General features: G+C 42.6%; 2 protein-coding genes and 1 non-coding gene across 3 annotated transcripts; all 3 read right to left on the bottom strand.

Annotated features, from left to right (window-relative positions):
* Positions 1 to 656: 656 nt before the first annotated feature.
* On the bottom strand, positions 657 to 47,715 carry LOC128301778 (bifunctional heparan sulfate N-deacetylase/N-sulfotransferase). Its single transcript, XM_053038408.1, has 5 exons — positions 46,589 to 47,715; positions 27,182 to 27,388; positions 3,562 to 5,410; positions 3,152 to 3,501; positions 657 to 3,076 (listed from the first exon to the last, which is right to left on the bottom strand). Exons 1-5 carry the CDS (start codon positions 47,293 to 47,295, stop codon positions 2,974 to 2,976), a joined length of 3,216 nt encoding a protein of 1,071 aa, XP_052894368.1. The 5' UTR covers positions 47,296 to 47,715; the 3' UTR covers positions 657 to 2,973.
* On the bottom strand, positions 12,315 to 12,386 carry Trnah-gug (transfer RNA histidin (anticodon GUG)). The gene has a single exon. It is a non-coding gene; the product is annotated as a tRNA-His (tRNA).
* On the bottom strand, positions 38,623 to 39,740 carry LOC128301779 (leucine-rich repeat serine/threonine-protein kinase 2-like). The gene has a single exon (XM_053038409.1). It carries the CDS (start codon positions 39,723 to 39,725, stop codon positions 38,658 to 38,660), a length of 1,068 nt encoding a protein of 355 aa, XP_052894369.1. The 5' UTR covers positions 39,726 to 39,740; the 3' UTR covers positions 38,623 to 38,657.
* Positions 47,716 to 60,948: the final 13,233 nt, after the last annotated feature.

Below are 60,948 nucleotides of genomic sequence, written 5' to 3'. Positions count from 1 at the left end.
CAAAGTCAATATATATTGAGGAAATCATATCTGAAGCATCTGTACCGAACTGATGAGTATCGCATCAGCAAAGCATGATTGAGCAAAATCATGAAAATTCGCATCTTTCCCACCGAAACGAAAAACTTTCGTAGACGTGAATTGATAGCGTTGCTAGTCCTACAATATTCGAATATTTCAGGATTCGTCTACTGCCGGAAAAAGGATCATTTTCGAATTATGCGACGTGGAAAATTTGAAATTTGATTGAAATATTTCAAGTTGAGACATTTCATCATTTTTCAAGCGCTCTTCAAAATTTTGAACGTTTCGAACGGCAGAAACCAGGAATGCCGCCGAAACCAATAAGGTCCATCTTTAAATTCATTTACTTCATCAATTTTGATTGATCTTACCAAAGTAATTTTTAACTCGAATATACATGAAATAGAACATTTTGCACAAAACAAAAATAATCAACATTGGAAAACAAACTGAAGAAGAACGAACGAAAAATTCAACAGTTTGCAAATAGACCAGTCAATAGAGACCTAGTCTTTGCAATGCAGCTAGTGTTCCTTGAACACATTTCTTTCCTTTTTTCAATGTGCAGTCTACTACACAAAAACCGTAACGATTCGTTTCATTTGCATTGAAGTCTTCATCCCGTCGGAACATTTGGGCGGGATTGTGACAAGATTTTTATTTCAAGTCAGCAGAACTTGAACGCTGTGATAAGGTTGCATCGCATTAATGTTTCTCCGGTTAGTGCGTTTTTCTTATCGACGCGTACTGGATTTTTGTTGGATTTGTTACACGCTACAACGCCCACCTATTTTTGCTGGGGGAGTTTCTGACTGAAAGCAAACGGACCACCTAGACAAGGTTTTTATTTTACTGCTGCGAATGATCTTACACACGAAATTTGCGGTATTTCTTAGTAGTACTTAGTTGCCCGTTGGTGTCGCTTTTCATCCTCCTTTGCTGCCTTATATGTACATGCTGCTTTAAACATTCTCCACATGGCGCACGGGTACTCGAGAACGTGCTTTGTTGATTTTTTTAGCTGCAGTTACGTGTGTTTTACGCAACGGCATTTACTAACTGCCTACTGGCCGCGTATGTAATGCCATCATTTTTAGGCATCTGGCTGTCCACCTCCATCCAGCACTTCATTTAGATCCTATCTAGTACTTTACATTTGCGCCACCTGCACACGCGTGTTCCAGAATGTCCCAGGACATTACACATTGTTGTGTTTAACGTTTGATACAATAACTTCAACAATTGCAATTATTGTATTCACACCACAAAGATAAAGGTATGGCAAAAGGGTGACACACGTAATATACATTCTTCATCTGACGAAATTAGAAGAGATTTCTGTTTCCAGCTGCTCTTCATCGGTTGAAACGTTTCACTAGTTAGCAAGAACTAATTCTCCCCTGAGAGAACAAATCAAATGAGAGGATGTATGAGTGTTTTTTGTATAAGAAACTAATCAATTTTAAACGCATAATTTAAACGTCCTCTAATCCTGCAATGACTGATTATAAAATCCCTATCTTATTGTTTTCCCACAAACTCTTTGTCTCTGTTTTCGATATGTTCGTAATTTGCTTTCGGGTTTCAATTTGTAATTAGTTTTGCCGTTGTCAAGTTTGTTTTTGGTTTTGATTCTTAATACCCTACGCTTAATCATGTTCGCTGCACGAAACAGTAATTGATAAATTTTGTTAAATTTCCTCTTTGCGGAAAAGCGACGAACCTTTATAGCAAACCGCATGGGTCTAGTCGCATTCATCAGTTACATTTTCGTTCGTTTCATGTGTTAAAAATAATATCGTTAAGTACCGCGTGTAAAATCATCAACATAAATTTAATGCAATGCAAACAGAACCACCTCTAGGCTGTAAGTACTGGCGTATTATCAGCGTTATTGGGTTTTGCTAATTTTGTTTCCGTTCCGTTCTCGCAACATACGCCGCCTAAACCACCAAAAACTGTTAAAATATCGTGCAATTGTATGCTTTACATTCAAATTAAACGAACATTGGCCATCGACTAACTGCATGTGTGTAGTCGCATAATATTACACCTTTTGTTTTGTTGTACTAGCGAGTGGAGTTAGATGGGTAAAATAAAGGAAAAAATAATAATATCACTTACATAGTTATGGCTAGATGGCTGCATTTGTTACTCCTGTATTATCCAGTTGCGTCGCTTCATTCAAAAGCAGATTAGTCCCATCCGGCATTCTGCAGTAGCAGCAGAACTTCATGTACCTGACGACTCGATTCAAGCAGTAATTGTAATACGATAGAAAATATCGTACGAACGTCAAAAGCAATTGCGTGATGCAATCAACCGCTTAAACAATGTAATAATCACAAGCTCAAGAATTTAGCTGCGAATGAGTTGTTGCTGCTGCCAAAAGAAGAACGAACTCTGAGGTATCTTCCCTAGTATGTAATTGATTCTGTCCTTCCACGCCGGTAATAACTCTCCAGCGGAATGAATTGTCAAACTGAAAGCTATCGAACACACGATGTAACGGTGATCTAACACAGTACCATAAATATTCTACGAGAGCAGTAAGGCATCTCTCGACAAGAACTAACTTTACATATGCGCACAACATAATCGTAACGAAGGAACCCACGTAATACTAGCAAAATATGATACACTCTTCTCACATCACAGCGGTTCATATGGACAGCGGGAAACATCTGACTGACTGACTCATCTGGCCTAACGTCTAAGCTTAAAACCTTACGGCATTAGTGCATCTCGTCTGGGACACCCATGTCCACGTGATACTTTTTACAAGCTGTACAGTTAATATGCTTAACTACTGCTGCTGCCTTACGCTCTCTTTTACCCGCATTGTACCCGCACACGATACCACACAACGCTCGTGTTTTTATCTAAAGCAGTGGAATACACACACGCCATTCGCGTCCCTTAGGCATCCCGTCAGCATCATCACGTTCGTTAAGACGTCACGGATAGATCCTCCTTCAGCCACTGCGGGATTGGACGTGAGCCTAATTTCTTCAGCAACTTCACTAGCGCCTGATTGTGGATGCGATAGTACCTTAAAAAGAAGAACAGAAAATACACCATTAGTGACCGCACATTAAGCTGCCGCACACGGCAGCGCCCTGCTTACTTTTGGAGCATTTTGGCACTCCGATCGTCCATCGGTGGATACTGGCGGCCTTTCGACTTGCCGAGACATTTGTTGCGATTATCGGACACCACCTGGCAGTAGAAACCCTTCTTATTGTCGAAACGCAAATGTCGGCTGTAATCGTACGGGGGTAGCTTTAGGAAACGCTGCAAATCATTCATCACCGTTACCGGGTTCGATTTTAGCTGTTCCCCATCGATGATGTAGAGCTGCTGTTGTGGATAACAGGCGAGCCATCGTTCGAGATGTTGTGCGTACTTGCCCGGATTCAGGCAACGGTTGCGCAGATCTCGCAATGCCTTCGGTTCCGCTTCGGAGGCAGTAATGACCTGGAAGGTAGAAGGTTTTGATTAGCAATTGAACTCTACTGTGCTTTTCAAAACAAATACCTGATAAAAGCTGTAGTTGTTCGCTATCGGATCTCCGTGGGCTTTGATGTGCTGGTACCAGGAATAGGCTCGTTTGGCGGGTGATATCAGTATGGTTACCAGCTGTGCCTTCGGTAGCAGTGCGTGGGCTCGTTTCGGCACCAGTTCCCCGTCGAAGTAGGTGGCAGACTTTTCGAACATGAACTTATCATCCGTATCATTCGGCTGCAGGGGGAAAAAGTTCAGATACCAATCTAACCCACGGTAATAGTTGTTCCCGTTGAAAAATTGAATCTCCTCAAAGGTGTCCGAGTTTGGAAGGTTGCTCGCGACTGCTGGATGCATGCTCAGAAACGTATAGAACGCCGTCGAGCCCGTTTTCTGTGGTCCGAGCCCCAGCAACTTGGGCAGCGTAGTGCGTCGCTTGTTACCGGCCCAGATTTTCGCGTGCCGCGGATCGTCCGCCGGATTGCCCCAGATCGGGTCACGCTCTTCCGGGTGCAGCTTGAAGTACAGCTCGCCCAGCTGTAGCGGCGGTACGGACGTCAGCTTCAGATTGGTCCAACAGCGCAGGAATTTAATAACGGACTCGAACGTGTACAGTGCCAACCGATCGTTGCCGTAGTTGGACATGTGCGTCATGAAGATGTTGATCGGGTTGTACACGATTGTTTGAAACAGTTCACCGCCCCGGATCGATTCGTCCAGCTTGTCGCGCCCACCGGGATAGCTGTCGATGCAGATCGTGTGCGTAAACAGACCGCAAGTTTGCCGGGGCAGTACCATAATGTTACGATGGATGAAACCACGGCGTAGCCGAGCTGGTCGAAGATGCGGGTACTCCTCGGTTGAGGTGACCTTAATGTTCCATACCTTCTTCCAGGCGGTGTACAGCAATTCGTGTGCAGGATAGACACCCGAATGATGCGGCGATACCGAATATCCCGAATCGGTCGGTATGCCGTGCTCCTTGGCGAAGTCTTTGTTCAGCATCATGTCGTTCATGAGCTGCGTCACGTTCTCGTACAGATGCGGTTGCTGATGGTTCCACATATGCGAGAACCAGTTGAACTGGGCTACGTTACGCAGCAGCATATCATCGCCGAGATTTTCCTCGTGCGTCCCATGATGGAAGTACTTTCCGGAGAAACCCAAATTGAACCGGAACCCGGGCACCATCTCTCCGATGCGGTTCTGCGTTGCAATCAGTGCGTGCACATCGTCCGGCTTCAGCCGCGTTCCCTTCTCACCAACGAAGATATCGTCTATGTCGATCAGTATGAACCGGTCCAAGTTCAGGCTGAGCTGTCCGTGGCTGAGGTACGAAAGCGAATCAAGGAACAGCAATCGATGCAGCCAAAATTTCAAACCCGAACCGAACAATATTCGCTGGATGCCGTCCACCTGACCGTGGTCCTGCAACACGGTGGCCAACGGAGGCTGTGCAACACCATCCGTTGGGTAGTCCATCACATTTTTCTGCGCCCATTCGAGCGGCTCGTACCCGCTGTGATTGTGCTGAAATATTGCCCAGTCGTTCCCGGGCAGCGGACCCCATGCGGTATCACCTGCACGCGTTAACCGAAGGACGGGCGAGCCAGGATTCAGGCTCGCATCGCGTAACCGCAGGTTCGTATGCACGTACAGCGGAAAACCGCGCAGCTGTGCACCGACCAGCGTTTCCTCGCTCGGGCTCACGAACCCAATGATGCCGACCGAATAATCTCGACAGTATTTGTCTAGCAGCTGCCGGTTCCAGTTGTCCATGTTGAGATATTTGTCTAAATTTTCGAACACAATCACGCCGTATCGGCCCTTATCCTGATTCGTCAGTACCGGCAGGCTTTTGCCGGCAACTTCTACTTTGTACCTACGGAAGAAGAAAAAAATAGAGATGGAAGAGCTGTGTTATTAACATGATTCGTACAGTTAAATGCAGTTCATAAAATAGGAAGGTTGACCAGTTAATCATCGTTTTCCATATATTTGTTTTAGAGTTGAAATTTTCCATATTTAATTACTGATTTAAAGCTATTATTTATTCTTATCTTAGCTTAGAGAAAAATATCTTAAAGATCTCAAGCGATTCAGGAGTATAATGACTATATCTACTAAATACACCAACTAAATGACGAAGTTGCAGCCCAAGAAATTCACTCATCGGCTTTCGAAAACGTATTCGTTAGTGTAAAGGAATTCGTTACTATTCGAAACAAATAGTGACAAAATTCAACACAAAAAAAGATTTTTGATTTCAAATTTTACAAAAATTGTCATAATGTAACTTATTCAAAAATAGGCTCTTTTAGGATTGCATTAGTGTGGCCTTCAATTTATTCAAGCTTTTCCCATACAAACATACATTGTTTAGTATTCATTACTAAACACTAATTACTTTACACTAATGCGATGATTACAAAAAGCTTTTACTAGGCTGATACAACCCACTTTCGATAAATCTTGGTTTAAAAACTTATTTTTAATCATAAAATTCCATTTGTCCAGTTGTCATTAAGGTCCAGTGAGCGTTTTAAAATTAATGCACAGAACGGACCGTGGCGTTGTGTTTGTGCATTCTGACACGATAATTCACCATTTGTGCTCGCTTTGCCGACTTTATCAACCGAAATGGCGAGTGGCTCGGATATGATTTATGCCACATGCCACCCCCGCTTTTCCCTTCCATTCATAATCGAGACAAAACATATTAATCTTCATTCGTATGGTCAGCCTCGCATTTGCAGCCCAAAACTTTCTACCTGCGGCAAAGCTCGGGAGGATGCCATGCAGATGAGACCGACCCGACGACCGATTTTGCGGCATGCGGATGCGGTTGAGAGCCCGTCGTGGCGCGCAACGTTCCATCCGCCCATATTAATGACACTTTCACCGAAAGCCCATCTCAAAATTACTTTCCGGCTGTCATCCCTTTTGCGGTTCCGGACAAGCAAGACAACCATCTTGAGACGGGATTGGCGAGGTTTCGGGTATAATCTTTGTGCAGAACGGCATCTTCATGTTCACTTTGACGCATCTTTGTGAGCGGTTGGCGGACCGAAATGCACAATTAATTCAGCAGGATACCTATTTTTGCACATGTTCCCCGTTGGCTTTATCGGGCGAAGCATCATCGCCCGTTGAAGATATCCGTTGAACCGACCACATCCCGACGAGTTGGGAGGGAGGCAGAAGTTTTCCTTTGGTTTGAAAATTACGTCGTACGGACTGGTATTAAAATGTCTACTGTCGTGCGTGCCGTTCGTCGTCCTTCTGGCCGGTTGCCCATCCAGCAACGGCTCTATGATTCAGTGCCGCAGTGTAAGTTCGTGTCGTATGCCATTTCAACGCACGGAAGTCAACATTGTTTGCCCATGGAATAATGGTCTGCTAGACTGACTGGAATGGTTCTTTCCTAGTGCTACGGTGGACCTTCGGGGACTACATCATAGAAGCGGCAAATCTCGAGGCCATTGGTTGACCATAATTCTGGCCGCAGGCACAATACGAGCTCCCTGGTGAAAGGGAGATGTGCCAAGCGGGAAAATTCATATGGGCGGAAGCATCTCATAAATCCTGGCCGAGATTAACTGCGTACGAGTGCATGCCGGGTACTCATTTGTATTCGGAAAAGTAAGCACCACTAAATACATTTTAAATCGTTTACCAACCACTTGACCGTTTAGAATAGCAATAAAGCTTTCCCTATGTTGGGATAAGCGGACATTTGAAGGAAGAAAGTAAAAGAAATTTAAACAAACTGTTGAAATAATGTATATGACATATAAAATCAAAATAATTCATAACTAACAAATAAAGAAGAAGTGAAAACATACCAAAAATAGAAGAAAAATAGAAAAAATAGAAATAGAAGAAGAACAAAAACAGAAACAAATTCAATATCCAAAAATAGTAAACAAACAACAAACAATATTTACCACTATAGCTATAAAAAACAAAACAAAACAATAAAAGAAAGAAGAGAATGAAACAAACAACCCAGCTGAAGGGGTTGGGGATAACATTGCTTTATAAAAAGGCCCGCTAGGAACAGTTGACAACAACCGATATAATCCGTCTCGTGTAAAGTAACACGGTAGTAAAATGTCCATAAAAATCTATTTTTGTCCCGTGATAACGTTGTAGCGGCGAGAAAAACGAAAGGAGGTGCGCGTATTTAATACGGCATCGTAAACCGCTCGAAAGGGCGCTCGCAAATTAATGCGGGCTACAAAAAGTGCATGTTATACATCACGGTAATAAAGAAGCTTTTTAGTGTTGAACAAGCGGCCAACATAGCGCTTTGGCCGGTCAGTCGCTTGGGTGGGTTGGTGGGCTATTCATCCTAATGATTGCTTACCGACACATTCATCTCGCTCATCACTTTATGAGCCTTTTTGGGTGGACATTGGATGGTATGGAGAAGAAGAGAAATAAAACACCAATATAAATGGAAAAAGCGACAGCAAAAGAGAAAGAGTGAAAGGAAAAACTATTGAAAAAAAAACTAGTAGCAGCAACTGGGAAAGTTCTATCACCGGTGGATGGTAGGATGTTGGGTGCCGGGTGGAAAATGGTGTTGTCATTGGGAAAGTTTTGATTTATTATTATGCTAATTGAGTGCTCGCGCGTTGGCGCCTTTTTTCATCACTAAAAAGCTTTCTTTCCTCCTCCCCCCTCCCCCCCACCCCCCTTTTGGAGGAGGGGTGGAGTTTCCTTTTGGACAGAATTTTCACACCTACCCTCGGCCCGTTGGGAGACGACAAAGACGGTAACGGTGATGCAGCTAAAAGTGAAACTCATGTCCGTGAGCAAAACGAACGCAGGTCCTGTGCAGGCAAGATGATGATGCAAAGTGTAGGCGAAGGCGAAACAGTGCTCAGTGCTTTAGAGAAATGCGTGAAAGTGCATGGAAGCGGATCGTTTCTTTCCGCTTGCCAGTGTGCTGCTCGCACTCGCACCGGGGCGCGTGGTAGATTTATGTTAATTAAGTAGTTCGTAATTAATCACACCTCGCCCTTGCATTGAAGGGGGCATTGAAAGTGTGCTCCGGTGGGGTTGATGTATTTTGTTTTGTTTTGAAACCATCGGAACAGTTGCTTTGTTCGTGGTAGCGCCCTGATGGTCGGCTGGGTCGGGGAGGTCGTTATTTTTCAAAATCAACGCTTCAAAGTGATTTGACGAATTTTAGTACATTCGAACAAGAAGAAGTTTACAATTTTGAGATAAAAAGAGAACAATGGTTAAGAAAGGAAGGAAAATTTCGACCAAGAAATGCAGATTAATGAACAAATTCATAATAAATACAGTGTGGAACATAACTATAGGAACAAAAGTATTCAAAAGTATATATAGACAAAAGTATATGTAGACTTTCTGTATTTTAGATATATTTCGTATTCGATTGCAAACTTCGATATTTCATTAATAAAGAAGAAATTTTTATGTATAGTTCTTGTAATGTAATATACGAAATTTTAATTAAACAAACGATATTTTTTTCACAAACTCGTATTATTACATGACAATTATAGATAATATTAATTGTTTGTTTGACATATTAAAGCAGCATTCTACATAAAATATGCTTCAGTCTTTTATCCTTGAGAGGTTCACAATGCAACATCAAATAGAAAGTGCTTTGTGCCTGCAAGTAAAAACCAAGCTGCATACATCAAACAATGCTCTCGGTTTGAAGCTTGTACATTCAAACTATTGCAAACCCAGGAAGAAAAGCTTCTTGTCGCCTTCTATAAAAAACACACAACACATACACATCGGACATATCATTTTTCACGACAATCTTCATTGCCAACGTACGAAAAAGCTCATGTCCATCCGTCCAAGTGGTACCATGATACCAAAAAAGGAAGGCATGCATGGGACACATATCTATAAACACTCACGGACGAACTGGACAGCTTACACAATGCTGCTATAATGCTTGCGTGTTATTGTCGCCGCTGTGCTGCGTATCGGGCAAAGCACGAGGAAAAGACAAACGATGTCCGGGCAGCTTAAGAAAGAAAATAGCATGTACCGGCGAAGGGTTGCCGGAACATTTGGTTTCGGAACGGTATTTCCTGGTGGTGGGTGGTTTGGCCGGAGACAAAATATGAAATATAGATTTTACTAAACATGTACTCATGTGCTCGTTTTTGTACAATATCGTATTGCTTTGAGTGGATGGAGCACACGATATAAGTGTGCTGCTGTAATAACGCAGCATTTATCACCCAGGATGCCCAAGAAAAGTGTTGAAGAACAACATACAGCCGCTACATTTGGGTATCCTTAAAAACAACTATTACATCAGTGGCAGGAAATTGTCTATTAATTTCATACCATAATTGTAAGCTAAGATCCTTGAAAAGTGTTTCTTCTGAGAATCCAATTTTGACTTTGTTTTTAATGAACTCAGTAGCCACAAGCTTAACTATAAAATAATATATTTTATATTTAATTTAAAACAATCATAAGGGTTTCACCACCCTTTCTGCTCTTACCACCCAATACACATCGAAAGATTGATGATCTTTCTTCTGTTTCCCACCATTAATCGTGTGTGATCATACGAGCTGTAAAGTCGACGCAGCATAACAATAGCATAAGAAGGAGAGAAAGATATCATACAATTTGCACCACACTACACAGAGCACAGCCTGCTGATGGTCACTATTACCAAGACCATTTCGTTGCATGGCGACGGCATGCGGGAAGTTTAGTGCATTTGGACGAAGAGAGAAGCTGAACCAAAACAGAACCCATGTTCAACAATCTCATCCTAAATGACACCACCCACGGGCAAATGGCACGTGCACGTGTGATCTCGTGTAACGCTGAACGCTGAAAACCAATGCATCAATGCATCTCGTACGGGGTCCGGGTCGATTGTGATGCAGTCAGCCGGAAAGAGACCAACAATTCAATTACAGGGTCTGCCTTATCAATATTATCGATCGCTTATGGTCGTGTCACTGAAGAAGGCAGAAACATTTTTATTTAGCTGCTTTGGCGTGATTATGACGTTACGCTGGTTATTATCGGTACGATGCAGCACGATGTAATATAGAGAAGATTACCTTTTTTCGTTGTGTTGGGTCACGATAGCCCGATCTAACGGCTATGACAGGTGACATCTCAATTATTTTATTTTTAATATCAGAATTTAATGTCTTGTTTTTTAAAATTATACTTCCAATTTAACGTAATAGAATTAATTAGGAAAAAATATCCTTAGGTCCTTAGAACATTCCGTTATCTTTTTATGGTGATATATCCAATGAATACCAAAAATATTTTTTAAACCTATTATCACACATTTTTCGTGCTATTTGTGTGACGAAAAGCATGATAAATCGAATTATTAAGGCTCGCACCGATAATCCCGGTGATATAAAAGGTTGCAAGGACGACCTAGTCTAGTCTACCCGCACCGCTGACCAACGCAATTTTGATGGACCGGAATTAAAATCCAATCAGCAAGCGAATGGTTCCACAATTCCTGGTAGGCGCACTATACGTGAATCAACAGTGCCGGTAACGGTAACAACGCACACCATAGCAGGACGATCCGACGATGGGCGAAAAATTAATTCCACTGCAATGTTTTTTAATGGAGTGTAAAATCCGTGTACCCACGCTGATGCAGCTTCACAGCTTAATTGAGTGATGTAAACGTGCATAAACGCGGCAGCATCAGTGGGGTCAAGCAGGGGACCGGCCGGCCGTGCGTGGGTCATTATGATGATGATGTTTGGTCACGGGAGGTGAATGTTGATCCGTTGCTAAGGGTAATAAAAGGGAGTGTTTTGTTCCATGCGATGGTTCATACAAAAAAAAACAGAAAGGTGGATCATAACGAGATCAACAAATCAGAAATATGTTTGCTCTCGCGTGTGTGCAATCAGCCGGAAGCATACGGTTAAGTGCATTATTAATAGGTAGAAGTAGGGATTGTCCAAACCCTTTTTTTTCGCACGTGTAAACTATGCAGTGAAGCTTAAATGAATTTATATTTTTTAAAGCAGCAATCAGGCTCTTAAATTTTATGCTGACTGAATGCTTAATGCTTGAACTTTACTGGTTGACAGTTTTTAATTATCGATCGAATTGCAATAATATTAGTGATTCAGTTTGTTGTTTTATAAAATTGGATTTGATGCGATAGACATCGTAAAATTTAATAAACCTAAAATCCATTTCTTAAAATATACATTTTAATGGGTTATATATGAAAATTTCTTAAAAATCGTTAAACAAACTTGAAGAATAAGATTCACGTAATGTCCAACAAAATAGTCATACAACTTAGAACTCCACCAGACCCGAGTTTAGAGGAATTATTAAACATAATCTACTAACTATAACAATTGCTTAAAATAATCAAGAATAAATGTATAATTTCAACGAGCTTTCATTAACAGTTTGTTTGCATGTGTGTCACATTTGTAATATGAGTGGAACTCATCAAACAACTTTGAAGAAATAGCCTGTTTTGACACTTTTCGAGCACAATAAAATCCGAGGATTTTAGGTATAGAATATAAGTTGAAATTCGAAAGCTATATTAGCTTGTCGACTTGTAACTAGCTACTTTAACCACATATTAAAGGTATGATAGACCACATTATCAAATTAATGGTACACATTTAGGGTCTCAAACATTTATTGTGATTAGACAAACTTTCAAGTTTGAATATTCCAAAAATAATTTGAAAAAATATATCATTCACTCTTCCCCCTTTCCGTGACAGTGTATATCTCTTTGTAAACACTGCCGTGACCAGGATTCGAACCTGGGTTACTACGGCCACAACGTAGGGTCCTAACCACTAGACGATCACGGCTGTTGGGGTTGTTGAATTCTCCAGTTATTCGTTTCCAACAAAAGACTCCCTTAAAAAAAAACTCCACATGAAATTGCAATCCAATGCATCGATCGAGGCCCCGACATGAAAGTAGATCACGCTTAATAAGCCCCGGAAAGGTGCATAAAGAAACAGTCGATAAATAGCCGAAAATAAGGGGGAGGTAAGACATACCCGCCACCAATTTGAGCAATCGCAGCACCAAACGTAACATCAATCCATTCACACATTCCTCGTGGATTGGTTATAAAAAAAATCCGTCAGCTTCCAATGGGTAAACCGCACTGTAATTGACTTCGATCGGGCCGGTTACGGCTTTAAAGAGAGGCTTCAGTAAATTGAAACTGAAAACAGCTGACTCGTTGGTTGGTACGTTTACGAAAAAAAAAAACCCCAAAGGTAGAAACCATACCACATTGGCACGCCAATTCAGGCCAACTCATCATTATGCGCTCGTGTACGGCTTGTGCACCTGATTCGCCCACCGGTTTGCGCTCGTCTCGCTTCCCGTGGAGCCACGGAACCAGCGCCAGCACAAAAACCATCATATGCTTGTACGAAAGTCACACGAACTAAATCGGACAGCTGTCAGGTGAGATTGAGATGGCTTTTAACAGCCATTCCACCGTACGCGCGCCGCACGGATCGCAGAAATTGCGGAAGTTCCATATTTTATTTTTAAAATCCTCCACCTTCCGCGTGTGCACCGGTGGGTCCCGTACAGCACGAGAGCGTTGGCCTGACAATGACAGCAGGCCACCTTTTACAACCTGTGGTTGCCATCCTGATGTTGCCCAACATTACCCAGCGCCTTTATCCTTTCGCGAAGGGGCTCTGCACCGTGGCAGAAACTTGGAGCGTAACTTTTAATATCACCGATCGACGTGGTTTACATGGCAGATTTCGAATGGGAGCGAATGGGTGGTGGTGCCGGGAACCGGAGATGGTTTGTAAGTTTTTCCTTTCCAGATCCTTCGCTCTGCTACGGACCAACCAATTTCCAACAATCATCTCTGGCAAATGCAAGCCACTTCTTTCGCGTCGTACGTCGTACGCAAAAGCGCACATGAAGCCGGAGAGTTTTAAAGGATGCGAGCAACGAACAAAAAAAAAAGAAAGAAAGCTGCAAGCGGGTGGATATAATGGGTTCCCGCGTCTTCATCTTCCTAGCTGACAAAGAAACAGACGTCCCAACCAGCCGCAGCAGGTGAGCTATAAAAGGTGAAAGTTGAGAAATACAGGGGAAAAAAAACAACTAGGAAAGCACAGAAAAACAATGTTAGAAAATTGCAAAAAAGGATATAAAAACAAAGGAAATAAGGATAGTGGAAAAAAGCACCGATGTAAAACACAATCCAACCAAGTGCACTAAATAATATTATGAGATGCTTCCGTGCTTTTTTCCTTGGCCTTGGCAGTAGTGTTTTATAGCACTGAAATTACCATAGCAACCAGCTGAATATTAATATGGCATGTTTGTTTGTGTGTGTGTGACAAAAAATAAATTATATTATTTAAAAAGTTTTGTCAAGGCAACAGAAAAAGTAAAAAACAGTGCAAATTTCATTTAAAAAAATAAGACAAAACACACAAAGCAGCAAACATTTGCACTAGTGGAACATTAATCGAGCAGAATTGTATGAAAGTGTAAAATTATTTAATTTACACACATAAGCTGCTGGTATGCTTTTCTGTGAAAGGATTTAATTATCTGTCTGTTTGTGAAGGCACCATTCGATATCATACACAGGACAGTTCACTGGAATTGACTATTTACCACAATCGTACAGTAACGAGAGTGTGCGAATATAATTTTTTAACAAACAGAGCTCCATTTACATTCTGCTCGGTACAAATATGTATGTTTAACTACAAACCGACAGTCAGTGTAAATTGCATCGCAATGGGTTCGAGCTACTTCCCGGAAAGATCATTTTTCCGTTGAAGTTGTGATTGTTTTTACTGATTTCGATTGATCACGGCTTAAATTTTACGTTTAAATTGTACATGATTTACAGATAATTAATTACAGTTTTGTTAGTTTCATCGAAATTATATACTTTTTGTTGTAAATAAAATAAAATCAATATAGTTTCTATGAATGCAAGTATTATTGCTCACAAAATATCGTTACGAAACATGAAATATTTTTACTACAGTACTTGATTGCCTTTCATAAAGTAATTCTAAAAATAGTTATGAGTATTAAATTAAAAATAGTTGTTCTAACTTTATTATATAATAACAATTCCTTCGCTTTTGAGAAAGGATTGATTGCTTTATGAAACAAACAAAAAAAAAACCGAAGAAAAACAACACATTTCCACAAGCTTTTGCACATAAAATCACACTTAAGCTTCCACAACCCTCTTTTGCACGGTCAAACTCATTTCGATAAATTTTTCATTAACTGCTCCCCCCCCCCCCCCCCCCCCCATCTTCCCCGGGGCTGGAAGAGTTTTTATATCCTGTTCCGGCCAAAAATTATTGCCCCTGCCACGAGCCGCACACACGCTATAAAGGTGAGGTGGCGCCGTCTCCTGGTTTTTCTTCTGACGTTGTGACGAACGGGCACATGAGATGAGTGCCACAGCACAAGGGGAACACAGACGGGCCACCAGTGTCGGACAGGGGGTAAAATGTAATGTATAAGGTAAAACTTTTCCTTCAGCTGCAGCTCTTCTACGTCAGAACTTTCGCCGGTGGTTCGGTGTTAGTTAGAAAGAAATGATGCTATTATAAGCATGCATCAACAGCAGCAGCAGCAGCAGCCTAAGAAGTGCAAGGCCAGGGAAAGCCGTTCCCGTGTGGCGTGGGAAAGAAAAGATTGCGCGTTTGCCCACAAGGCAAACATGGTACGCGACGGTTTCAAGATGCTGCTGAAAGAGCTTCTTATGATATTGTGTACATTTTTTGTGTTTGTCTCTATTGTTCTATTAATACGGAGCGAGTGCGCTCCCTCTACACAGGGGGACGCTCGTGTGCGTGATGCGCTGGTATTTTTGTTTTTTTTGGTTTGCATTTACCGAAAAGCAGCGTTGAAAAGAATCAACAGTAATGAAAGAACCCAGAACCGCACCCCCTGTACGTTATCTTCACTTGATCCTGCATTCCTTAAGAAACCGTCGGGTGTACACGCTCCACATGTCTACGATTAAGCGATGGAATGTGACGAAAACCGTGCACTAGCGTGTGTGTGTGTTGTTCTGGTTAAGTAACGAAATTGCGGCACAATAAATTATGTTTGCCCTCCTGGAGGGGAAACACTGGAAAAATATGCGTAATGCATCGCACGAGCTGCTACTCAGCGAGCAAACGAGCTTTGCTCATAAACAATGATGGAATGGTGGCCGGAATAAAAAAAATACAACCATACGCGATGGCAGGATCAGGTCCAGGACAGCGAACCCGTGCCCGTAAGGATTTGTTCTTACCTACCAAAAAAGCTCCGTGACTACCGTGGCAAGGGAAAGGGAAACGCTTTGATGTGCTGCAAATTTGAGACGGTATTTAAATTTCATACCTTCATCAGCGGCTTAAACATTTCCCATCCAAGCCGCACACATGGGTCCGCACGAGATGTGGTTGAGGCTTACACATTTGGTTGCTTTTCTTTTCCTTTGGAAAATTTTGTGGAAACACGGGGAAAAAACAGTAGCGCAAAAAGAAAGCGTTAACGTTGCGCGACAGGGCCGAAAGCGCACAAATCTTCTTTGCCAAAGCAGGCACCGCGTTAACGCGTGCCCAAAACCAAATGAAAGACAGATGGACGCGTCTTTCAACAAACGAAAGGAGAGAGGATCCTTTTCCTTAAGGTGAAAACCACACACGCTTATGCGCCCGTGCTGTGCGGAAAATTCCCAAAGAAGATCATGTTACAAGCGGATCTGCATTAATGTTTCTTACGTTTCGTAAAGACACCGGAAAATTGAGCGCAATGGAAAGAGAATGGGGAAAAAAAGTTCACACAACATACGGGATGGGCAAATGTGCGGCTTAGTGCTGTTGTTGAAGATGAATTTGATGAAAGCGGCATAAGATTAGCCGATGGATGATGTAGTTGTAATTACAATTTGTTTGTTTTGTCTGTTGGGCTATATTTGAAGCTCGGAAAGTTTTTGGGACTATAGCTGAAGCAATCGCAGGAAGTTTTATAAAATTGCTACGAACTCTTCAACATAAAACTCCTTGAACATGTTGGTCTAATTTGGTATGTAATCCGTACTATATATGATGATTAACAACACTTATTGTTACCTCGTAAATCGAGTAAGCCTTGAGATAAAAATAAATTACAAATAAATTCTTATAATTCTGATAAACTCTTCTGTGTACTAAAAGTCACAATATCTTAAGTACCTCTCTGAAATAGGATCTTGTATGGTAATGCTTAAAAGATCAACAATACAGGGTGCTCGAATTGAAGTGTGGAAGTTGGAACCATTTCTGGAATATTTGCGAATTGAAATCGAATATTTAGAGATATATTCGGGGAATTCTTCTTTCACCTTTAGGATGAGGTATTCTATGAAAAATGAGATCTAATGAAACATATTACAATTCACACATCTCGCTTAGCTAGACAGCTTTCCAAATGTCGCTTTGGGAAAAAATTCAGTAGGCTTTACATTTCACAAAAGCTCCAGGAATATAGGAAGATTCCCCATCTACTTCATTATCATATTACTTACTGCATATTCATATACAACTACATCCTGTCATGCAATTGAGATTGAGATAATTGAGATAATTAACCAAAATAAACATTAACTCTATCAAAAGTGTTTGGTAATTATACCATAAAAAAATACTGCACTCAAGTTAAGTAAACACGATTATGTACATTAAAAAAGTAGATATATAAGGTAAAAGCTCTCATAAATCAGATGGAAAAAATAGCTAAACCAAAAATGAGTCAGAACACACAACGAATTCCTCAAGATGGTATCTCATTTCAACCCATCGCCCAAATATCGACCCGTGGGGCATTCGCTTACCGCACCTGCCTGCCAAATTTGTCTTGCTACTCTGATTAATTGTAAGATAACCGGAGCCCTATCCTTTAGCCCGAAACAAGCACCAGAAAAACACATTTTCCCTTTGCCAACGCTTAATGATTGGCTGTCAGTAAGTTTGAGGTTAGTTTGTTTCCCTTTTTTCTTCGCTCTTCCTGCCTCGCTGTTTTGTCGCCGTTCCCAGGCTGGGGTGTGCGCGCCTCTGTATAACTCGCGGCGTTTCTCGTAAACTTAGGATGCGAACCGCGTCAACCGGGCAGGCAAATAAAGGGATAATGGATTTTGGTTCCGACCAACCCATCCATCTTGCTAAAGGTGGATGTTTACTGACAGAGAACATGGTTTACGATTTGCTTCAAGGGGTGCGCGGTGCGGTGCGGTAACATAAAAAAATTATGTCCACTTTAAACAACTTTCACCGCGTGCGTACCGGCGCCGGGTTTTCTCCGTCTAAACAACGTTTGAAAAATAACCGTGTGTAAGGATAAGTTTGGCCCCAAAGGCGCACAAATACGGTTGATTTTGTACGGTAGCAGGATGGACGAACATGAAAGCCAAAGTTTCGGTTCACTCAAAGCTTTAATCCACCAAAAACAAAGATCAATCGTGAAGGGAACCTGCCCACTGTACAGCTTCAAGGAGAGTTTGGAAAGAAGTTAGTACCTGATGGACATGATAGTCGACCCGTCTCCGATGGTTCGGTGGTCTCCGGAACCAACCGGAAGCGCAGTGGCCGAAAAGTAGAAGAAAGTTTTCCATTTCATTTGCCACCGACATTTCGCGCGTACACTTTTTTGGGGGGTGGAACATTTTTAAACTCAATTCTACAGCAGAAGCTTAAGCGTGTAAAATAATGCAGAGGATAGGAAGCGCCACCATGGCACGAAGCAAAGAGTTAAAGAAGCGCAAGTCAACCCATATAAGAAAAATGAGGCAAACAACAAGGAACAAAAAAAAACACATCAGAACAGTGGAAAACTCTTACGGTGCGTTCGGTTGGAACAAACAAAGGAAATAACTTACACTAAATCAAGTGAACAACTTTTCGCCTTGCTTCCAACCGGTTCTGATCCGATGCTCCTGGGAGTGAAGGGACGCAGGATACTAACGGAATGATGGGGGTTGAGAAACAATGATGGGATTTCCTGGCCACACACCGGACCGGTCGGTACACTAGCGTTGGCCAATGGGCTTATCCTCTTCTTCGCTCATCGTACGAATCCAATCCAATCCTTACACATTTTTTTCGTATCCCACACCCCCACCGACCATCCCCGGGAATAGTTGGAAAAACTATTGGTGTTCCGTTCCGCCATCACCACTCCATTATTCGACCGAATGAAGCATGAAAGAAGATCTTCCTGTTGATTAAACTTTTGCTTGCGATTTTTCACATCACCCCCACTCACTCCCGTACTCAAACTGTGAAGCACTTGACGTTGTGGCGAGTGTGTGTGTGTGTGTGGGTACTCGGACTCGACTTTTCGATTTCGAAAACCGCTCACTCCGCCAATCTCCGAGCTTCATCCCTCCCCCAAAACGCCATTTCCATTCCAAGCGAAAGGTATCTCCTGATTACTCAGAGTTCTTTGCACTTTTTCCAACCAAAATCCATTCTCGGACCTTTACGCTTTTTTTTTTGTTCGCCTCTCTGTCTCGTTTGCAGTACACTAAAAATATTCAACCAACCCGTTCACGTAAGCAAAAGGATGGCTCCCGCTGGCTCCCCCACTGGTTCGCGTTGGGGAGGTCCTGGGAGTACAAATGAGAAAATCAACACACGCCCCGGAACTATTTTAGGAGGAATTTCAAGAATGCGCCATTTTACCGGTAGGCTGATCGGCGAAATCGCACGGCGAAGCGACGCAGTTGGAAAAGGGATGTGTTTTGTTAAATTCCATCGAAAACTCTTGCCCTCCACGCCGTTTTACATGGGCAACATTGGGCGTAGGTTGCCGTTACCAAACTAGGACGTCCAATTTTGTGCACCATTTTTTTTTTTTGGTATGCATTTCTGCCGCTGCCGCTGAGCTGTTAATTCGGATTAGCGCGAGCACTTTGGTAGGCATGTCCCCCGGATATCGTCGGTCCCCTGCTGCTTTTCTTGCCCTTGTGCTTGCAATGCATGCCTTTCAACAGCATGCTGGCTGTCAACGAAAGCTTTAGCGTGTTGTTTTTCCAACTAATAGAGAGCACTCGGTAGGGATTTATTTAAAATTAAACTTCCCAGAAGAAACAGATTTATTAGCTATCTAAGGAAATTTACACTGTTCCAGATAATGAGGTTATTATATATTTATGCAAGAAGAAGCACAAGACATTTTGAAAAGGTTTGCTAATAAATTCTATTATTAGATCCCATCATGCTAAGATATGTATGTGAATGATTACGACGAAAGTTATTCAAAAACTTTTATAAATTTCAAACGTAATAATTAAAATCGTAATCGATGCCTACTGGGACTAAATTGGTAAATTGTTAAGCTTAGACCATCCCAAGATAACCTTCTCTATTTGAGTACAATAAATTCCGATAGGTTATTACCAAGGTCTATGAAGTATACAGGTCGGTCCGTCTAGAGCGATTTGGTAGCTGAAAACGAAAGGAGGAAGAAGACCGGCGCGATCAAAACACACATGAGTTTATTCAAGAAAATCGTTTGTTGTACAAAGGAATTGTGATAGTTGCCGGTAGTAGTTATATTATTTTCGTCATTCGAATATTGTTGCGTAATAAAAAGTTGCCAAGTTTAAACGCAAAAGTGTTCTCAGTGTTAAAATATCTCTGTTTTCTCAGAAAGAAGCTTTGTGGTAAGCATATGAAAGTATTTAAAGTCAATTATGCATGATGAAACATGCTCAATTTGAGTTTTCGTTTTGGGCAATGAATATCACATCATTATTTAGATTGATATAGTTATCGAAAACACGCATATTAAACTTTTGTATCCGGGACACCGCAGGTTAACTTCAGGCCATCAGGTTAGGCGTGTGTTTCACCATCATACAGCGTATATATTGTCGAAATTGTAGAACAACTTTTAATACCATTGCGTATATAATACCAACAAATAATACCAACTTTTTTGGTAAACTTCTTGGAGCTTACTAGTAGGAAAATCATATAATTTATAATACAGATCGTTGCTTATTGAAAAAGCAAAACTACTGCCATGATCAAAACTCGTACTTGTTTTATGTGTTGTTTGTTTTGATTCGATAATTTTTCTGCTCGGAACTGTCAAAATTGCGTATGTATGTATTAGTACAAAAAAGAGCGACGGACCCACCTGTACTCTGTTAATTCACCTTGGGTTACTACAATGAAGTACAAATTTCGGACTACAGCAATGTTTCCATTTTAAAACTCAAGAAAACATTTAACTGATTCACGGTCATTACCCACAGTTAAGGAGTTCCGAATCTCCGGGAAAATCCGTGTAAAGAAAATCTCCGGGAAAAGATTCTGTCAAGATTTGAATCCAGACCAAGCGTGTGGATGATTCGTTCTTTACCGAGTGAACAAATTTATGGAGTATAAATCCTCGATTACGAATTGGTCTATTTGAACGTCGTTTGCTATATTACTCTTGTTTTTTATTATAAATATTCAGAATATTTTTTTTTTTTGTTTCGTTAGAACGGCCTGGTCGTATCGACAAATATTCAGTAAATATTCAGAATATATTACAGATAAATTTAAGTGAATAACTTTATGCAATTGTGTTCACCGCTACACTGAGTTTGCCAATGGTTTATTATTGGCTGTGTATCTCTACAAATTCACCTAAATCGTTTCACTAAACGATTCAATTGTCAGGAACGGAACATACTTCCTATCCGTAGATACAAGCCAAATGGGTTGATTGGACACATTACTTTAGTATCTAACAATGAATAACTCCAAAGCGAAACCACTCCGTCGGTACATGACAATACGCTCTACTAAATTAAATCGCACAGTTACAATCAACAGCGAGCGCCACCATTCCCGTGTGCCCACAGCTATACAACAGTGTGGAGGAAGTGCCTTCCAAACATGGTTTCACTAACCCACCAACCAACCAGGACCAGAGATACGCCATCCTGCGCGGGTCCTGCTTTTTTATGTGCTCCGTGGCCGGGCGAGGATAAATTCTTGCGAATGCAACGAACAATGTCTGCGGGCCAAAGCTGACGCGAAATGGAAAGCGTACAAAATACGACATATCGTTATCACAACGTAAGCTGCCCGATTTTCCCCATGGCAACCCCCAACTCCCAGTTTCGGGGACGAAACGAACAGTTGGGGGAACAGTTTTACGCTCGCTGGTCGATTGATAATGGCACAATAATTCCGATGCCAAACCCGGAGTGGCATTCTTTGGGTCATTTCATTTCGGGATGTATGTTCAGCGCACTGTCCGTTCCTTTTGTACGTGGGGAACTTCATCCGGAAACGACGATGAGAACACCAACAATGCCAAAAGTTACAGTCCCAACAAAATTGGATCCTGTCTCTTTGGGGGTGTTTTTTTTCATTGCTGTTTGGTAGAACTTTTCTCAAATTTAATCAGAACCATTTTTCTGATCCGAACCCGTAGAAAAGGTGCACGGGTGGAACGGGTCAACACATTGCTCAGCATTAGGGTTTCGTTGGGTTGAATGAATGTTCCAGAGAAATGCTCTGGTGAAGTTTTGTTTTTTTTTCGGTTCAACACGAATCAAGGGAAAAGTTTCTCCTTTTTACAAGCGTGTATGGATGTAAAACGAATTTTGACATGGAATGATCCTATATTATTATCTTCTTTAATATGCCTTCCCGGGGACGGGAAGAGCGAAGGCGATTATTATGTAAAATGGAGATGAAATGGAACGTTTCCCTCAATCACGGAACAACTTTCTAACAAGTGTGTTAGAAGGAGTCAATGTAACAAATATGTTAAGTTGATGCTTACTTAATTTAAAAGTTTACAACTCAATTACAATTCTAGCAATTCAATAAAATCCGAAGCACATGTTCATCTCATCTGCTTCGACCCCACAAACACAACACGGTACTGGCGGCTCAATGGCGGCTCGTTATTGACCTTTCCGGTTTTCCCCAACTCCATTATCCAAAATTGGTCGATTGCCGTACGCAAAAACTGTCACGACAAACTTCCGACCGGTAACCGTTGGATGAAGTTTACCGGAACCCAGGGTGTGGATGGTGGTTGTCATCTTATCAATGCTTGAATAATGATACTAATTGCAGTACTGGTTTTCCTTTTGTTTTTTGTTGCCCCCTGAATCTATCTCTTTTTTGTCTTGAGACTCCCGGCGTACGATCCGATGGAAACCCGGGTTTTGTTCTTTTCTGCCAGAATTACCATGAAAATCCTTCACAACGGTCATTCTCTGTGTGTGTGTGAGGAAAGCAACACAGCAAAAAGAGCAAACTCCACGGCAGCTGAAGGTTGATCATTTGCAGCTTAAGCATTTTCAAACCCAGATTACCAGCACCGCTCACGCTTTAGCTCTGGATCGGATGTTGTGGTTCCGAGATGCTCGTGCCCGGTGTATTGGAAGGAAGCACAGAACAAACTGCCACTGTGGATCTTGAGCATGAGCAAAACTATTGAGTGGCAACAGCATTAGGTTTTCCCGAATTGCTTCCTTTTTTATCAAACAAGCTTTGTATGACCAATGCTGGAGAGGATAACTCCGGCACTTGGGAAGCATTCGCTGAAAGGAATAACGAGGCAGAGTACAAACATTCGCCAAAACCCCCGGAAATTATCCGGCTGTTGGTTTTGAAAACAATCCCGCACTGTTTAGTTGAAACAAATTTCCTAAATGGAATTTGTGCCCCCCCCCCCTAACAACACCGGGGTTCGGGGCCGTTTTGTGGCAAGAATGTAGGAAAGAATTGGGAATACCCCGGATGCATAGGCAAATGCATTCGGTACAATCAGCGTTCATAAGTTCAGGCCACACTTCGAGCACCGTTCTGGCGGAGAGCGACAGAGGGGTCGCATCGGGTTTGGGCAAAGCGGTTTGGGTTTATTTCCAGCTCGCTACCTACGGGTGGATGCAAAAATTATGCCAATCTGCTACCAGAGTTGAGCTTCAAATTGTTGAGCAGCAATTCGTAGCACCAAATCGAGTGTTGTTGTGTGCGCGCCGTCCCCTCCCCAAAAATCCCGGATTGTTTTGCTCAAGTCGTGTACCGTTTTGTATGGCTTAGAACTCACGACCGCAAGGAAGAAACTTGAAAGCTCTGGCGCGGTGGTGCAGCTGCGGGGAATGATCATCAAAACATCAAGAGCGCCACACTCGACGAAGAGTTTGCAAAACATTCACCACATTCGGATGGAAAATATGGCAGCGAAATGCGCCTTAATCCGATTCCGACATCGGTGAGCTGTTTGGAAAATTCTAAGCTTCTTCAGTCAAGCTTTTTCCTCGTGTAGTCGGCTACTGGCGCATATAAGCCCGGTAGCTCCCCCGCAACGCCGGAACGCCGGTGATGGATCGTCTGACGAGCGGAAAGTTGAAACAGGTTCATTATTTTGAATTTATTGATTCCAGTAATGGCAACCGAAGTGGCGTTATCTTGCAAAACCGAACCTTCCCGAGCTGCTCCCAAAAGCATGGCGCTTCAGCTCGACCGATCGACCGAATGGATGATGCCTCATGCTGAAAGGCAACATCATTTTTGTGTGTGAGCGGTAGCAAATTTATGACTTTTCCACATCGCTTCCCATTTTGTGCTGGGCGCCGCAGCTATCACAACGCCCGCACAACGGCAAGAAAGGAATGAAGAAAAGCTCCTTTGGGAGAAGCGCAGCGTTCCCGGTTTGTGGGATAGTTAAACGTCCGTGAAACAGCTTGCCATTATGGTTTGACCTGCTGCTCCCGCCGCTCACGAGCTTGATAGTGATCTTGGTTAGGCCGCGCGTGGGTTGGCCCCGAAGCGTGAAGAAGATTCATGAACCAATACATTAGTTACCTGCATGCTTTTGCCTATGAAGCCGAAGGATATTAAATCCTCCGGGCTATTGGAAAATAGTTGCATCGTTTCGGTGCACCGGGGGGGGGGCGCGTTTATGCTGGGCGAAAATTTATGAGCTGGCGGGCTCTAATTAACCGGTGCGAATAAAGCACGCGAGAAATTAAAAGGAATCCATCTTACGGGGGGAAATGATGCGAAGCGTCACATGGTATGAGTAGGTTCATTGTGAAGGTGATTGTTTTATATTTGGGGCACTCTTGAGTTAGTGTCTTTTATTTCATGATAATTTATGCTTATTAACCGGAAACAAATTCTGCGCTTAAAATACCGGAAGAAGATATAACTAAACAAAACATTTATAGTAGTAAAATGTTACTGAAAGACCCGAACTTTAAGGATTATTTTACGAAATTGTATAAAAGATATTGTTTGGGTATGTAAATGAAAATGATAACAAGTACATAAAATGTTCTTTGAATTGGAGTTGATTTAGAGTTAACTACAAAGTTATATTTATATAACAGAACAGAGATTATAAGTCATCTATTGATGCCGATCGTTATTATAATTATGCATGGAATTTGAAATAATTGAAGAAAATAAGAACAACTATGACAAAATATAAGGATTGTTGAAAACTATTTAAATCATCTAAAAAATTCTTGAAAAATTAAAACTAATAAACTATTTTTTTTATTTCTTCAAGAACGGCCAGGCCGTATTGCTAAACTAAAATTATTAATAAACTATGATTAATAATAAATTAATATATTTCCTAATAAATTATGATTACAACATTACCAAACCATAACTCGGTTTAACTCATCATCATCAAAATCATGCCCATACCAATAACCGAGAATCAATAACCAACCATAACCGAGAATCAATAACCAACCATAACCAAATTCTTTCGCAAATTCGCAATAACAACTGGCACAAAAAAGGCTAAATTGAATGAAGTTTTCATCGCTGCAGGCTAAGAAGATGGCCAATTAAATGTTAGTTTGATAATCTATCATGATTTGCCAAAAACCGTTGGTATCTTACGATCACCGATTGTGCAAATTGCATGGCCAGCTTACACAAACACACTCCCGGTACCAATTCAACAGATTGCAGATACAGATACAAAACGTTACAACCTTTGGCTCAAACAAGGCTTCGGGCGGTTACAAAACTTTTCAACAAACAGTGCACATCCCACAGCACTTCCCTTTCTACAATGTTTTCCATAACGGACCGTGAGTGTATCGGTTACCGGAGATGGGTGAAGTCTCATTCAAAAACAGCTACCGGGGCACGTTGTTTACGAGTTTACCTGAGTGGAAAGCCAGAAAGAGTTTTGAGCCTTTGAGACATCATCATCACGTCCGCCACTGGGCTGAGAACTCGATTCGGACGATGGAGATCCCATAATAGAGACATGTTTTTGTAAACATCCGACAAACCTTCGCCTTTGTATCAAATCGAGCAAATGAACTGCTCGTTCCCCTGTAACGAGAGGTGGGCCTGGGCACAGCTGCAGATCGGTGCATAAAATCGATAAAAATTATTCCCAACTTCCCGTCGAAGACATCAATGCGTTCAGGATGCCATTCGCAAATACCGGGTCCTTTCAGTTGCCGCATGCCAAATACAAATAAGTTGCCGGGGAGCTTTACGCAAACATACAGCGCAGGCAGAGAAGCGTTCCTATTTGCGTTCAGCATAAATGGTTCGGCTAAGCCCCATAAAAAGAGTTTCCGACTAGGAAGTGAAAATATGGTTATTTAATCCGGTGCTGAGATTTTCCATGTGTGGTATACCCCGTTCCCAGAGCATCCAGAGAAATGTAGTGTCTGGTGAGCGTCTGGAACTCGGATTAGAACCCGAGTCAAACTGACGCCCGGCGAGAAAAAGGGGTGATGGTGATGGAAGTCGGAAGCCGGAAGTAAATTACTGGCATTGTTAGGTGCTAGCAATGGCCGGAAAACGGAACTGCATTGCTCAGTGGTCAGCAGCATCCTGGGGTTTTCGTGTGTGCTCTAGCCGAACCGAATGTCTATAACCCAGCTGCCTTCTCTCCACGTACGAATTCGCTTGAAAACATGTCGTACATGTCCACCGAGAGGCTGTGTGTGTGTGAGATCATACCGTTTCCACCGCATCCCGGTGTCCGCCGTGTGCGACGGAGAATGCGAAAAGCCGTTTGAATAGTTGTTTGAATTTTGGGGCAACGCAGTTGCCCAAAGGTAACTAACATACCAACGCACCCCAGCCCTGCCGAATGTAAACATTTTCCTGGCAATGGAACGGTTGCATTCTACAAACAACGGGGAGCGCAGGTCGAAAACGCAATCAACTTCACTCCGTAAACATGCCCTCGAGAAGCTTCGGTGCAAGTGCATGTGTGACGGTGTAATACGACCGATGGGGCTTATTTATGGTTTTATAAGTATACGATCGGGATAGATCGAGGAAGCTTGCTGCACTAAGTGCTTCAAGTGCGTAGCAGCTGTGCATGGGCATCATTATCGAGAGATCCCTTTTATGTAACCGTAAATTAATTAAGCCTCCACTGAATGACTAGGTTCGTTCGAAAATTGCATTTTCAAACACAATAGTTCAGTAGGTTTCAAGATTCCTCGAGTCTCGTTCTCAAAGAGTTCTCATAATTCTTCTCATCGTTGAATGCACTTAATAATGATAATGATAATGGATAATGACAAACAATTCCAAAACCCTAAAAAGAGACATGTTGTCAATATTTCCAACCCGAAACAAACCCAACCAATACTTACTTGATGCGATTGTGCACGAGCAGCTCGGTGATGCTTTTGCCCAGCTGTGTGTAGGTCGTCTCGACAAAGACCAGCACCTTCGGATCGATGCGCAACCGCGCCTCGGACCGGTGGTCCGGCGCTAGCCCACCATCGATTGCGGTTTTCCCGTTCAGCATCCGGCAGTGGATCTGTGGCGCCGGTGGCCTTGCATCACGATGCATAAGACTGTGTTGGTAGAGTAAGAGAAAGCGGAAAGAAATGTATTAAAATCGACGACTTGATTGAAAGATATGCACGGGTGCGCGGGTGTGGACAAAAACTTAACAGACTCCGACAACAACGGCTAGTTCCACCCCGCACGGTGGTGACGGTTTTCGCTTAAACTCCCCCCCCCCCCGACATCATCCCATCTTCTAGCGCTGGGCGACATAAATGGTCCTTGTTACCGTGACAGCGAGGACAGCCGTACGCGTAGCGCCAGGACAGGAACAAACAACGTTTGTAGTAATCGCTTTTGTGGTCAAGAGGATGAAGTTTGTCACAAACAAATCGTCGCTTGTTTGTCCTTCCTGTGCGCTCTGTTTTTGGACGAAAAGGACTGCTCCATTTATTTCCCCGGACACTCTTAGTCGCGCAGCACTCGTGCCGAAGTGGGAACCCGTGCGCCCACTTGAACTGGTCGGATTTTTGGTACCAATTTCCATTTGCATTTTCCCTGCTGTTCACATACCCTTTTGCCCCGCGTACCTGCGCAGGTTCGGTGCGGTGCGGTGGGGTTCATGCAGACGTATTTTGGGACGGATTCTCTGGATTCCACACTATAATTCTGTTACAGCACCAGTGTTTAGTAGGTTTAGTGGGTTTAGTGGTTCGATAATTAATTGGCACTGGTTTCAGTCGGAGGTGTTTTCATCGATCCGATTGACACACATCGCTTGGTTTGGCTGGTGCAGCATTGCAAACCCTCACGAAAGAGAGGGATAGTAGCATCCCGATGTATATTTTTTTTTCCAATTACACCTACATTCAACCACGATTGAACCTTGTTTGAAGCGACACCAGCTAAACTGTAACTGTGGAATCAATCGATGCATTGAACTGAAGTGATTTGCCTTCAATTAACGAGTTACGGACCACTTACGAATAAATAGTAACAGCAGAAAAAATACTTCCATTAGTGGTTGATAGCATTGTGAAACGGACATGCAGCGTTTTGTAAAATATAAATCAGTGAATTAAATGAATGATCAGTAGACGACTAAAATTGAGATGGTTTTTATCGTTCTTAAGGATGGTCTCGTCTAAAGTTGAACACTGTTTACAATCAGAGTATTTTACACTGGTTTCAAAAATTATGTTTTCATTTTATTTGTAATTTAAACTCATTTATCGCCCTTTTCTCGAGGAACTTCAATTTCAGTAATTTATGTTATTTCAGATATATCTATTTTTAAAATCCTCTTTTTTTAATTTTTTTTTTAAATCACTAAAGAGTCATTTGTATCCTAATAAAAGGGTAGATCATACCATAAGTTAGAAAACTTAAGCTTTCAGGATTGTCCTGTCAAATAATTCAGGTTCCTGGCTGTATCATTGTGAACACATTCGTAAAGGACATAACATTTTCACATAAAGAATGACATAAAGGATCATTCTCGCGGAACCACTTTAAGAGAAAAATCTATTAAAGTTTAGAAATCCTCAAATTCAATTAATATAAAGCAAATTAAGTTAGTCTGATTATAATAAATATAAAAAATATGGTTCAATAATCCTTTATTTGGTGTTTGCATAAAAAAATATATGTTTACATTTTTGGAATACGCCATGCCATGGCCTAACCTTGTTCAGACCAGCAAGCAAAATGCTTTGTTTTGAGCAGCGCACCGAACTTTTCAATAGGAAAACAATGTAATACTTTTTTTTCTAGACTTAGCTTGGCTTGTCACTTGCATGAGGCTGCTTCTCGCGTATAAGCCTGGAAACATCAAAACGCATACAAAAAAACTGGCTTCATACTCTAGGCTCTCTCTCTCTTCCGGCCGGTATAGACCGGTATCAGGAACATAATATTGACTTTTCTAATATCTAATAGTATCTAGTTATAGTAAATATAAGTGCGATATAAGTCAAACTAAGTTAATTACACAACTTAATTACAGTAATTAAAGTCAACTAAACCCCGGAATTGCCATGTCCAAGCATCTTTAGCAAGACGAAGAAACAAAGAATTTGAATAACTTCTGGTACATTAAAAAATTTAAATTAAACATACCATCCGGTATGCAGAAGGGTCTGCGAAGAATCTTTCGTTTTGCATTAATTAACGACTAATAACCTCGTTTCTCGGGTAACTTTTTTTAAATTTCAAATTCAATTGTTTTCATAATTTTACATAATTATTGTCGAAGAGTTACTGTTTTCATAATTGAAAAAAAAACAATCAAACATATCAAACCAATCATAAAAACCAACTCCATAGCATCTGCAAAAAAAAAACCCTTCATGTCCAAAAGAGCCCGTACAAATATGAAGCACCACTGTGAACATAATATAATACGGTAAAATAAATAAGAATGGTCAATTACATTTTATCGATAGACACATCAGTATTATAAATCACGGTAGTATCCTTTTATGGGTTCCATTTTTTTTTCTAGCTTTCCCCCAGTAAAAAGTAGCATCAGCAATGAGCGCAACTACAACAATCCCACCCACCGAAAAGGTACGAAAAGCATTACCAACAACCGTAATAACAGTGCTTATAACAGCGCACCATTTACGTTTGATGATTACGGGTCCGGTAATTTACAGCAAAACTTCCATGGTCCATGGTCATTAAGTATCGATTAGTAACATGACTAAAAATCAGCTTCTTGGGCTCGTGATGGTGGAGAGACGCCCGCCAACGAAGGGAAGCGGAGTACGTTTTTTGAACAATCCATTAAAACACACAGCAGCAGCAAGCAGTACACAAGCATGGCAGAAAAAACTCGCGCCATAATTATGCTGCGTAATATCTTGCTGCGCGATCAAACCAGTTTTTGCTTTGGGGAAAATTGTGCGAGCGATAGAAAAGCCCATCGTGGAAAATGCTTGCGAACGGTTTGGGGGGGAAATATAATCAAAAATCTGATAAGTCGTTGAGTGTTATGCCATCTTGCGCGGGGGCCGTGCGAGAAGTAAATGCACATCACTTTCGTCCAATTTGCAGGAATTGGCACGAGGCACAACCGCGAGACAAAATAAGAAAGAGGGGAGGGGTGGAGGAAAACTGGCCGTCCCAGAACCCTTTCTTCGACACAGTGGGAGAGAAAATTGCAGACAAATTCTTTGCGCTTCTTATACCCATGCCTATCCACGCCAACGATCCTCCCTCTATCAGGTTTCGCTGAAATGATGCATGGAAGCGAAGGCACTTGTGCTCATGCCTGCGTGTGCCGTACCCGTGACGACGTGAAGCCAATGCTCTTTTCGCAGGCAAATCTTGCGCGTTCTTGGGGCCGCCGCGGCGCGTTCGATGGGCTGGGAAAATGCACCGACCACCGGCAAGACCGAAACCTCAAATGCTTCCTCCACTAAGTGGTTGCGGTGCACGACACGAAGCCGCAGAAACTCGAGGCATCGCTGCGAAATTCTCCATTATAACGTAATTAATTTAAATTTATGCCTTATTCAGTGCAATAATAAGCAATTAGCGAAACCATCGACACTATCCTCACCCTGCTGCGGTGGCCTGGTACGCTCGCGATGCACTTCTGGCAAGATAATTGCACTTCTGCTTTATATCTTTTTTCATTCGCCTTCTTGCAGTTCTGTTCAACCCAATTTTATACGACCGTTTCGATAAATGGGAAAAGGCAGAGCAGCAAAAAAAAAAAAACATCCCGAGGATCTATCTGCCAATGAGAGAAAAACTATGCAAAGCCATTTTCGTCCTTACATTTATTCTGCTATTCGTGCAGCCGCCCCCGATGCATCGATTTTATCTTGAAATGCAATTTTGCTCGTCCGTCCGAAAACCTTCCAGCGCGTCTACGCTCTTCCGAAGCGTATGAATTATGCACAATTTTCATCGGCTGTCCACAGTGCGGCGATCAGCAGAGTGATTGAACGGTGGGATGGCGGGGGATTGCCAGAAAATTCAAACGACACGATCAATCGAGAAGATGAAAAATCGAAATTTGTTCCCGTCATCTCATTTTCATCATCTCTTAACGGGGCAAACAGCAAAAGCAAAGAGACACTTTAACGAGAAAATCGAACCCGAATCGGGTGAAGAAAGATGAGACAAATCCGATTTTTGTTTCTTTACAATCCACAAGGATACACGTGTATATGGGGGGGATAAATTAAATTTTCCCATCGCGCTGGCGAAAAAGCCCGGTCTGCACTTAATGATGAAAAAATAGCAAAGTAAAATTCCGCTGCCGCATTGCAAAATGGAAATTAAATGCACGTTCAAAAACCTAATAGCCGAGCAGCACAAATGAGTTGGCAGGATGGGGGCAAAGGAAAAAATTCGGTCAGTGGTAATTAAGAACACATAATGACCAGCAGAGATGTTGAAACCGTAATAAACAACAGGGAAATGGAGATTTCTGTTACTGTTTTTGCCATTCTTTTTCCAGCGAAAGCATATGGTGCTCATTATAAATATCATTTGTTCAATGTAGAGAGTTTTTTCCCAATGCCAAGCTTCTAGCAACAATGGCAGAACTAAATATGCTGCGAGGAACAGGTTTTGGAGCAAAAAAGCAACGTACCGTACTCATTTATTATTTATTTTTCGTGTGTAGTGGCATATACACTACAGCAAACTTCCGTTTCCGGCAGTGAGCAGTGGTCGCGCGCAATGGCACATTGACCATAGAACCACACGCCACCAACACGCTGTTTCCATAGGAGTTTGTCTGAAATTCTTTACCGTCATGATCGTTGTATATACGTCCGACCACCACCAGATATACCTCTGCCCTGGATTCATTACAATAAAACTGAGATTTTTTTTCCTGGCACTCGGGTATTGAGACTCATATCGAGCGACTCTAGTAGTGCACCCGCTGGTGGCGGCGCTCGTACGGAATGAGAAACATTTATTGCACACATATCCTGCATCACCGCCTGCATCATCGTCTCGGGGTGGAAACTCGATGAACTTGTGCCAGATCCATCCGTCCTTTCGCTCCTCCCCGAAAAGGGGGATAAGGCAACGTATCGCTCACCGTTTGGTGTGATGCGAAGAACTTTTCGAAGCCCCTGCCCTGTTGCATTCATCCAAGCACGGTGGGAGTTATGAATATTTCCCAACATTTTTATGTTATTCCACCACCTTATCTAGTGGCACTTTGCTCAACGCTTGAACCAAGCGCAGCAAACTGAGCATTCGCCTTCCGGAATACGTAGGGTGCTCAGTACGTGAGGAACTTACACACGCTTTTCCAAGCTTCCGGAAACTCTCACCCTGAGCTGAGCTGATTGAATATTTGGTTCCACCCGAGAACATTGCTTTCGGCGAGAGAAAGACTCACATGGTTGAAATAGTTTTCAGCTATCCGACGTTTTTTTTTTTTTTGGGGTTTCACCGAAGTTCTGAAGGAAAAATTCCCTTCCATTGAGAACAATCTTTTGCAAAACGACGCCGAGAACGTGTCTTTGTCTGGTATCGATACGAAAATTGGCACATTGTGGGCGTGAAATCATAAAGTAAGTTTTAAGTATGTTTGCCTTCGTGGAAAATTAACTTGGGATCGTTGCAAAAAGAAAAAAATTTCAATCTACAAGCTATATAAAACAAATATATGATACTACAGGGGTTTCCAGTTCAACTAGCTAAGAGGGAACCATTTCTGGAAAAAAAAATCCAATTAAACTCCAAAATTATTGAAGCAGATGTAGTTTGTTTTCCAAGAAATTCTGCTCAAAGCCTTTCGAGTAACACGATGAAAGCTTTTCACAAGTATGTGAGATTGAGAAAGTTTACACGGGAATCGATTGCAGCTGGCAAATGTTCCAAGAAGAGGGAAAGAATTCTGTATCAACTGGGACTCATTTTAGTTTCACAGAAATGGCTCAAACTCGGGCCATTTGAGCACAAAATTGCATTTTTCTTAGAGCGATTTAATAAAACTATTTGTTTATTTCTACACGGAACTGCGCTGATGTATGTCATAAATTGACAGAATTACGGGAAATATCACAGAAAATTGATTTCAAGCAGAAATAATACACATGTTTGCTTGCAGAGAAGTTGTTAATTTCAATTTACATGATTTTTTTTTCGATTTTCCAGAAATTAATCGCTATCTGAACGAAGTAAACGAATTTCGAAGAGTCTTAACTATTTTCGAATCCATTGTCTTAAAAAAAAATTAAAACGAATTTACTTCAGTAGTATACGTTTGTGGTTTTCCCTCCACATCTACTAGAAATGTCAAAATAAATAGCAATGTCTAGAATTAAGAAATGTTTTTCAACCCATTTCCCACACAATGGGCTAAAAATAGTAATTAAAGCGTTACCGTCAACAAAACTTTCTACTTTATTTCCCAACCACGACGACATAAAAATGTCACCGAAATGGTATTCCAAAACATTCTGGTTTTCGATCCATTAAAACGTCACAAAACTTGACCCATCACAAACACGAATGGCGACGAAGGCAAACCAGATTCCAGTCACGTTCCACAGTCAGGCCTCCACAGTTTGAGGTGGGATTTATATTTAGAAAATTGTATACGACGGATTAGCCTAAAAGTGGAGCCCGGTTTTCCCTGTGTCCTGTCTAGCAATAAAAATGTTACGGGATTTTTTTTTTTGGTATTAAATCCGTACTGCACGGCAAAACAAACACAAGTAACTGGAAATAAAATCAATGCTCGCATACCGAACCGTTGTGGAGCGAAAATTCCTCAACATTTCCGGATAGCAAAATCCTGTTTCGCGATTGGAGCGCTATTCGCCCGACAGACATCGGGCACACAATCGGGACACGGTAAATCTTCTTAAAGTGCTTTGAAAACTGTTGTTCGAGGCATGTATTTAAAAGCAAGCCCGACTGCTGGAATGCATTTGGCTTTCGGAAGCGTTCTTTGCTAGTCTTTTTTTTGCGTTCATCTGTTCCGCTGCTGTCCGCTGCAATACCTGCGGAATTGAATCATGTGCAGGTATGATCCGTGGATTTTTCCTCAAAACCGTAAAAGAGTGAAGGAAGAAAGCACATCCAATTCATCCACAGTCAACATCAAACGGACGAGCGTACCAGACGCGGCAGCAGCAGCTTGAAACGTCAAGATAGATGTTCGTATTGTGTGGCCAGGAACACCGCCCCCATCCTCCTTCGAAGCTTTTCTCCCGGAACGGGGACACTGTGGAGCCATTCCCCCCAAAAAAAAAGCTCATCACGAGATTCATGAGCGTTTGATGGCAGAATGATTCCCTCTCTCTCCTTCTCTCTGTGTTTTCGTAACGATGAAAAACGAATCTCTTTAGGATAGAAGTCGATTGCAATAACCGAACGAGGAGGAGGAAAAAACTGGAAAAGCTAGATGGGAAGATGATTTTCTCGAGATGGACGGCACACATAGCAGGAAGAGAAATAGGATTTTTCGATGGGAATGGAAATGTGGTCTCTCGAGTGGAGGTTTCTTTGGGTTTTTTTTTTTTGGCAAAACACGCAAGAGCATGCAATGATTTCGTTGTTCGAGTCAAAAGTGCAATTTTGGTTCCTGTTCCTGTTCCTGTTGCGGTACTTGGGCCAGCGGTGTTTTGGGCAGGTAGCGCGTGCCACACCGTACCTCACACTCGTAGGTTAGTGATTTTCAATTTGCACTCGAGTGTGGGGGTGCAAACCGCTGCACGTTCCACTAGATCCCGGGCGATCCATTTCACCCACCAGAACCGGCCGCAAGAGTTTTATGGTACGGAGTTTTCGGTTTGGTATAAAGCGCGGCGGAGAGAAGAATGTTCATTTTTTTTGTTCAATGCTATGCTTTAACATCCACCGCAACCGGCTACCAAACCAGGCCCAGAAGGCTCTGACTCCGGTTATGCGAAGTGAAGTGCCCACTGCACTTTTGCACTTTTTGGAAGAGAAGTCTTCGTTCCATATCAACAATCCCTGAGGGTTGGGGAGAAGGGGGGGTTGGAGAGGATAGAATGGAAGAAAGAAAAAAAATAAAAGAACTTGCCATTTTTGCCGGCAGTGTGTTGCATGCAGTTTTTCCTGAGTTATTTTTGTTTCTTTTATTTCGTTTTTTTTTTGGCGTTTGTGTTTTGCACTTGACCGGAAGCGATAAAGAAGGAGCACCGACGGAAAAGCAGCACACAAATTCTTTAGCACAAACCAGAAGATGTCAGACTGGGGGGGAAGGTGGGGGGGGGGGAAGATTTTCTTCTTCCTTCTTTTGCGTTTTCAACTGACCGGCCATAATTTGCATGCAGCGCAGGCTACTAGTGACTAGTTCCTAGAGCATTATAAACCCGCAGGAATGAGCACTAGGGGCAGGGGTAAAACTCTAGCACCGGTGGGGGGGGGGGGGGGGAGGAACCGGGGGGGGCAAGCAATAACATCGAAACGAACTTATTTTCCAACAAATATGCTTGTTTTCTACAATGGCTGCCCGTTTTTTTTTTGCATTATTCATTCTGCCAGTGCACAATGCAAAAGTTTACTGACTTTGAACGGCTCAACATCCTCCAAACGAGTGCGCAAATCAAGTTAGATTTTTTTTTTGCACTCTTCTCCCCACTATTGTGCCCACAAACATTGCAACGAGTGACGTTTGTTCCATCAAGTGCGCTTGATTGGCGAATGAATTGTCGATCGTTAGCGATATCTTGAGATTTTTTTTTGCTGTTGTTGTTTGCCCATCATCATCAGCTGGCGATTTTTTTTCTCGGCAGTCGTGATGATGGACGATGATTATGATTGTGCAGCACACAATTACCTCACAATGAACTTTTTTTTATGCGAAAAATTTATTCCTTAGAGTAATTACACGCAAGGCGCCAAGTAAAATAATTATTTGAACATGTTGAAATAAATAAAAACCTATCAAACACTTTAAAAATGAAAATTTTAACAAAATGATCTTGAAAATAATATACATACAGGAACAGTAAATATTTTAAGTAGATTTCAAGGGTTTCTTCTAAAATTGCCAACTCTATGCACTCTTTATCAATATATTGGATTTGAATAAGAAATGTTTAATAAATCTGAGTCGTACTCATTATAAACTAGATTATGACGACGTAAAAATGGAATCCACAGATAGCTAAATTCTTGACAGCCTGGAAATTCTAGCTTTGTACAACATCAACATCCTTTTAAAAAAATTTCCATAAGTGCAAAATATCCGAGTCTCCCACGACACAATTTATTTTAACTTGAGCAGAAATGGATGCGACATTGCCAGTTGAACTGGAAAACCCTGTAAAATGAAAGTATTTCTTCTCAACAATTCAAAGAGTTAATCTCTGAATCAGTACTATACCATTAGTAAGGATAGTAACAATCAACTTCATTAACCACATATTGAATTGCCCGTCATGCTGATTTTATTTGGACATAAAAATGTTTAATTCAAGCCCACTTTTCTCGTTATACATACGCCTCATGTGCACGCTGCGAGGAAGCAATACTGAAATAAGTGTACTTCAACAAACATCTCGTATCCTTTCAGTATTCCGATTTCTGCTGAAATTGCTTCGTGCGGTAAAAAAGACATCATCATAAATGACAACGACCAACACCGACTCCGCTATCCCGGCGTATCGATTGTTGGTTCCTGATCGAAGCCTGATCTGACAGCTCCGGTTCCGACCTCGGTCGGTCAGCAATGTGTGGGTTTGAAACATGGGGAATGTTCATGCATAATGCAGGCGGTCAATCAAATATCTGGAATGCCAATTTTTGTGCTTGCTAGTTTGCGGCTCGTACCGGAACACGGCGACGGACGGAAAGCCATCCTTCTGCCTGTCTAGTCGACCAACGTCACCTATCGTCACACGTCACGCACCACCCGCCCCCAGCGCCCGGAAGTACGAATGGGCGGTGAGTTATACCCATAATTCAAACCCGTGTGCACATACAAACAGTCGGAATGCCTAGCTAATTATCCTTCATCATCGAGCGAAGTGTATGTGACAGGCGAAAGGGCTTCGGGAATGGATGATGGAGCTTCAGCTTCAGGGAAGCGTGATAAATAGTCCGCTTTATGCTCCGCTAGAATGTCCTGGTCCTGCTGGGGAATCCGCGACCGGACAGGACGATCGCTTTCCGCGCCGCCTTCCACACGTTCATCCATCAATCAACCCGTAATGTCTACACCACCCCCCACGTGCGATGGCGCTACCGAAAGCTTGGTAAAGTGATTGAATAATGAATTTATGTCGTACGGACATTAACGTCCATGCGAGCGGTAGCCAAATCCACACTCGCCACTGTACCCGCGCACCCGTAAAACCCTTCGGGACTTTTGATGACCACAGCGCCATCCAGTCACCGCAGTCCACCTGGTGGATGGTGGCTTTTTACTCACAGAAGAAACGAAAAAAAAGCACACAAGCTGGACTGGCGGTAAACCGACGAGATTGTTCGGTTTCTGGTGCATTTAAGCGAAGCGGAAATTAGCTGGTGCCGCACTTCCAACGATGTGGTTTTAATAAATACATCAAGCGTAAATAGAAATCCGCTTCGCTTCTTTTCCATCTTCCTTTCGTGCTACTCTTTTACGTTTGCCCTCCGGCGTGTGCTCGCTCAGGGGCACACAGCGACATAGCTTTATGGCCGCCGGGTGGAAAAGTTTGCACTATTTGCATTTAAATATTTGATCATTACATGGCTACTCTTTTGACTGGACGAGCGGGTTGTAGCATTAAGCTTCATGTTTGCTGCTACATGAACACGAAATTAGTTTTCCAAAGCTAGCCATGAGCAGTGGTACGAAATGTGATGGTTTTTGCATAAATTTAATTTAAATTCATTCCCATTTACGTTTTTTGGCAAAGTATTTTTTTTACTGTGTTTTGAAATTAGTTTATTGAAAAGAATAAGGCATAGCGGTTGAAACATTATCACAAAACAAATAACAATAAATTGATTTGTTGCGGAGAATAGATTCCTCATTCATCCATCTATTGATAGCCAGTGAACACTAGAAGAGATCAGGGTAATGACACTCAGATTATTAGAGATTAAACTTTACTTGTTTATTTTTTATGTGAATTGCTTGCAAGAGAATCAGTGAATGCAAATTTAAGCAATTCAATTTTAAGAAATAGAAAACTATGAAACTCCATTAGCGTCATTTCAGAAAAGGCTTGAAATTAAGTCCTTGAAAACATCTTCCCCCAATCTCCTTTACGATGACATTTTGCTTATTTTAAACAACATTCCCTTTCACACTATTTACACAAAACGACACACACGCTGATGCATTTGAAGATTTGCCACTTTATTGCGCTCGTAATACACACCACACCTGCATAGCTACACAACATCACCAGTCCTCGCATCGTCGGCCGTACTCTTCCCGGTCGTGTGTTGCGGCTGTCGATCAACTCGCAACTGCAACCGATGCAAATCATCCGCCAGCTGATGCACCGCGTTGACTAATCGCTGATTTTCGTGCGAAACATTCCGCAGCAGTTGCTGCTGCCGATGCATTTGCGCAGCTTGGCGATCGAACATAAAGTCTAGCACCGTGTACGTGCAGCAGATCTCGCTGATCCACCGATCGCGGCAGGTGGCATCTTTGCGTACGACCTGAATTTTGCGCGCCTCTATATACTGCATGATCGTCTGCAGCCAGCTGCAGTTCCAAGGATTTTTGCGCAGCGACACCACCGTAACGGCTGGGAACGATTCCTCCAGGTACGGCACGAACGTGAGCTTGTTCTTGCTCAGCGACAGTGTCTGCAGCTTCGGGAAATGTAAAGCGGCCCGGGAGTCGAGCGTTTTGATGTGGTTATCGTAGATCGAAAGGATTTTCAGCGTACCCGTGGCGTTCGTCAACATCTCCAGGTCGAAGTATTCGAGCGAGTTGTTGTAGAGGTACAGCTTCTCCAAACCCACCAGATAGCGGATGTTGCGCGGCACGTTGATCAACCCATTGTGGACGATGGAGAGCACCTTGAGTTCACGGTTTTCCACCGGTTCCACGTCAAACTCCGCGAGTCCGTTACGCTGGACGTTGATCTCCGTCAGGTTCGTCACCGGTATGAAGAGATGCTTGATGCTGGTACTGTTGTACACATGCAGCTGTCGGGTGCTGCCCAGCAGTGCAAAAATGTCCTTCCCGAAGTATGGTATCGCACCGGATTTGATGAGCAGCGTCGGGTGGCGTGGAAATTGCACCCGCATATCCGCACTCGAGGAGTCCCCACCGATACCGTTGGTGGTCACATCGAGATACACGTTCTCGACGAAACAAAATCCGGCCTCATTTATTATGGAGCACTTGTAGTTCTTGGGCTGCGCTCGGCAAATGCACCCGGACAGTGTCAGCAGTACGGCTGTCTGCAGCAGCAGAAGCGGCCGCGAGATTCGGGGAACCATCACGACACGGGGGAGAGCACGTTACACGGTACACGAACCGACCTCGAAGAAATGCACAACGAGACTGGTCGGAATAGCCCTGGAATGCAGCCCATAACGGACGGTGTTCTGGACAGAGCTCTGTCGAGGGGAAAAGCTTATCAGCAGATGATTCTGCTCTCGACGACTCGTCGTCGAGATGGATTAATCGGTGGCGACAAACGGCAACTGACCCTTCAAGCCGGGGGGGACGTGTACTGCGAATTCAAACACAATCGCATTACCCAGAACGTTAATGGAAAACACAGCTTATTAGAAATTAATCTCTGTTTACTGATCCGCATCGAAGAATCGAGAGATTTGGAATACGCGCTGGATGAACTCATTCAGCCCTGCTTCTTCGACGAACTGTGCTCCGTAAGGGTTTAATGGTGGATCGAGTTCAGAACCCGTAGCGCGACTGTTTACACTGAAGGGGAGCAACGCACACACTCCCTTCCACGGCTCCCTTCCATTTAAGGGCATCCCGCATCGGATAACGACCCTGGTTTAAAAGCCGGACAACAGTGGAGCAAGATAAGCTTCTTCACAGCGAACAGCTTTCCTGAACTGTACAAATACACACGTCCGCCGCGCGTCACCGTCACCAGAGACAGATTTCGCGCCTGCTTATCGGGCGCATTCTAGGTGATAATTTACCCGATCCAAACCCCGCGAAGGAACATCGCGGCCCAATCTGGTACGCGGCAGTGCCAGGCAGTACGCGCCCGAACAGATACGGTGCCGCGCGCGATAAAGGCCCGGGCATGGGAAGTACCACATCACTTCTAGTTGCTTCACTTCTAAAAGAAGCGCACATCACAAGGCTTGTGGGCACGGGCATCGCTTTGCTTTCCTTTGCATTTCCGCTACAGGTCCGACCGATCGACGACGGAAGTTGAAAAGTTCGTCCGGAACGGAATTGCCTTTTTTCCCCTTTTCCCCCTTTTTCTTTTTCACTGTTTGGAGACAAGGACTGGTACCCGCCATCGGGGATTAGGACGGCAAAATGGGCGGCATTCGAAAGGTGCGCGGGTTGTTTGCTGTGCGGGAAGTATTTAATTCATTAAAACTTTCCATCTTCAGCACGACGCGCCACGACTTCATCCCTTTTGCTCGGTGGAATGCGATTTTTTTTTTCGCTTTTGGAAAGATTGTGCCCGAGGATAGTGTTGGTGGGTGGTTGTTGTTTCAGTTGAGCTTTTGAACCATGCAGGGGTGCACCGAGTTTTCAGCTTCAGGGGGTTAGTGATTCTACTTCGTATTTTAACTGGATTCGTTTTTTTTTTGGCGACTTACGATGTTTTAATGCTTGGACACTTTTTCAATGTCAATAAGTAAATTTAAAGAGGGTTTCGATGGGAATTTAAATCGAAAACTTCAATATAATAGTGACAGTCAACGTGTTAAAATGATAATTTGTTAATTTATTTATTAATAAATGATTTATTAATAATGATAAATGAATGATAATTTCAATAAGAAAATACTTTTTTTCTGTACTGTTAAAGTACTGTAGAAATACTTTTTTTTGTTTTAATTTTTTAATTTTTAAACAAAAGGTTAAAAATTTGTTTTTTATCGTTAATCGGTTTTTAAACTAAAGTAAAACAAAATTTAAGACCTTTGATATCATTATCGCTACACAAATTTTAGTTGATAGCGACGAATAACGTTTCCATGGTTATTTCCCACACCCATGGATCATTTTTTTGTGTGGATCATTTTTATTTTCACATCTCTTCTTTAAACTCCTTTCTTTCAACGCCTTCTATGATCCCCTGGCCAACAATTTATTTTTCTATGTATACTATGATTTTACCAAATGGAAGTATCGACGTATCGACGTCCACAGACGCGGAATTGAGAATGATTTTAATTGTTTCAATTGTTTTAATTTTTAATTGTTTTTTTTTAGTATAGCGGGTATACTATTGTAGTATACGATACACTATTTTAGAGTACCAGGTATACTATTTTACCGGGTATGCTGTTTTAGTGTACGATATACTAATTTAGTAAAAGGGTGGCAGAAAAATACAAAATTTGTATTTTTAAGTATATATGGAAATACTAAATTAGTATTCCCAGTACCAGATGACCCATACTAATTTACAGATCTATCTTTATCTACTGGTATACTATACGGTACTATAGGTTTACGCAAATTATACTACTACGCTAGGTTAAGGTTAAATAACGATCAGTTCTCCAGGATTCCTTGATTCAGTGCTCAAAGCAGTGTGCTTGAGTCAACGCATCAAAGCATAAATCTGCTGTACTAGACATATATTAATTTAGTGAGACGTACACCAAAAATTTACTATTTAAGGTATGTGTTTGAATTTGTTTGTATTGGACGTTGAATACTGAATTTAATAAGAATTCTTTTCTGACTAAAGCCAGGTTGAGCAGCAAATAGGGGAACGGTTCTGCGAAATAATAGTAATAATAGGAAGGCAGCTCGTGCGGGGCTTGAGGCATCGTGCTTCTGTAGTGAGCGCTCAGTAGCATAGCAGAAGCGATCGGGCAAAGACGTCTCAGACTAATAAAGTAAAAAAAATAACACAACGTAGGTCCAAATGTTTCTTTGGCTCCGAAAAATAAAATTGGTGTAGTGAATAAAGCATTATACCAACAGTATGCTTTTTAAGTATATCCGGAATATGCTATTTTAGTATACGCTATACTATTTTAGTAGGCGGGGATATACTAATTTAGTACGCGGTACGCTATTTATACACTAATTTAATATACGAATGGGGGAATACTAAATTAGTATTTTTAAGTATATATGGGAATACTAAATTAGTATGCCTCGTACCGGATGACCCGTATTAATTTGGGTACCCATGCCCATGCTGTTTCATGAGCAGTTGTTGCTGTTGTGTTCTATTGTTTACTTCTCTGTTTATATAGAGCAAATTATATCAAACCAGACAACCAAGAGTCTGGAGCATAGTCCAAGATGCCATCGAATGCTAATAGGCAAAATACATTACATTGCTATAAACTTCAGGAAAACATCTTTTTAATCAAAGGCTCGGTTAAATCATAATTAACAATCGTCAGTTCAAATCCTACCAGCCAAGAGAACTGGCTGCCACCATCTTCTTGATCATTGTACTTTACCGGATATTTCGAGTTTGTAATTGCAGAATTGTTGCCGTCAACGTATGGAGTTTTAACGAGACGAGAAGATTTTTGTAGGCTAAATATTTTTTTACAGATCGTCTGTGCTTCAATAATCCTTTACACATACTGAGCGGAAAATCAAGCTATCTAGGCTTGCTAAGTCTGGGCTTTTTTAACTTTATTTAGCAAAAAAAGAAATACCCTATTGCCTTAAGCAGCACAGTGGCTTATGGTTACTTCTTATTTAAATACTTAATGGTAATGATCAACCATAACTGGTCGAATAGCACTCGGAAATGTCCTTGCAAAATTCAGTTAATAGTGTATTTAATCCTCGCAATAATGTCAAATTTAGTAACGGTTCTCTATCAAACCACCTTTAAGTGGCAATGTAACAATGAATATTCAAGCACACGTCAAATGCTGTTGAATATTCACAACGAAACGTGTGATTTAATTCACAGCCCAACAATAACTCTTTTCTTCGGTTGTAAATATGAACATGCGGTCAAAACTCGTAGCTTAGCCACCGCCTGGAATGCGAGCAATAAATCGAATGCTCGACTCTTTCGTTGCTACGGAATGCTGTAATTACTGCTGGTGGCTGTGGCAAAGGTTGCATGTTTATGACGCAAAAGTAGCACACCGCCATGCTTCCTCGGAAAATGACTCAGATTACATTGAATCCCACCCAACGCACAGTACTGTACTGCGACGACACGGAACTTGGTTGTGAATGCAAAACTAAACAAGATTGTTGTTCGGAACACAATCACAACAGAAATTACGAAAAAACAAAACAAAACCCCCCTTTGGGCAAAACTACACACCGAGCGAAAATATTCTTGTTTCTTGTGGGAAATCCTGAAACTCGGAAACTGGCTGGGCTGGTTGTTTGGTGCGCAAATGTTGTGTCCCCGGCGCCATGACGAAGGCGCAAGTATCACCTCGCATTCAACGGAAAACCATTCTTTCTTCGTGAAACCTCTCTCTCTTTCTCTCTCTTGCTCGGAGGCTGGTTAAATCTGTCGTCCGGGCATAGCCAAAAATTGAAATTGAAATTAAGATAAAGTTTAAATTTAATTAGATTTTATCACACTTCCGACCCGTCGTCGTCGTCGTCGTCGGGGAAGGGTTTTTGCTCGCGTCCGGGCGAGTATCCGGTAAGCATGGATTTCAAAATCTATGGCTTAAGCAACACACAGACACAGACACACACAGAAAAAACGCACATACCCTCGAGGTCCGGAATTGGAAAAGCACAAACCCCGTTTCCGTCTTTCCGCTTCCTACGCCGACCCAAAATGAAAATGAAGTTGCATTCTCCGGAATGGAGCCAAATATGCACGAGGCAAAGAGATTAAGTAAGTTTGGTTTCAATTTTAACCCGCCCCGAGATGTGGCCCACCCGGTTGGTGTGAGGCCTTGGTAAATAGCGAGGATTATGATTGTCTCTGGCGTGTCAAACACGAAGTTAAACGGGGCAGATAGAACACCCCCCCGGCCTGGATGGTAGACAAACACGTTGCCAAGAACAACCTGCAGGGAGCGTGGTTTCGGTGCGATGATACGGACGCGGTGTGTGGTAATCGTTTTCACAAAAGTTGCTACAACCATCCACCTCAAAAGGCGCACAGCCTGGAGAACCCTTTTCCGGCGGTACTAATCGTCATGTGGAAAATGGGGAGCAAATGTCAACCGAACTGACTCGTCGCTCGTACTCAATTCCGCAGCATCAGGTCATGCTGTTGGAGCTTCATTAGCTTTCCATCTCGCACTCAAGAACTCCTGCATGGGATGGCACAACACGTAAGAAACGTGATTGCACAGATCAAACTAAGTTGCTTAATTCCAAACCCGGTATATCCCATTGTTTGATAATACAATTTAAACAATTCGTTCATTGTTGGGTATTATCAAATCTCTTTTGTTGTAACATTGCTAACAATGGCTAACGGAGCTGCCCAGTGCGAAATCACATGCAGCCAATTCCATCAACATGCACCATAAAGAGAGCAACGTATTGTAATGCTTCTCCCGGCAATAGATCAAGAATTAAATTGGACCATGGACCAAAACCATGGGCGCACTGCACACGGCACACGTTACGTTGCTGCTCATCTGCATATGCACAATGTCTCAAAAGCAGGAATCTTCTGCAGGAACCTCCGTAACCACCGCAACTCTAGAACGTCGACTTCTACGGCACTTAATAAGAACATTCCAGGCTAAGACAGGCGTAAATTAAATTCTTATCCATTGACCCCGGGGGTTCCCGGTTGTCTCTCGCAGCACCCTTTTCCCCCAGGCTCCGCACTCGAATGGCACACAATTAAATGCCTGAGTGGAATAATTTACAGTTCATCGATTTGCTGGGCAGCGGGTTGCTGTAAGACATCGGCCCGTTTGCTCATCCACCTGGAAACGTAAGCACACACACCGGAGCCGTTTGGATCGAAGCCTGAGATAATTCTAGGTCATCCGACATGTTGCAACAGTTCGGTGGTGGGCTGGCACCCGTTTTTCGGTACACTCAGGACTGGGATGTCCGGACTCGGGCATCATCATGTCGAACGATGCGATTGGAAAAGGGGTTACGGAGTATTGCTGTGTACACCACCCCCCCCCCTGGTAGGGTCAGCTTGTTGTGATGTCGTTAAGCTCGAACAAGCTCAGAACGAATCCTTCCTGGGCGGAATCACATGAACACACATGCTCACAAGCACACTCATTCCCTCCCCACTGGCTGTCAACACACGCCCGGACGCCCGGCTTGACGAAAGTGTGCTAAATTGCTGACTGCAGCCAAATTTCGGCAGCAGGTAGAAGCATAAAAATGGGTGACAGTACCGGATAAATGCCCGGATGGGACAATACCGGAAAATTGTCGTTTCGTCCGGTGAAATGCGAGATGCGGACGGTACAAATTTACGATCCCAGGTGTTTTTTGGCACGGACCAACATATGGTTGTCCATTCGCTCGGGAAGACAAACACGAACCCAGAAATGTTGAGGAGTTATTCGTTCGTGGAGAAAAGAATGGACAACAAACAATTGTGGAAATGTGAAGAACAAATCGCAAATACGTAACAATTTGTATACATTTTTCATAACATCAATTGAGATTGATTATAAGCTGTTTGAAAGATTATACACTCTATGAAAGTGTTGAGTGAATTATTGCGTTATACAGAGACTGATCGAAACGCTATCGAACTCGTCGACCAGCGAGCATAAACAGTCATATTTGTATTTGTTAGAAATAAAGTGAAAAGGAGTTGTCGTCGTTATACGAACTAGGAAACACGCAGTTTTGCTTTCACTAATCAAAAATTGAGAAAAAAAAACTGTGATTTACCCTACAGCAAGTCTTGGCTAATTTAAAATAGCATAAACTAATCAAATAAATAAATTAAATGTGATCATACGGCCCTCGGCCGTCATAAATAAACAAAATGTAAAATAAAAAATGAATTAAATGTCTAAAACATAGGACATAACCCTTAAAAATGAACAAAGTCCTATCCGTCGGTTGGTTATTCATTATTCGAGATCCAAAATGAGAACAAAATTTGAAAATGTTTATAGACAATTGATCAATAACACTTCAAAATCGGAACAAATTCGTAGTTCCACTCAAAAACTTCCGCAAAAGCACAGAGTAATAACAATCGGTAGAAATGCTTATAGAATGTTCCATATTTTCTTACCTAGTAATCGGCGAACTATCCATGTAGTGTGCGAATCCGAACACGGTGACGCAGGATACGGCGAGCAGGATCACGAACATGCGCATCTTGCCGACGTAGCAGCAGGAAATTACTGGCAGACAGGCACTTCGCTCACCACCGTTACCGTTGATGTTGAAGCCGGCGATGCTTCCGTTACCGTAGCTACCGGCACTGTAACCGCTGTGTCGGCTGCGGCCACTCGCACTACCCGTACCGGCCGGCAACCCGACGCCGTGATTGCTATTTACACTAGGCAAGCCGTACGCAGCGCTCGACGGTGCGGTACTGACTCCGTACGTAGCTTCCATGACCGCACCAGAACACTGCTGCTGATCTGCCGACCTGCTGGCTCGCGTTCGTCCACCACCACCATTAGCCGCGCTCTTCATACTCCGGAGATCAGCTGAACAGCCGGTCAGGTTTAGTGTGATGTGTTCGTTCGGCGTGTGCGTCCGCGTGCCGCCACCGGTCGTGTCCGAACCAACCGTCTGCGGCTGTTGCTGCTGATCGCCGGTCTGTCGATGCGATGCTACACCGCGACCGCTCCCACTGCCGTCTCCACCCACCTGCACCCAGTAGTGCGTACCGGGCGCCGATTCTGGACCGTACGGGTAAAGGTTTTCGGTACTGGCCGATGGTGACGATGTGGCACTCCATAGCTTTACCGTGGATTCCGATGCTTTCATGGTGAGGGTTGACCCCGCTTAGCGCGACGCCACCTCCTTCCCGACGCACGTCGAGGGCAAGTAGTGGACACGCCGTATCACTGGCTGCACGGTTATGGACCGATGCGTGTGAGTGGCAATTGCAAATCAACTTCCTCCCCCGTTTGTGATGTGTAGACCCGTTCCCGACGCTCGTCTATTCAGCACACACTTAGGCTAAAGTGTGATGTTTTGTAGCGCCGTGTATTCTCCCTATCGGGTGTATACGCTCGTACGTAATTTGTTTCTTTTAATAGGTGGTTTCGTGTGGCACTCCTTGGCCGCATCGTTCTAGCGTACCTTCCGCGGGGGCTTGATTCAATCACTGCGCAGCAATTGGCTTCGAATCCGGTCGAAAGGTACGTGATGTTATTCAACATTTACATTGTTGCCACGGGGCCCGGTTCCAGTGCGCCGTGAAGGTGGGATGATACCGCGGAACCGCGGTTTTTGTTTGCCTTTTTCCAGTGGATTGTAATTTTTCACTCACGCCGGGCCGTTTCAGGGAAGCGGCGAACTTTACGTGATGTTCCTAAAATGAAACAGAAAGCAAATCGGCATTAGAAACTCTTTTAATTTATTGCATGCTATTAGCGCTAATATGTTTTAGAATGTTCGATGCGTGTGTTACATTCGATTCGTTGATCAGAACATTGATATATACATAAATAAACAAGCATCGAGGGAATTCTCTTTTAAAATTAGAAAATGAATAAACAAACTCACTAGAATATTTATTTATTTATTATTTGTTATTATTTATTATTTACTTATTCATATTATTTACCTCGCGGGCTGTACAATGGTATTATATATATATTAAAATGGAACAAAGGTAGCTGAGAATGTTAAATTCACTCAAGCTTTTTACACTGCAATACTTAAATTGTTGTACAAAATTTTTACAAAACCCTTTAGCACCAAAATTTCACAGTTTTAGCAAACCTAAAACCTATCCAAAGCCATTCCCTCGACTGGTTCAATGGGTTGATTTGCATTCCGGTCAGATCACTCTGCAAGGTCAGCACGGTTTGGTGACGGTTTACGATTCGATCGTCACATAAAATGTGTTTGTTAACTATTTGCCATTATACCGTGGGCCGCTCGAACGTGCCTTCATCGACCGTTCCGCTTCCAGCACCAACGTGTGTCCCAGAGCTCGGGAATTGAGGAACAGGGAGGAAAAACTATAACCGAAACAGGGTGGGGCGGGAGAGTAATGGATCGGAAAACTGGCCCCGGTACGTGATCGACACGCACCTACATTTATACCACCTAACCCACCCCTCCTTTCCGGAATCGGTTCCGTTTGACGCTCGGAACTTATTCGAAAGGATCCCGGGGTTGGTTCGAATGGATAAATGTTAAATTATGGAAACGTTCCGGCCGATCCCCGGGGCTAATGGCCAGTTGATGCCCGAAACCGGACATGCTTATACATAAACCATTAGGATGCGAACAACCTGGCCGTCCTTACCACCACCCCGGAGGCACCATCCTGCCGAAAACTTCCAATATCCCGACGAACCTCACCTTCGGAACGGGAGCTATCGCTAGTTGAGTAGATTGAATACCCCGGCTAGTGATGTCCAGGAGGAGGACGATGATGATGATGATTGCAATCAAAAATTCAAAACAGTCATATTGGCGTGCAAACACGCCCGAATCTGCATCTGGCGCCACAGCGCGCAACACCCAAGTGCAATTAAATCACCCTTCTGCCGAGTACCGATTAACGACCGATCGGCGATCGTTAAAAAGGCTACCGGCAATGGTAATGCTGCTATTGCATGCGAAGCATGTTCAACTGTGTTTGCACACGGTGCCATCGGTCGCTGTCCGATACGACACAATACACTTTTAAATGAATTCCATCAACGGAACTGGGAATGGGTCATCAAAGCGGTATGGAAATTTGTCCACCTTTGGTTGTCGTCTTTTTAACAAAAAAAAAAAACATCCTCCCAGAAGCTTATCACCTTTTTTTCATGCTAAATGTGCTAAAGCAACAAGACACAAAAAAGTCATGCCACAACAGTGTTGCAAAGTCGGTTAAAGACAAACAAACTTCCACCGACGGGGAAGAGTTCGGGAACAGTTCCCGCCACCCGCAAGAAAAAACTTGCAACAAAGAATCAAACTTCATTTGCATAAACGCGTATGCTTTTTTTTCCTTTCTCTCTCTCAGTTTGGTGTTTGTTCGCCTTCACTTCACAATTTCAGCGAGTTTGGGATTTTCGGGACAAAGATGGAAGTGTCACTTTCGGGTAAAGTTGTCGACCTCGTCTAAGTCAATCAGTGGGCAATGTTGCACGACAGTTGTTGATCCCGGCGAAAAGTATCCCGCGCACATTAACCGTGGACACGTGGTTAACTTCACCTGTGCCCCGGTGGAGAGACCCAAGAAACGTAATTACTTGGAACGGACAACTTTACCGGCCAAGCTGACAACACAGATTGTGTTTTCGTTGGAAAATCTCTCACTGACATTCAATTTCTTGGATGGCTTTCCACAAGAATGACGCTGTTGGGGGTATTGGAGGTCAGTGGGTTTTTATCTGTACCGTACCGGAGAATTGTGTTGACAGGAAAGTTTTGATTGATGAAAGTGTCAACCTGCCTGATGGTTTTTTGGCGAAGAGAACTCACTCACCGCGTGTACATAAACAATTCAGTGGTGCGTTGATTTCAATCACACCCGCCTGTCCGCCTTAAATCCGTAATACTTGACGAAAGGTTGTCGGCTCTCGGCTCGGCACAAAAATAGCAATCATCATCTCCCAAATGCCAATCTCACATCCGACCCGCACGTTGAACAGCGCCGGGGAAGCGGAGAAGGCAAATAGATTTGCCGATGTACAACATTCCCGTAGGTTTTATCTTGCACCAAACCAACCCGTCATCTTGCTCATCCGGTGAACCGCAGCAACCGGTCGCTTTTATGACATATCTCGTCCGGATTGTTCATCCTGTCTGCTTGGATCGTTCGCCTGCTTTGACATTCGGTTGACGTGCAGCAGAGAAACTCGCAGGAAAAGGGTGTGAGTGTGTTGTTACCCTGCCAGTGTGCATACGAATGCTTCGGAACCATACTGGCGTCTCCAGCGGGGGCTTGCGAGTATTTTTCTTCCATTGTATTTACACAAAACTTTTCCCTCCAGTGTCCCGTCTTGTCTTCCATTCGATTCGTGTGGGATTAAGTATTGGTTTTGCAAACTGTCGGCAAAACAAACACATCGATTCCACATCGAACAAACCCCTGAGCCGGTGCGTCCTCCTTTCTTTCACGCGAGCTTACTCGCCCCCGGTGTTGGGTGTTGGAGTTGGAGAGTTTTCCGATTGTTGATATACCTTTCTCTCTCTCTCTCAATCGTGCATCTCGTCTGCATTTTGCCAGCAATTGTCCTTTCTTTTGAGCTTCCCCATAACCCAGAGCGCGATCTGTGTCCCCCCCCGGGGTCTGTCTGGCTGTCAGCTTTTTCCATTTCCGATTCCATGACCCTTTTTCCGTGTGTTTTCTTTCTTTTTTGTTTATTTCAAATTTTCCAAACCCCATCCCCCGAAACTTGCGCCGCTAGTGGGTTCTTATTGTTGTTCGTATGCGAAGCATGAGACAGACACACGAACGTACCATCGTTTGAGCGCCGGTGTCACTTGCGGCAACTTTTATTTCAATTTCACTCACTTCGACCTGGGCCGCTCCGGTCCCCGCCGCGCCCAACGTTTTCCCATCGATTGTGGAAAGCTTTTCCTACCAGCCCATCGGTACATGGTCGCCGGTGGGGGGGAGGGGGGGGGGGTGGGTGGGGGAAAGAATGCCACTGCTGTATGCTGCCATTTTCCAAACCTCGAGGGGATTATTTCTGCTTTTTCCATGTCTATTTTTTATTTTCTCCTTTTTACACTCCATCCTTCGTTCTGTTTCATCACTTGCTCAAACAACTTTTCCGCGAGCGACGACTCGCGTCATTTTTGTCCCCACACCACACGACCCGAATCCCAATTTTCCTCCCTGTTTCGTTGCTTTTCCCGCACCATACAAAACAAGGGGTTGATGCGATTTTTTCTTTCTTCTTCGTCTAGTGACCTCCTGTTGATTCCGACCTGTTCTTGGAGTTCGGTGCCGTTTTTCTCACTTTCGAAAAACATTCAATTTTGTTTATTTGTTTTTCTTGATGGGCGATGTTTGTTTTCTTCTTTTCCGTTTTGCATTGTGTGAAATTCTCTAACCGTTTGCCGCTTATTGGATTGGTTTTTTTTTTCCTCCCTGAATTGGTGATAGTCACAGCAATACGTGTAGGTACACACATATAACGTTGATTGCTCGGGCGCTCGCTATTGTGCCCAAAATTACAACATAAAAATGGTCGAAAGTGCGCTGCTGCGTCCGGGCGCCCAACGTACGTACGTACAGCAGTGTTGTTTTGACACAGTTGTCGTCCGCTGATGCGACGGAACACAGTAGAAAAGTTTTATTCTTCCATCGCAACAATGTTGTTCCGCTGTCTGCCGACCGGGTTGTGTGGCGGTTGTGAAAATGCATTTTCATCGAAGGGAGCACACAATAATGAAAAGCGTTTGGTTCGAACGGATGGAGCGGGAAAAAAACTTGTAGAACTTGGTTGGTCTCTCCGCGAATGAAACACGTCCCGTGTGAAATGGAATAACTCTCGACAGCGGGTTTAGGGTGAGTGAGAGGTCCTTTTTTTGCCACCCAGTACAAATGCTATTTTATTGATAAAAGAATGGACAAGTTTTGATGCGGATGCGAAAAATTGTGAATAAAATATGGTATTGAAGATAATCCAATAACTTCGGTGTAAAATATAAATTTCATCGAACGTTTCAGTCCTCGTGTAACAAAGTTTATGAATAGATACATGATGCCAAAAACAAGAAAGATGTAATTTAAAATAATGCGACATGAGGCTGAAGCCTCGGAAAATGATGATTTATTTGTTTGAGTTACACTTCCAAACATACAGCAATTTTAGCAAACGTAATTTCCGTTCTGGAACACGCGTGCTTTAAACAACACCCTTGAGGGACGTTATTTCTAAACCTATCTTCGGGATGCTACGTGCCTTTTACACAGGTTTTTATTGCTCACCTGGCGTGCATCCACCGACCCAGCCAAGCCCATAAATCACATTTTACACACTTTATCTGTAAAAATTGAATCAATTGTAAAAACACGAGGAACATGATTTATAACGCAATAGAAAAGAATTATAATAGGTTGAATACAGTAACATCTCATGTAAAATTATTTAAAAAAATTATATGGAGTTTGTAAAGTTATAAAAATTACGTAGCTTGGCAAAGACCACCATTATGTACATACATTAACCTAATATTGCATGGAGTAACCTTAATATAGAACTGTCAACAAAGATTAAAAAAGATTGGTGAATGAAAAAGCATTGCTTTATTTGTTTAACTCCTAAAATCCTCAAAAGAAACCATAAGAAAATTTTTAGTCAGTTCTTAAATAAAAGCCAGTTCTTAAATAAAAAGAATCAATTAATAAAAGAGTTCATTCTTTACGAACATCGGAGCTAAACTAAATTAAAGCAAATCAAATTACTAAGGATACCGCAGAATTCTTCGGATTTGCAATGATTTAGATGAAATTAGCAAAGACACAAAGAACGTACTTGTCTTAGAATCTTAATTTGAATTCATTCGTGTACATTCCACATACATGTCAGTGCAGCGTAGCATACGACACACCCTATCAATCAATTACTTACTGCTTCAATCCCATGCCCCGGAGCTCATTGAAGTTTTCACTCGACATTCAAGCACGTTGCATCGTTTGTCGAAGGATCGAATGTAGGTTACCGGAGAGTAATTTAATTAATGAACTCCAACATGGAAAGTCGATCTCCGTGCATACCCGGCATCAGTGTGTGTGTGTGTGTGTGTGTGTATGTGTGTGTGTGGCATCTCGTTTTTTGTTTATATTTAACGAGAAGTGAAAGATTTTTTCAACATACTGGTCGAACTGGTGCAAGCAAACTGAGGCGAGAGTAGTGAAAGTAAAGCACCACAGCAGACAGGAGACATTTACTTTGATGAAGCATGTGTTCGAGTGAACTTTGCCCCTCATTAGCGAATGTACAAACGATGTAGTGTACAAGTGCTCGACAGGGAACGATGGTCATGCTGCTGGTACTTCTGCTTCTGTTTCTCAAACCCTAACGAAAATGGCGACAACCTTGTTTACTCTAATGCAAACGGGAATGCAATTGATTTTTTTTTTTCTTTAAGTTGAAATTGAAATGGTCAGTTTGCCATTTGCTTTCCCTAGCGCGATTCGATTCCACATTCCATACGCCATACCCTAATTTTACGCCCAGCAAAGGATGCGATAGATGAGAAGCTGTATTTGGATCCCTTTCCGAAACTTGCCAGCGTATAGAGAAAATCGTTTCGTGCTGGATCGTACCCACAGCGTAAACCAACGAGCTAAAAAGTGATGAAAACGTTACCGGGCGTTGCCATTTTCTATTTCGTACGAAATCTACATTCCATTATTCGGTTGAATCATAAATGATTCGCTCATGAATAGTGCATCCTCTCCGGGGAAGGCGTGTGGCACCAATCTCAAAGACGTTCACAGCGCTCGGTACTGCATTTTCCATGAGCCACCAAAGGAAAAACCGAGCGAAAAGTGAATATTCAATGTTCGGTGCCTTCTTTACCGAGCAGCGAGCAGCGGCAGCAGTGGCAAGAATAGTGTTCTTCGCAACGATTCTTGCAATGTATTCATATTTTATCATAAAACGGTACGCTGCTACCTATTGCTGGGGATTCCTTTTTTTCTCTTTACGTGAAGGACTCTTCTAGTGAAGGAATTTTACATGTAATGTGCAGCTTCGCATATGCAGCTATGATTGGAGTTGGTAAAGAAGTAGGCTGTCCTTCCTATTCTCCTTATTTTCAGGAAATCGATTCTTTTAATAAAATAATAGAGTACGTAGAACAAAAGGGAAGAAAAGTATATTGGGACAACTTACTTATGCGTTTAATTGGGACGTACAGACAAATAAAACACAATTTTAGAACGTTTTTTATCGAACCATTACTTGGAATGTAATTAGTAGACTTTTACTATAAATATAGTTATAATTAGAAATTTAAATAATAAAATGTCCTTTTTATTCAATCAATCACATTGAGCCTTTACAACGATTCATTTGTTCATCATTTAACATAAATTTAACATCACTTTAACTTCGTAATTGTATTTGGTGTGGATCATTAATTATGGTTTTTGATGGGGCTCACAATACCCATCGCTGAGTTGATCCCACCAGATGCACAGCAACAGTTAAATACTTGGATTTTTGAATCTGTTGATGCAGGTTTCGGGTTGAATTCAAATAAATACGGATATACGAAATAAAACATAATCAAAAATATTAAATTAACCAATTTTGGCAAACTAAAATGAACAAACCACCATGATTACATCCCAAACCGAGTAACAACAGAGCAAGAAATAAATAAATCATTCTGCATATCACCAGGGTAATAAAGTGCCATAAAATCGGTATAGAACGCGACCATAAAAGAACGCACAAGAAATAACTTTAAAATCAAAGTGAAGCACGTCGGTCCGATGACGTAACAGCTCATTAGCAGATAGTGTGCTCAGGTAATGACTATGCATGTCCCGACATGGCTTGTGGCAACCGTGGGCCACAACTCCGAGCCACGATCTGCAGTGGCCACAGCATCGTACTGCTGCTCCCGTACCGTACCGTCCGTCCACCCGTGCTAATGAGTGCTTCAAATTAAGACAATGACAAAGTTAGCGCAAACTTCTGCCCGTTAGGTACTGGGGGAGGTTGTCCAAATTGTCCCGCGTTCCGTTCCCGTGGATGTGTTGCAGGGGGGGGACCGAGAGCAAATTTTGCCCTTCCGATGGCAGTTTTCCGAAACGACCATTGTTTCATAATCTGCCCGAGGACTGACATTTGCCCGCCGGTACTGCGCGCACGAAGAATGCGAAAGTCAATGTTGCCCGCAAGGCAAACATCTTTCCCATCTGCTGTGCCGAGGAACTTCCGAACTCTACCTGGCGTCGCCGTTACAGAGGCGTGCGCCCTTTGCTACACAGAGCGTTTCGGTCCCGGGGTATGCACGTCACGTCCATTTCGTGTTCGTTTGTCGCAATTGCAGTTTTACAATTCACGAAATATGGTGCTTCCGGTGACGTTTCTGGGATGGGAATGGGTCTGGGAAGCTGCTTGACAGAATGAACGAGCGCAAGACCCCTTTTTTTGATACAGTCACAAGAGGACCACAACGGGAAGGGAAGGGCATACTTGAAAACTTCCCAAATGCTACCACTCATTTCACTTTTTCAAGAGTTTGAGCACATACACAGCGAGACAGTTTGAATCTTCATAACAGAGAAAGAATGGACACGCCAGTTTGGCACAATTTAAACTGATTTTCACAGTTTATCTCAAGCGTAGGATAAAAATCCATTTGTGTACGATTTTTAGTACTGATTGGGCTAAACACAAAGCAAAGAATCATCTGGGAGGAGATGATGACACCCTCCTCCTGAAGAGGACACACCTGGGCCAGCTGCTGGCCTGTACGTTCGAACGTAACACCATTCAAATGTCAAACCGTCAGCGACAAGTGCCGGAAAACTCGTTTGCGTAAAACCAGGGCCACTACTGACTAGGGCTGATTGTTGCGAATGGGTTTTCCATTCCCGTTCCAGGTTTGTACACCTGCCGGTGTAAGGACAACAAAGCTCGCGGCACCCGATCACCCCAGTTAGCACTCGTCCTTTTTCTTTACATTCGCTGATGCAAACCAAACAACTGGCAATAACTACAGCGACAGGGGCGACAGTCGACACGGTTCTTCGTAAGCAGTGCTGTCCCGAACCAGCTATTCCCCACGGTCCAATTTACAGTCGAATGCAGGATTGTCTGTGCTAACATAAAACACAGAAATCAATTACTTGCAGCACCAACGAATGACGTGAAAGTTTCGTGAGTTTGGATTTAGTAACTTTCTTCCCACCTCTTCCAATGGTCGCTTAGCTCTCCAAAACTTAACCCAACAACACCCAAAAAACGTCCACCCTGGTACCAAATTGTCATCCGTTTGGACGTGGTGTTTTTTTTTTTCTTTTGCACCCTCACCAAGATGGTGGCGTTCGTTAAGGGGATAAATAAACTTGGTAAAAATAGTGTCGAACCAACCGTGAAGAGTTCTGCCAGGTTTACAGGTGTGTATGTAACGCTTGGAGAATAGGAAACAATTAAGAAGGACAGAACATTAAGGGTAGTTTGAAGTTCGCTTCTCCGCCATTAAGGGAAGTTCGTTTGAAATCGATCAAACTTAGATATAGTTATTAAAAGTTACATCAACAATACCATGCAGAACTTGTGATCGTCCTTGATTGACTCACTACAGTGAATGATGGAAAATAATCATAAAAATTTGAATGCTTAGCAAACGGTGGTCTTGTTTTTATTGTCTACTAATCTGTTTTGCAAACATCAGTAAACAACATTAAATATTCCTGTGATAGTCTTTAAACATGTCGTAAATTCTGCTCCCATAATTCATCGCATTCGACCGTAAGGGGCCATATCCCCCGTATTATACTAATATTGATGGAAGCATAATCGATTCATGCAGCGCTATGCATTCCCCACCCGCGGGTGTACCTAATCACCGTTTATCATGGGTAAAATCAATCACGCAAACTAACGGCGGGTTGGCACCTATTGGTGAGCTATTCATTAGAGAATGGAATGTTGCCATTATTTTGCGCCATACATGTTTGCCGATTAATTACATTGCAAATCCTTCCCAGCATGGATTATGATACGCGGAGGTGGAAAATCCAGAATATCCAACAGAGAGCGCGCGCGCGCGCCATTCATTCCGGTTGTTGATAATTATTTTACAATAGCCAAAATTCATCACAAGTAACCGGTGCACCTTTAAAGGTGCAACAATAACATTATTAAGTCAAACTCGATACTGGCGCTTTGTTGTGCCCATGGTGAAAAGACGCTTCTGTTGTTAGTCAACATGCCCGAAAGCTCGTAAAACATGTTACAGCAATGGAACAGTTTTCCTTGCGCAAACAAGCACAAACCACCAACAAGCATGTGGCGAATAGTTTCGCTCTGTGCCGGATTTGATCAGTCGTTTGGGGGCGGTGTTAAGCAAAAGCAGCCAGTGCTTGGTTTGAAGTCAACCCCATCCCTAGTAATGATTGCCCATACCCTCTGGGGAGACACAGAGAGCAAATTACGTACCGGGGTTGTTTCTAAACCCAAACCCGGGATTGCACACTCCCGTATTCCGTTGCAGGATATTTTCCACGCAAGAAACAAACGTGTACGTATAGTCAATAAATCCTGCCAGTTTCGGTCGGTGCATGTGTGCATCTCGGTACCATGCAGTACGGAAGGTGCTACATTAAGCATTATCTCCAAAGCGTGCAGTAGAGCACGGCCGTGTCTGCTTGTCGCGAAATGCACCCGGCCCCACATGGCCCGGGATAAATGAAACACCAAACGAACCGGAACTGAGAATCAGCTGCTTCGAAGCGAGGAAAAAGCGACGATATCCTCGAGCTCCGGCGTTGTCGCCCGTTCCGCAGCCGTGCACCGGAACCAACCGACCGTGATGAAATGAGCTCCAGGAGTTGCGGCAATCAGTGAGGAGTGCAGCAAGACACAGTAGTTGTCGCGAAGGGTTATACGTTAGGGCCGGTAAACTACTTCATTGTATGTGCTGTATCTATCTAGGAAAGGTGGCAGAGCCAGTCAACAAATCGTCCCCAATCACGGCGCATCTTATTAAGTTTCCCGAACATATTTCAGTGCTTTCAATTGCACTACACAGCAGCAGTATTGGGAACAGTGAATAATGGATATCGTGTCACATCATGCTCGGAGGGGTGAGAGTTGCGAACACTTTGTTGGATGTATCTATTATTTTAATTGGTAAAGTACATGGAGAACTTTTAAAACCGGGTAGCATGCTTTACAGAAATTAAATTCAACATAATACAGGGATCATACATAAACCTGTATAAAAAACAATGAACTCCAAACACTTAAAAGATAAGAAAACAAAAGAATTAAACACAATGTTGAGTGACTTTTTTTAAATTTTTAAATCCGAAAAATTGCCTTTTGGCTTTCTGTAACTTTATTTACCCGTAGCTGAATAGTCAAGTCCTTGCTAGAGGAATTTGGTCATATAGGATTTTGGTCCGGTTTGTTCGTGTGAAGACCGACGCCGTTTAGCATCATGCCACTGGGGCCCGAACTTTTTAAAAAAATAAATTTACCTAATAGTCCTACTATGCCCAACATTGTTAACCGGATGAAAAGATAATATATACAAAAATTTATAAAAACTTTATTAATTTAATTAATTACAACCTTTCTTTTTTCATCTATCTCTTTAATTGTCTTTTGTTTAAAAAAAAACTTTTGCCTACATAATTATGGCACTCACTGTAATATAAGAAAAAGCGGAGGCAGCCACAGACAAACAAACAGACAAACAGCTGAATTAATTAACTTTAAAAGTAGATCCTAAAACGTTCTATTCCGTTCTATTTACTAATTTACTTGTAATTGTATGCACTAAGCAATCAGATAATTAAAATTAGGTAAAAGAATATGAAAACATAACGACGAATTTGGTTTCTTGTTGAAGTTTTCATGCCTGGTAAAATGTTTCTCTCCATTGATAGTTAGGACAGCAAAATACGAACCGAACCAACAAAAAAAAACCTCTCACAATGACAACACTGCTTTGAGTACTTTTAACCAAAAAGTGTTCTAACAAAACCATACATTGCTATGGATATTTACCACTGCACCGGTAGGAACAGTGCGAAATGTATTGAAGTACTAGGATGCAATAGGGAATCACGTGGTCGCCGATGGATGGCCGGGAGACGAGATAGCACAAAACTCATCCCACCATTTTCGTGTCCCATGGCGGGCGCGCGGTAATTTCGGTCGGTTTTATTATGAAACCGTGTAGCAGCATGATGTAGCAGCGTTGTACGGGGTTTTATTTTTTCGACCCCGGCCGATCAACCTCCCGCCGGTTGCTGGTACGGTATGAAATGTTCGTTACTATTGCCTTCCGTTAGTTTCATCGTTTCACCCCGACACGCGCCCCGGAATGGCACACGCAGGAAACAGGGAAACGGGAACAGCAGGGCTGAAGTGCAATTTAATTTACGTACCTCTGCGATAGCTTGTTCGGTGTTTTCAGCAAACACTGGTAACAATTTTATTGTACAGCAGTAGCACTTGCAACACACGATTAATGGCCTCATATTTGGGCCAGCCAGTGTGCGCTGCGGTACACGGCTGTTTCGGTTGTGTTCTCATGAAATTGTTCGCAATAACGGGTGGGGGGGGTGGTGGATTGATGGGAAACGCAATGGTGGAATTATTTCGACCAAATTCGAGTTTCATACACTTCTGGCATGGGATTTTGGAATTCTTTTTGTTTTTTGCCATCCACGATAGCCGGATTTCAAACGGGTGTGTTTGACATACCCGTGTAAATTCCGACACTTATGCTCAATTTCATCGCACCAATAGTGCGGCACTTGACTATGTTTAGGATGTTGAGAGTGGCGCACGTCAATCGCATGGAACGATTACGCCAGATAGAACCGAGTGTGAGCCTTTGTCCGTTTAACACATCGCAATGTAATTATTTTTGAACATAAATTAAAAACATACGTAGGAAATAGCTTTTCAATTCTCGTGAAATTGAATGCGCACTATTCAGAGAAGAAAATTAAGCTTTCATTGAAACTTTTGATTTTCTATCATGAAGAACAACCTGGCGGAATTGCTTAAAAAATCTTTATCAAGAATAAAATAAATACAAAATCCATCCTTTAGTTCACCTTTCAGAGAGATCTACAACCCTAAGATCGCTAGACGTTGTTTCAATTTGCTTTGAGCATCGTTCAGTGTTCAGAGAATAACCACTACGGAAAATGTCCCTTGAAAGGAATACGATATAGGATTAAGTGATTCTTTTCAACCGTTCTATAGCACAACCACACGGACTGAAGGAGAATTTATTTTTTTGTGATGATATGGTATAATACGATTAAAAATATATTGCTTCGACAAAAAAAAGAAATAATAAAGAACTCATTTTTCCATTGAAGTTGATAACTTACCTGTTTTTTTTTGCTAGAATAAAATCCTGACAGTTGGCAGAATTTCTGAAAGAAGAAGGATGTTCTAAATTAAGATGTCTGATCATCAATGTAAAATGGTGTAAAAAGTTGTGAAAATTGCATAAAATTAGGCGTTTTGCCCAGTTTTGTGGAGTGAAAAATAATATATGAAAGAGCAAAAAAAGAAGCATTTTCAAAGTACAGAGGTTTAAAGTGAATTTAAACATTATCAAAAAAAAAAACAAATATTGCAAAATAAAATTGTACAACTTCTACACATATCATAAAAAACATCACACGACGTCACATTGATTGTGAAACATTAATAACATAATATCATCTACCCGTGAGTGTAACATACTAACGCGACAACGGGTCAACCGAACAGACGGGGGCTCCGTACAAACGAG

This window comes from Anopheles moucheti, chromosome 3, assembly GCF_943734755.1.
Source record: "Anopheles moucheti chromosome 3, idAnoMoucSN_F20_07, whole genome shotgun sequence".
Lineage (NCBI taxonomy): Eukaryota > Metazoa > Arthropoda > Insecta > Diptera > Culicidae > Anopheles > Anopheles moucheti.
This window is presented reverse-complemented; position numbering and strand designations above follow the sequence as displayed.

Bases quoted from the DNA above. Each gene is read 5' to 3' on its own strand.
- LOC128301779 (XM_053038409.1), bottom strand. From the start codon at position 39,725: ATGGTTCCCCGAATCTCGCGGCCGCTTCTGCTGCTGCAGACAGCCGTA.
- LOC128301778 (XM_053038408.1), bottom strand. From the start codon at position 47,295: ATGAAAGCATCGGAATCCACGGTAAAGCTATGGAGTGCCACATCGTCA. The intron at 27,389-46,588 runs GTAAGAAAATAT...CTACCAACACAG, and splicing joins GATAGTTCGCCGATTACTAG to TCTTATGCATCGTGATGCAA. The intron at 3,502-3,561 runs GTATTTGTTTTG...TCTACCTTCCAG, and splicing joins ACAACTACAGCTTTTATCAG to GTCATTACTGCCTCCGAAGC.